The sequence below is a fragment of the Asparagus officinalis genome, chromosome 10 (assembly GCF_001876935.1).
Source record: "Asparagus officinalis chromosome 10, Aspof.V1, whole genome shotgun sequence".
Lineage (NCBI taxonomy): Eukaryota > Viridiplantae > Streptophyta > Magnoliopsida > Asparagales > Asparagaceae > Asparagus > Asparagus officinalis.
In genome coordinates this window covers 9,175,105-9,243,501 of record NC_033803.1, presented here as the reverse complement: position 1 = coordinate 9,243,501, position 68,397 = coordinate 9,175,105, and the positions used below count along the sequence as shown (strand labels likewise).

General features: G+C 40.1%; 2 protein-coding genes across 2 annotated transcripts; one reads left to right on the top strand and one right to left on the bottom strand.

Annotated features, from left to right (window-relative positions):
• Positions 50,864 to 58,991, top strand: LOC109825406 (50S ribosomal protein L27, chloroplastic-like). The gene is made up of 4 exons (XM_020392261.1): positions 50,864 to 51,203; positions 53,415 to 53,516; positions 53,602 to 53,807; positions 58,593 to 58,991. The coding sequence occupies exons 1-3, from the start codon at positions 50,919 to 50,921 to the stop codon at positions 53,776 to 53,778; spliced, it is 564 nt and encodes a 187-aa protein (XP_020247850.1). The 5' UTR covers positions 50,864 to 50,918; the 3' UTR covers positions 53,779 to 53,807; positions 58,593 to 58,991.
• Positions 56,794 to 60,408, bottom strand: LOC109825405 (palmitoyl-acyl carrier protein thioesterase, chloroplastic-like). Its single transcript, XM_020392260.1, has 6 exons — positions 59,836 to 60,408; positions 58,734 to 58,867; positions 58,511 to 58,624; positions 58,228 to 58,402; positions 58,057 to 58,125; positions 56,794 to 57,595 (listed from the first exon to the last, which is right to left on the bottom strand). The coding sequence occupies exons 1-6, from the start codon at positions 60,220 to 60,222 to the stop codon at positions 57,356 to 57,358; spliced, it is 1,119 nt and encodes a 372-aa protein (XP_020247849.1). The 5' UTR covers positions 60,223 to 60,408; the 3' UTR covers positions 56,794 to 57,355.

Genomic DNA, 68,397 nt, shown 5'->3' with positions numbered 1-68,397 from the left:
CAGAAGCCATTGTCTTTCAAGCAGCGCCCTCCAAGATAATATGACTTCAAGGAAGATCAAGTTGTGGCTATCTTCGACACTCTCCTCAAGAGCAATAGGATCAAGCTGCCAAAGGTCACAAAGCCTGAAGACATGAACAAGACAGATGATCTGAATTACAATGCATACAACAGGTTTTTAGGTCATCATATCTCCAAGTGCTATATCCTTAAGGATAAGCTGCAAGCTCTTTACGACGTGGGAGTCCAAAAGAAGGAAAAAGGTGTAGAAGAAGGCGACTACAAATATAGTCACTTTGAAATTCAGAACAGATCTCCCTGAGGTCCATACACTAGCAGGGGTTGTACTCATCCCTAAAGCGGAGCTGAAGATTATCAATATTGATCCTCACAATCAACGAGAGAAATGTTTGATGCCACAAATCTTGCCATCAGGACATATGATGTGGGTTCATCCTGATCTCTTCAACGACGATCAGTGAACCTTCAACAAGCCCAAAGGTAAGCCCAAGCTTTGTAATGTCATTTTGGTAATTCCAGACGATGACAAAGGGGAGATAGCGACCCTCACCGATTTTGATAATGAGGTAGATGCATTGATTGCCTGAGCAGGAAAGGACTTTGCTAAGAACTACTCTCCGACATTGAAAATTCCGACAAGACCATCGGTGGGACCATCACCAACAGCCCAACTGAATCCCAACCAGCCGAGTTCAAGCAGTCAACCCTTTTGGTTCGACCTACTCGCACAGCTGAAGAATATCCCAATGAGGATCACCTTGTATGAGCTCCTGCAGCTATCCAAATCTACCCGGGAAGCTCTACGGGAGGCACTAGCTGACTCAGAGGTTTTTGCCATGCATTTCTCACCTACTTGGAAGAAGACGCGGAGAAAGGGTATCCATAATGCTACCAGACATCCAGACAGTAGATTCTCTGCATTACTTTCACTCCTGAGGATATGCTTATCAAGAGTACATCCCATGACTGACCCATGTCCTTCACAGGATACGTCGGCTCCTCTTGGGTGGACAGGATCCAAGTAGACCCGGGGTTTGAACTGAGCATTGTTCCCTTAAAAGCGGTTGTCCACGATGACTGCCACCATCTTCGGTTTTAACGTCACCGGAACTTAGCCGATGGGGAAGATCTGCCTCAAGTGCTGGCTAGGCGACATGAAGACCGAAGTAACCTACTACGTCATTGATGTGGAGCCTTCCTATAACATGCTATTGGGTCAGCCATGGATCCATAGCAACCAAATAGTCCCATCCATATTGCATCAATGTTTGAAGTATATGGATGACCGTGACCAAGTAAAGATGGTGATTGCTGATAAGCAGCCCTTCAAAGGGGTTAAAAACTACTTCACCGATTTTTTTCTTACCAGGACTCTGAACCGGGCGACGAGCCACCGATCGAGGAACCTGACAGTGGAAATGAGACCGTTAGTGAGTCTGACCATAATGGGGGTCTTGTCTTGAATGAACCCATTGTAATTGGCTATGGAGGCCTTGTTGTAACCAACACTGACGAAGCGGACGAGTTTATCTTGAAAGAAGATCCTGACTTTGCTTACTTGCCTGTAGGCGTCAAAAAATGCTTACAAATATCCAAATACCACTCAAGGCAAAGAGAAGACGATAAGCGTCATTCTCTTAATCAGAGGAAATTATTCAAAGAAAGTGAGACAACATGTACACACCAACAGCAGCACTTGGTGCCGCAGCTCAGGCGCGGCAGCTCATGATGCCGCGGCTATGACGCGGCAGTATATGGTACCGCGGCTGAGGTGCGACAGCATATAGTGTCGCGGCTGAGACGCGGCAGCCTAGAGTGCAGCGACTATTATAGGGGAGTGCTGCGACAGTTACAAGACAGTTGTACGATGATTATTTGAAGCCCACGTGGCGGCATATCAGAGATAGAACGTGTGCTGACGTGGACAAGCAGTTAAACCACGAAAAAGGTGGTTAAAAGTCGTGGGAGAACAGTTTCAAGCACGATAGAACGTGCTGGTAACTGCCTCTGTGGCCGCGGCATGCACTTCGATCCCTATAAATATCTCCCTAGACACGAAATAAGAGGGGGGAGCATTTTTGGAGCAGAATATACTTGAGCTTTTGGTGAATTTGAGCAAGAGAGAGAGTCTTCCTTCTTCACAAACATCCTCAAGAAGCTTTTAGCGATTCCTAGAGATCTAAGCTCTGACTTGATCTTTGGAAGAGTGAACATCTTACATCGATAAGATATTCGCTTTAAATTCTTACTTCGATAAACGAAGGAAGAATCCCGAAAACCTTCACGATTCAATCAGAATCTGTGAATCGGTGGTCCACGGGCTAACGCACCCCCGGCACAGGCAAAGATCCCACGCAAGCAGCGATCCAAACAACGATCCTGCGTTTGTTTTTAAAAAGTTGTAATTTTCATTTTGTTGTGTAAGAGAAGTCTTATAAAAAGACTATTTCTTTTGAATTTGTTGTAATCGACCGAAGATATAATGAATTCCACAATGAAACCAACTTTCGACGAAAACAAACTGGCGGCCATAGTGGGAGCCAACGGTCTCGCTACCGAGACTGTCGTGTCGCAGCCTTCGACCAAACCAAGTTTGAGGAATATCTCTCATCATCCTCTTCAAGATCTTCATTGTCTCGCAAGTACAAGAGGATCTCACAATTGAGGAAGACCTGCATGCCAAAGAAGGCACAAAATAAAGATTCTCGCCTGATTGTTGCTGAGGATTCTACTCGCAACCTCTCTGCTCATAATGACTCTTCTCTAATTAAGGAGTCGTTAAATAAAAGCCCACTGGCATTGACGAAAAGAGCTCGTCAGAGATAGCGCCAATGCCGCGCTCGCCAAATGGCTAAGGCCTTGGAACAACCCGACGGAGTTCGTTATCATGCGAACTTAGAGTCGAGGAGGCATCGAGTGGTTCAGTTGCCTCAACGACCAATCACTCATGTCTCTGCTAAACTCACGACAGAGGAATGAACTATTGTCAAGAGGGCCCGTTCGACCCTCAAAGAACGCATACAAAAGCGTATGGCAAACACCGCTCATGCTCGTGATCTCTTACAACAAAGACGAGAAAGAAACAGGGAGACAGTGGTCAAAGAACCGCCAAAACTCTGTAAAGTTTGGATTCCAAAGTCTGGAGTTATGCAAAATCAGCATTCGGAGCCTGTTAAGACTCCATACCCGCAAGGGGGTGGTTCTAAGCGTGTGACTCCCGACATAACCTTGGATCGCTCAAAGACAGTAATAAATTGTCCTGAGAATGCCAACAAGGTTTTATACCCCCAGAAGAAGACGCGTTCACCAAAAGACATCGTCATACCTGGAAGGTCATGCCAACAAACGATACGATTTTTTGGCAATCATACCGATGAATCGTATTATCAAGTTGGAGGTGTGAATAAATTTCGAAAGAGAATTATTCGCTCTCATTGTTCCTGTGCACGACTTATAAAAGCAGCATTGTCGGAATATAACTACACAAAACGAGAAGCCATCCCACGAAGAGTCTCGGTATTCCACAGTCTTTTCACCGAAATATCGAAGCCTAAGCCGAGACATTTCCGTAAAAGAAGATCAGCTGTCCAAGATGATGAATTCCCTGAAGTCACCATCAACGTGGCTGATAAAGGAAAATCTAAATGGCATTCAAGTGAATCAAATCCCGACTTTTCCCTGAGAGGAAAAGTTAATTCAAGAATTGCCAAACGAATGTCCCGACTCCAGTTAAGAGCCATCAGATATATGGACTACAAGAGAATGCATGAAGGAATGTCATCAGAGGGTGATCTTTCGGACACTTGTTCTGTGATCGCTTCGGATGATACAATGTCTAGCACGGGACAAACTAAAGAAGTGTTCATAATCACTTCTGATCAGTTTGCTCAAATGCTTCAAGAAGCTCTAGCGAAGCAACGTGAAGAAATTAGAGCTGAGATGAAGACAGAGATGGAGTTGGCTATCCAACAAATGAGGGAATTGCTAGCTCAGCGGCCTCAACCTCCAGAGTCCAGTCAGCGAGCTGAATCCAGCCGCCACACTCAGAATGTGGCAGATGATAATGATCCAGAAGTGAATGAAGTCATTATGGCTGATACACCTCCCAATAGCAATAACGCTGGGGGTGGTTTAACGCACCCTCCAAATAACGATATTGGAGGTGGTTTAATGGCACCTCTTACAGGGGGTGGCTCAACTCATTCTCCTCAACGTTCTTCGAATGAAGACATAGGCGATGACGAGAAAATGAAAGAGCTTGAAAACAAAGTCAATGCTTTGATGACAGCTCAAGAAGTAAAAAAAGACGGGTATTCCATGTCCCTATCCAAGAGAATGAGATTCAATACCGTACCCGAAAAAATTCAATTTGATTAACTTCACACCGTTTGACGAGAAAAGCTCGCCTACTCAGCACTTGATTTATTTCAAGTCTCATTTGGGCATGATCTTTGGAAATGAGGCTTTAATGGTCCGCTCATTCGTTGGCACCCTTCGTGGGCCCGCCTTCGATTGATACCGACGTCTTAAGCCAGGGAGCATCAATTGTTGGGATGACATAGAAAGTTTATTCCTCAGCAATTTCTTCGATGATGACACCGAAGTGTCAATCGCAACCCTTTTGGATGAGAAGAAAAAAGATGGAGAGTCAGTCGATAATTTTGTCAAGCGCTTCCGTAACAAGGCAATGAATTGCAGAGATCCTGTTACAGAGGAGTTCATCCTGCAAACATGCCACAATAATCTCTCCATCGATGTCCTGGAAGCCCTGCGGTGAACAAGCTGAACATTTTCTTAAAAGAAAGAAAGCTGAGAGAAGCCGACCGACGACATCTACAATCGCTGGGAACGTGACTCTCGATCCGAAGTTTCAAAAGGAGTATTCTTTTGAAAATGATGAAGCTCCAGCTATATTGAAGTACCTCCTCGCCAATGACAAAATCGAGCTACCACCTATTAAAGATCAGGAGAGAGCTAAAAGGATTACGGATCCAAACTACTGTGCATACTACAGAAGGGTTCTTTATCCCACTAAGGTTTGTTTTGGACTCAAAAACAAAATCCAAGCCTTAATTGACTCCGGCGTCATAACGGCGAAACAAGCCAAATAAAAATGACCCCAAACTCCACTGGGTGCACGAGTATAAACTGTTTCCTCTCACTCCGAAGAGTATACGAGTATAAACTGCTTCTCAATACTCTAAAGAGTATACGAGTATAAACTGCTCCTCGAAACTCCATTGGGTGCACGAGTATAAACTGTTTCCCCTCACTCCAAAGAGTATACGAGTATAAACTGCTCCTCGATACTCCAACAAGTATATGAGTCAAAACTATTTCTTTTCTTTCACGGGAAATTCCTGGAGAGCACCATGCCTACCTGATCATGAAGCTGAATATAATGATAGACCCAGTTTCACAAAGGGAGCTGGGGGTGGATGGTTCATGTAACGGGAAGTTCTCGGAAGAATGCTATATGTAATTTTCTTAGGGATAACCCGATCATTACAAACAAAGTGATAAACACTACATCCCCACAGAGATTTCTGAATACTCTTTTGCTGAGATGAGATTCGATCACTTCTTTAGATCAATCTTCCCTCACAAAATTCTCATTTGGTCAAACCTTTAAACAGTTAGGACCAAAACCAAAATCCCCCTCGATTCCTTCAATGAACGGGAGGTCCACAAATTGAACGATCAAACCTTTAAACAGTTAGGATCGTCTCAAGTTCTCATTTGGTCAAACCTTTAAACAGTTAGGACCAATGCCAAAATCCCCTCTCGATTCCTTCAATGAATGAGAGGTCCACAAATTGAACGATCAAACCTTTAAACAGTTAGGATCGCCTCAAGCCCCCATTTGGTCAAACATTTAAACAGTTAGGACCAAAACCAAAATCCCCTCTCGATTCATTTTATGAACGAGAGGTCCACAAATTGAACGATCAAACCTTTAAACAGTTAGGATCGTTTCAAATCCCTATTTGGTCAAACCTTTAAACAGTTAGGACCAAAGCTAAAATCCCCTCTCGATTCCTTCCATGAACGAGAGGTCCACAAATTGAACGATCAAACCTTTAAACAGTTAGGATCGTCTCAAAACTCCTATTTGGTCAAACCTTTAAATAGTTAGGACCAAAGCCAAAATCCCCTCTCGATTCCTTCAATGAACGAGAGGTTCACAAATTGAACGATCAAACCTTTAAACAGTTAGGATTGTCTCAAATCCTCATTTGGTCAAACCTTTAAACAGTTAGGACCAAAGCCAAAATCCCCTCTCGATTCTTTCCATGAACGAGAGGTCCACTCAAATTGAACGATCAAACCTTTAAACAGTTAAGATCGTCTCAAATTCCCATTTGGTCAAACCTTTGAACAGTTAGGACAAAAGCTAAAATCCCCTCTCGATTCCTTCAATGAACGAGAGGTCCATAAATCGAGCGATCAAACCTTTAAACAGTTTGGATCGTCTCGAATTCCCATTTGGTCAAACCTTTAAACAGTTAGGACCAAAATCAAAATCTCCTCTCCTTCCATGAATGAGAGGTCTATAAATCGAGTGATCAAATATTCCTACAGTTAGGATCACCTCGAAACTCCCACCTGGTCAAACCTTACTACAGTTAGGACCATAGTCAAAATCTTCTTTCGATTCATTTTGTGAACGAAAGGTCCAACTTTGAATTGGATAATCAAACCTTATGACAGTTAGGATTATTCAAACCAATCCAGATTCTCTAAGTGGAGATCCCACTTCGAGTTTCTTTTGCACCAGGAGATAGAATATAAAATTCTTCCTCTCCGATTTCGGGTTCATCTCTACCAACAAACAAAAGACCAGGAGATAGAATATAAAATTCTTCCTCTCCGATTTCGGGTTCATCTCTACCAACAAACAAGAGACCAGGAGATAGAATACAAAATTCTTCATCTCTGATTTTTGGGTTTATCTCTACCAATGAAAAAAGAGACCAGGAGATAGAATATACAATTCTTCCTCTCCATCATCAGGTTCATCTCTACCAACAAACAAGAGACCAGGAGATAGAATATAAAAATCTTTCTCTCCATCATTGGGTTCATCTCTACCACAAAAAAGAGATCATTTTACTCCAATAGGTACACGAGTCTAAACTGTTTCCCTACTCTCAACAGGAAGTTTCTGGAGAATATTACTCAGAATATTCTTAAGAATAACCTGATTATCTCCCAACGGGTATATGAGGTTAAACTATTTCCCGAACACTCCGATGAGTATATGAGTATAAACTGCATCTCTTTGAACCTCCCAACGGGTATATGAGGTTAAATTATTTCCCGAACACTCCAATAGAGTATATGAGTATAAACTATTCTTCGACGGCAGTTCAAATTCAAGACTTCGACAACGGTCACTCGATAAACGCAACACCGGAGGAATTTTAGCTATTCTACAAAGCACTGAATAGGCTAAAAGATGAAGAAGTCAAGAATTGAAGCCATCCGTAGACTATGTTACGCAACTTCCTCAACAAACTACTGAAGAAACTACAAGGAAAACTTATCATATCCAAAGTGTCCCAGACTCCTCTCCAAAAATGATGAGTCTGAGATACTTTGGAGGGGGTATCTGTAGGCGTCAAAAATGCTTACAAATATCCAAATACCACTCAAGATAAAGAGAAGACGATAAGCGCCATTCTCTTAATCAGAGAAAATTATTCAAAGAAAGTGAGACAACATGTACACACCAACAGCAGCACTTGGTGCCGCGGCTCAGGCACGGCAGCTCATGATGCCGCGGCTATGACGCGGCAGTATATGGTGTCCCGGCTGAAGAGCGACAGCATATAGTGTCGTGGCTGAGACGTGGCAGCCTAGGGTGCAGCGACTATTATAGGGGAGTGCTGCGGTGGTTACAAGATAGTTGTACGATGATTATTTGAAGCCCACGTGGCGGCATATCAGAGATAGAATGTGTGCTGACGTGGACAAGCAGTTAAACCACGAAAAAAGTGGTTAAAGGTCGTGGGAGAACGGTTTCAAGCACGATGGAACGTGCTGGTAACCACCCCTTTGGCCGCGGCAGTCCACACTGCCGCGCCAATAGCCCGCGCAAATAGCCGCGGCAGTGTTGGCTGCCGCGGCCAAAGAGGGTTCATCGGGTCAGTTGTTTCGCCTCCATTTCAACTGTTGTGCACTCATACCCCTATAAATACCTCCCTAGACACGAAATAAAGGGGAAAGGGGCAGATTAGAGCAGAAAAGACTTGAGCTTTTGGTGATTTGGAGCAAGAGAGAGAGAGAGTCTTCCTTCTTCACAAACATCCTCAAGAAGCTTTTGGCGATTCCTAGAGATCTAAGCTCTGACTTGATCTTTGGAAGAGTGAACATCTTACATCGATAAGATATTCACTTTAAATTCTTACTTCGATAAACGAAGGAAGAATCCCCAAAACCTTCACGATTCAATCAGAATCTGTGAATCGGTGGTCCACGGGCTAACGCACCCCCGGCACAGGCAAAGATCCCACGCAAGCAGCGATCCAAACAACGATCCTGCGTTTATTTCTAAAAAGTTATAATTTTCATTTTGTTGTGTAAGAGAAGTCTTATAAAAAGACTATTTCTTTTGAATTTATTGTAATCGACCGAAGATATAATGAATTCCACAATGAAATCAACTTTCGACGAAAACATTGCCGTCTAGTTCAGAGTCTAGTTATGATGAGTTTAGTAATTTAGTTATAGAGTTATATAATAACTCTTCTTTGCACTTGCCCGTGTACTCATCGTTCGTCACAGACAAACAAACGATCGAGTCCTCGCAAGCCATCTTTGTCGTACCCCCTGAGGTAATTATCAGAAAGATATTATCTTTGGAATGATAGACCGGCCTATGCACACAATGTGGGACGTGTCAGACAATGACGAGCCTGTTCTTTAATTCTCACACTACGGTCAGATCATGAAGTGTATGATGGAGAGCATGGGTTATGACTTTACCCGTAAGGAAGGCTTGAATTACAGCAAAGGGCGAAAGATACTCGTCCGACCTACTTATGTTCCCAAAGGAAAGCCTGACAATTACTTCAGAAAAACTCAGAGAGGGTTGGGTTACACCTACTCTTCATCAGAGTTGTATTGCAATTTCGCTGAAGATTCTGAAGATGGTCCTTCCGGAGAATCATCGTCAACATCATCGATGTAGGATTTAGATGTTAGTGTGAGAGATCTGTTCAGGGACCTCACAGTCAACATGGCTATGGTCCATCCCATCAAAATCAAAAAGGATGACCAGATCCTGTTTTATGATGAAGCATGGGATCGCCACGTTATTGCCTAATGTCGGTTTGAACAACGTGAACCACCCACGGAGGATAGGATACTCCAAATAAATATGGGAGATGAGGCTAATCCTAAGCTCATGCTTATCAGTGACAACTTACCTCCCCAGGAGAAAGAAGATCTTATATCTCTCATCCGGGAATATATTGATGCATTTGTTTAGAATTATGAGGACATACCTAGACTTGATCCTCATATCGCCATGCACCGCCTCAACATCAACTCAGATTCCAAACCTGTTAAATAACAACAAAGACAATTTTATCCACAAATCATGGAGGCGATTGAAGCCGAAGTGAAGAAGCTGATCGAGTAAGGCTTCATCAAAGAGGAACAACACCCCAAATATTGTGTGGCTAACATTGTTCCAGTCTTGAAGAAGAATGGAAAGATCCATATTTGCATCGACTTTAGGAACCTCAATGCTGCATGTCCAAAGGATGAATTCCCTTAACTCATCACATATGTCATCATCGACAATACTTGTGGGTTCAAAAGGATGTCCTTCATGGACGGGTTTTTAAGGTATAATCAAATCAAGATGCACCCCGAAGATGAGAATCACACTTTGTTTAGAACTCCGGTAGGGGTATACTATTACACAGTCATACCCTTTGGACTTAAGAACGTCGGTGCAACCTATCAGCGTGCCATGAGCATAATTTTTTGGAATTATCTATGAAAGACAGTCGAATGCTATGTAGATGACTTGGTTGTGAAGAGTCGCAGCAAAGACGATCATCTTCAAGACTTGAGAATGATGTTCGAGCTGATGTGATCCCATCAACTCAAGATGAACCCCACGAAGTTATTTTTGTGGATATTAAGCGGCAAATTCCTCGGATTCATCATCACGATAAAGTGAATTCACATAGAGCCCGATATGGTGCAAGCTATTCAAGAGCTTTAACTGCCCAGAAATCTCAAGGAATTGAGAGCACTACTAGGACGTCTGGCTTACATCTGAAGATTTATCTTAAATCTTTCGGGTAAGTACCAACCCTTCTCCAAGCTGATGAAAAAAGGTATTTCCTTCATATGGGATGAGCCTTGCCAACAAGCGTTCGATGAAATCAAGACTTATCTCTCGAATCTACTTATCTTGGCGGCCCCGATCTTGAGGAAACCCATCCTGATTTATGTGCGGGCAATGGAACATTCTCTTGGTGCCCTCTTAGCACAGAATAATGATGTCAGCCACGAACAGGGCATCTATTACCTAAGTACAATCTTGCAGGGAGCCGAATGATGATACCACATGGTCGAAAATGAGTGTTTGGCCTTGGTGTTCGTTGTCCAGAAAATACGATACTACTTGGTTGGTCAAACCATACACGTCATATTCCGAATGAATCCCATCCGAGTCTTCATGACACAGCTCGGTCCTTAAATTGGCACCTGGCAAGATGAGCACTCCTGCTATCTTAATATGATATACACTTCATGCTACAAAAGTCCGTCAAAGGACAAACAATCTGTGATCTCATGGCCAGTCATCTACTCGAGTTGAAGACTAATCTATTCGAAGATATGCCGGATGAAACCCACGAGGTTAATGCCACCTCGGAGGAAGAAGTTTGGTGGTTGTACTTCAACGGAGTATCTCATGTAGGCACAAGCGGGTCTATCATCGTAGGGGTGGGGGTGGTCTTGGTCTCTCCGTAAAACCATGTATTACCCCGAGCTTTCTCTTTAACTAAGCCATGTACCAATAACATGACTGAGTATAATGCGCTACTCATCGGACTCAACTTCGCTAAGCAGTTAGGGGCGAATCATCTCGAGGCTTACGGTGACTCTCAGCTCATCGTCAGACAGATGACAGTGGAATACGAAGTTAGAAATGATGACTTAATCCCATATCATAAAGCGACTATCAAACTAGCCGAATCATTCAAAAGCTTCCACATTGAGCACGTGCTTTGTTACAAGAGCACACATGCGGATGTCCTGGCGTCATTGGTAGCTAACCTAGTTCAACCGCTGAGAACAAGTCAACGCATCACCGTCGCAAGCCGACAACACTTCCGACCTGAGTATGCTCTGGAAGTGAATGCAGCTCACCAGGCCATGGGTCAACTCAAACCAAGAGATTGACATTTCCTAATCATCAACTACGTCTTATACGACATACTACCCGAAGACGTAAAGGAGCGAGATTTTGTTCGCAGACGTACTCCGAGATTCTACTATGACTCAATAACAAAGTCGTTGTATCATAAGTCATACGACGGCATGTTGCTCCGGTGTCTCACAATGTCAGAAGCACAGGAAGTCCTGCGGGAAGCCCATGATGGTACCTACGACGTTCACCAATCCGGACCTAAGCTCTGGGATCGCTTACGAAGAATGGGCTATTATTAGCCTAGAATGATCAACGATACTGTTGCTTATGCTAAACGTTGACATTTGTGTCAAATTCACACCAACTACATTCACAAACCACCCGAAGACCTGCATCCGACAGCGATTTTGTGGTCTTTTGAGACATGGGGGATGGATGTCATTAGACCGATATCTCCACCATCAGCCAAAGTTCATCACTTCATCTTTGCGATAATCAACTATTGTAGGCTGTCTAAAATCACAATGGATAGCTGATCCTCATCAAGCCTTAATAATGGAAGTTACAATCGAAACACACGTAATTTTCAAATCACCGCATCCGCAACTCTACAATCGCTGCAAACACAGCCTCATATCTGAGATGATTGATCTTGATGGCTGTGACAACACCTCATATCTGAGATGATTGATCTTGATGGCTGTGACAACAACATGACTAATATTATATTAGCAACTATTGGAGGTGCCGATGAGCAGTATAATGATTTCAGAAATAAAAGGTTGAACCTGGTCGGTGAGTTGCTTGGTAGAGAGCTGTGGGCGAATATTCGTGTAGGCTGTCTAAAAGTCACAATGGATAGCTGATCCCCATCAAGCTTCAACAATGAAAGTTACAGTCAGATAGCTTTCATGCCAACAAACAAGAGCTACAAACAGAGGACTTTTCACATAGATCAAGAAGAGTTACAAATCAACGACACTTCTGACAGCTGATGAAAACTCTATTCAGTAGCCTTCATAATCAACCATGAGAGTTACAATCTGACGACTTTTACACCCCATAACAAGCAAAGATCAATGAGCCGTAGCCTTTGCGATGTTGTAATGGATGAGGTTACAATCCAACAACCTCTCCCAAACGCAGAGTCCACCTCTGCATTTCCCAAACTCAAAACGCATACGAACTGTGCGTTCTCTAGTTGATATTCAACTCTGCAACGCATAGTTAAAACACAAAACGCACGGATTGTGCGTTCTTCAGCAAACACCCAACCCTGCCTCTCAAACTCAAGACGCAGAGTTGAGGTTCAGCACACAAACGACCTGTGCGTTTCAAATCTCTAGCAGAGATTTAACTCTGCGTCTCAAGCCTTAGGCGCAGAGTTAAGGCCCAGAACGCCAAGTCAGGCGTTTGACTCGTTCAAACACAAGTTGAACGGCCTAACAACCGTTTATCCCACGTTCTGAGGGATTCTCGCCCACTTAGGAGTGGATTTAGGGGTTGGTTACACCCCTTATCCCCCTATAAATAACCGCATTACTCAACTGAGTAAGGGGTGGATCGGTTTTAGCATCTAAACTGCACAGAGCTGGAGATTTGGATCAAAACCACCTGAAGTTGGGCTGAGAGGGCGAGTTTTCTGAAGATCAAGGAACTGATCAGCAGCCAGTTAATCAAATCTCGGAGAATCTCTTCACCAACAGCGGGTCTACTCGGCTATTAATCGAATTTTCGGTTCTAACAACTCTGTTACAAAGTTTCAACTCGCTCTGAGTTCTTAAACTCGTTAAGAGTTCTTAATTAAACTCACAACGCGAGTTAATCACACCAATCGATTATTCGATTTTCAACAACTCTTTTCAGAGTTTCCAACTCGTTCTGAGTTCTTAAACTCGTTAAGAGTTATCAAACAAACTTGTCACACAAGTTAATTATTCTCGTGAGATAGGACGGTCAGATCGTCAACGGAGAGCGAATTCAACGCGAGCATTCGAAGGAAGCACTCCATCTCTACCAAGAAGAACCCAGTTTTAAACAAAGGGGAGAATCAAATTTATTCCCCTCTCTTTTGTAATCAGGAAATTCAATTGTAACTGAGATTAAAGGAATACAAATCAATTTTCCTTCATTGTAATCAGGAAATTCAATTGTAACTGAGATTAAAGGAATACAAATCAATTTTCCTTCATTTCTTTTACTGCAAATTTTTCCACTAACTGAGATTAAAGGAATACAAATCAATTTTCCTTCATTTCTTTTACTGCAAATTTTTCCACAAACAACTATTTCTCTAAGTGGGCCAAAGCCGTTCTCTTAAGAGAAGTCAAGACCGGTGATGTGATCAAGTTTATCAAACATTACATTATCTACCGATGCGATGTTCCAAGGCATATCATTTATGACAACGGATCATAATTCGTTAGTCATGCATTCACTCGGTTCTGTGACAAGTTCAGAATACAGAACCTGGCGTCCATGGCTTACAATTCATTAGCAAATGGACTAGCCGAGGCTTTCAACAAGACGATCGTCAAGATCTTAACCAAGCTGACATCCAACAACAAGCGTGATTGGAATAAAAAGCTCGGTAAAAGCTTATGGGTGTATCGTACTACGGTTCGCACACCGACCGATACCACACCTTATTCATTGATATACAGTTGCGAAGCTCTACTACCGCTGGAAATTCAAATTCCGTTCCTATGCGTCGTACTCACAACAAGGATGACAACTGAACAGAGTCATTAGCAACGTCTCGTAGAATTGGAGACGTTAGATGAAAAGTGACTCAAAACTCAACAACACATTGAGTTCTACTAAGCCCGAATATCCAAGGCTTTCGACAAGAAAGTTAAGCACGAATCTTTCAAGGAGGGAGAGTTATTCCTTATTGTTCGGCAACCTATGATACTTAACTCCAAAAAGAAAGGTAAATTCTAGCCCAAATGGGAAAGACCATTTGTGATAGAGACAATCTATTCGAATAGAGCTTATCGTCTCATCAAACCGAATGACGATAAGATCATGATGTCTATTAACGGTAAATTCCTGAATAAGTACTATCCATTGTAGGCGTCAAAAAATACTAATAGGTATCCCAAACATAGAGAAGATCACTCAAAAATCACAAGAATTGATCTCATACTGTTTTTGAAAAATCAAGACAGGTATGAACTGTCTCACAAGTGAGACAGACTTTGCTGTCTCGCCAGCGAGACAGACTTTGCTGTCTCGCTAGCGAGACAGTGTTGAAATGGTCAAAAACCACCTTGATAACTGCCCTACACGTGTCTATTAACTGCCAAGGGACGTAGGAAACATCGTAGGTGAAAATCACGTGAATAACTGCCAAAATAACGGAGTTTAAAACGTGGGAAGGCAGTTAAAACGAAAACTACCAGACAGTTACTATTTCCGAGACAGTATTTACTATCTCGCGGGCCGAGACAGCAAACACTGTCTCACCCGCCGAGACAGCAAATGCTGTCTCGCGAGCACTGTTCATCCAGAGGGTTATAAATACCCTCCGAAGGCCATTTTCACAGGGGGGACAGCAGAGACCAAGGCTGATCATTTTTGAGCACTTCAAAGCAATCCAGAGCAGAGAGAGAGCAGAGGTGCTGATCTTACGGCCAATCCTTGATAATCAGGCTTTGACTTGATTTCAAGAAGAACGACTATCTTACTTTGATAAGATATCGTTTTAAATTCTCACTTCGATAAACGAAGGAAGAATCATAAACCCCCCTTCACGATCTGTGATTCGGCGGTCCATGAACCAAAGCGTTCCCGGCACAGGCAAAGTCCCACAAAACAAGAATCGATAGATGATTTTTATGTTATTTTCTCAAAAGTTGTAATCTTTGCTTTGTTGTGTAGAAAAAGGTCTTATAAAAAGACTATTTCTTTGAATTTATTATAATCAAACAAAAAATATAATGAATTCCACAGCAAAACCAATTTTTGACGAAAACAAACTGGCGACCACAGTGGGAGCTAGCGGCCTCGCTGTCGAGGCCGCGGTGTCGCAACCGATCAAGATCGTTGTCAATGAAGAGATCGAATACGAGTTCGATCAGGCGAAGTTTGAGGAGTATTTGTCATCCTCATCTACGAAATCTTCTTCGTCTCGCAAATATAGGAAGATTTCATCTTCTAAGAAAACTTTCAAGTCTGCAATTCCAACGAAGGCCGCAGGCGAAGATTCTTGCCCGATCGTTGCTAAGGAATCTGCCTGCAACGTTTCTGCTCCAATTGACTCCGTACCAATTAAGGAGTCATTTAATCATAGCTCGCCGGTGCTGACGAAGAGGGCTCGTCAGAGACAGCGCCAGCGCCGTGCTCGTCAATTGGCTAAGGCCATGCAACAAACCGACGGGGTCCATTACTATGCGGACCTAGAGTCGAGGAAACAGAAAATGACTCAATTGCCTCAACGGCAAAATAATCATATTTCTGCACAGCTTACGACGAAGGAGTGTACCCTCGTCAAAAGGGCTCGCTAAACCCTTAAGGAACGAATACAAAGGTGTCAGGTGAAGGCTTCCCATGCACGCGCTCTTCGTCAACAAAAACAAGGAATCAAGAAGGAGTTGGTGTCTGAAAAACCACCAAAGAACCGTAGAGTTTGGATGCCAAAGGCACCGCAAACATCCGTTCTGAGCCCATCTACTGCATCACCAGTGAAACTCTGGGTTAGCCCAGATTTATCCAAATTTAAGATCATAATGGCGGATCGCCTCGGTCCTTCGGTTGACGATCAAGGCAAAACCCCAATCAAAGAACAATCATATCCTGTAAACAAACCCTTAGCGGTTTGATATACAGGGGGTCGTAAACACCCTCCCGTCAGAACTGCATCAGTCCAGAACGAAAGAATACCAGTTCACTCTCGTTTAGGACCTATGAAGACTCCACTCTCGCAAAGGGGTGGATTTAAAAATTCAACTTTGGATCGCCCAGAGGCGACGACCAGTCGTCCTGTGCACGTTAAAAATTCAACTTTGGATCGCCCAGAGGCGACGACCAGTCGTCCTGTGCACGTTAACAAAGTTCAAAAACAAAAGATAGGTTGCTCAAGTCACAATAACGATGAGCTGTACTATCAGAAAAATAGTTCAAGAAAAAGGATTGTCTGAGAAAACGAGTCTCATTGCGCTTGCAAGAGACTCATTAAAGCAGTGCTGACAGAATGCGGATGCTCTAAAAATAATTCAACAAGAGTCTCCGTATTTCAAAGATTGTCCAATGAAGCGTCAAGACCCAAAATAAGACGTAATTCAACAAGCTCCGTATTTCAAAGATTGTCCAATGAAGCGTCAAGACCCAAAATAAGACGTTTCAACAAGAAGAAACCCGTAATCCGACAAGATGAGTTCCTTGAGGTCACTATCAACATGACCAACAAAGGAAAGCAACAGTTAGTTAACCCCGACCCTGATTTCTCTCCGGGAGGGAGAGTTGAGCGGGGTCTTTCTCAGAGGATGTCGCGGTTACAAAGAAGAGCCAATCTACGTCGAGATTACAAGAGAATGCATGAGGGGTTATCTTCAGACGAAGAATTGTCAGACACTTGTTCTGCTGTCGCTTCAGACGATACTACATCCAGTGTTGGGCGAGTCAGAGAATCATTCGCAATTATGCCGGATCAACTAGCTAATATATTATAGGAAGCGTTGGCTAAACAACGCGAAGAAATTAGAGCTGAATTCAAAACCGAGATGGAGTTGACTATGCAGCAGATGCGAGATTTGCAGGTTCAACAACATCAACCGGAATCAAGCCAAAGAGCAGAATCCAGCCGGCGTAATGAAGAAGATGAGACTATCTTTGACGATCCTCCTCCAGATAAAGACAACTCCGGAAGCGGTCCGACTAAATCATCCTCTCAACCTCCACAGATCTATTTGAAGAAGAGTGAGGAAGAGGACAAAAAGATGCATGATCTCGAGAGCAAAGTCAACGCTCTGATGACGGCTCAAGAAGTGAAGAAAACGGGCATTCCATACCCGTACCCGAGGGAGTGGGACCTGATTCCTTATCCCCAGAAATTTAATTTGATTAACTTTACTCCTTTTGATGGTAGGGGTTCACCAACTCAGCACTTGATCTATTTCAAGTCGCATCTCGGCGCAATATCCGGGAATGAAGCCCTGATGGTCCGGTCATTCGTAGGAACCCTTCGCGGGCCTGCCTTCGATTGGTACCGACGCCTTAAGCCTGGGAGTATCACTAGCTGGGAGGATATGGAAGAATTATTCCTCACCAATTTCTTCGACGACGACACAGAGGTCTCTATTGGCACGTTGTTGGACGAGAAGCAGAAGGATGGGGAGTCGGTTGATCTCTATTGGCACGTTGTTGGACGAGAAGCAGAAGGATGGGGAGTCGGTTGATGTTTTTGTCAAATGATTCCGGGACAAAGCGGTGAACTGTAGAGATCCACTCACAGAGGAATTTATTCTGCAAACATGTCACAATAACTTGTCACTAGATGTATTAGAGGTCATGGGGGTTGTGCCCTCTAAAACTTGGAAAGAGTTAAAAGTGAGAGGTGAACAGGCTGAACGCTTTCTCAAGAGAAAGAATTTGGAGAGAGGTCTGCCACCAGCTAATAACCAAAAATAGAATTTTAATCCTCGAGGCCGAGGAAGAGGGTCCGCGGCAGCTGTTGATGCTCATCAAACATCACAACAACCGCAGCAATCGTCTTTCCAACTGGCGCCAAATCAGAATTAACAACCTCCGAGGCAACCCAAGACTTCGGAGCCCAGATTCCCGAAAGAATACTCTTTCAAAGATGATAAAGTTCCGGTCATCTTCAAATACCTGTTAGAGAATAATAAGATCAAGCTTCCGCCGGTCACAAACCAAGAAGAAGCAACGAAGATCAATGACCCGAAGTATTGTGCATATCACAGAAGGGTCCACCATCCCACTAAGGCGTGTTATGTCTTAAAGGACAAAATACAAACCTTAATCGATGTTAGCATCGTGACACCGAAGCCGAAAGAGAAGAAAGTAGGGGCGAATGCGGTGTCTATCAGCTTCGGATCAGTTCCTTTATCCTGGTTTCAAACCGAACCGGTATCAAAGGTCAAGATGCAAACTATCAACGATGATCCTCATGGACAGCACCAAAAGGGGCTTGTATCTCACATAACCCCCAACGGCGAAATCCTTTGGGTTCATCCGGATTTGCTTGAAGATGAGCAATGGACGACATCCACGTCGAAGAAGAAAGTGAAAGGCAAAGGAAAAGAGAAAACTTGTTACGGAGCCTCGGCAATTCCTGAGAAAGATGATGAAGAAATCTCAGCTTTACCACTTTCTGAGGGGGAACAGAAAGTTTTCACTACAAGAGGTGGTAATGAATACCATTATAAATATCATTGATAGTCACATTTTATTACAATTTTATACCCTCATTATCTATTTTGTATGAATAAATATACCACTAATAATTGTTTTTATCTTTTAATTGCAGATTAATGAAGAATAAATCTCAACTTCCCATCTCTCAACCAAAAACCCATTGATTAAATGAAGAAATGATTCGAGAAGCCAAAGTGAAATTTTCGACTTTTTGAAGGCCCAAAGCAAAAAGATTACACCAAGGGAAATGGAGACCGGCTGCTGGAGGTTCATTTTGAAAAGCAAAAGGATATGTGGACTTGATTGCTTAATTTTTGAACATGAATAGGACCTTTTGCTGCAGCTTCAATCAATGGCCCAAAGACTCAAATGGGCCGGAGTTCTATTCAATTTTGATTTGCAAAAATCAAATGATGCCATGGATGCAAAGAGTTGGATTTGAAGGGACTTGGATGCAAAAATCAAATGGATCATGAAAAGAGGCCGGCTTGTTTTTTTTTCTTTGCTGCAGCTTTGGAAATGGAGACCGGACCTTGAGGTTGGACTTGCTGCATGAAACCGAACAAATGGGCCGGAATTTGATGTGGGCTGTAGAGATTTACATTTGAAAATCAAAATGAAAAATGAAATGGACCAGACTAATGGACTTGGACTGCTGCATATGAATTGGAAAGAGTCAAGACCGGACCTGCTGCAATTTTGAAATCAAATGCTTGCTCATTGGGCCGAAATCAAATGCTTGTTCATTGGGCCTTGGAATTTCATCATTGATTGCTGGACTTCAAAAATCAAAAGAAATCTTGGGCCGAAATCAAATGTTTGGAATTTCATCATTGATTGTTGGACTTGATTGCTGCAGAATTTCAAATATCAAATGAGCTTTGATTTTCATTTATATGGGCCTCTTATGTTGGATTAGAGAAGAACAAAAAGTAAATTCAAAGGTGGAGATTGTTGCTTGGGGCTCAAGACAAATCCAATGGCTAATATTCATTGAAGATTACTATAAATAGGGGTAGAGAGTGAGGGGTTAGAGGTGTGAAAATTTTTGTAAACTCCTTTTGGAGAGGAGGGCTACTCTTAATTGAGAAGGCCTTCCAAAAATTGTAACTTTAGTTGCAATTAATAATAATAATTTTTTCACCACTTTAAATATTTCTTCTCTTTGTTGGATGATGAAGATGGAGATGAAGAATTATTTAGAGGTTTGCATTTTCTTTCCTTTTTCTCTTTTATTTCCTTTTTATTGCTTATTAGTGTAGATTTATTTCTATGCTTGTAGTTTAGATTTTATTTTCTTTTTAAATAGCCAAGAGGCTAGAACCCTCTTGCCTTAGATTTATTTCATGCTTATAGAGTAGATTTATTTTCTTGCATTTAATTCTTGCAATTTTATTTTGTAATTAGATTTTACAATTTATTTTGTAGTTAGATTTTAATTTCTTATACTATTCACCTTGAGGCTAGAACCCTCTTGGGTTTAGTTTTTCTTTTTGTTTATTTTTTATTTTGTTTGATTCGCCTTTAGGCTAGAACCCTCTAGGGAATCACCATTTTCTAAGAAGTGGGTTCAATTGTAGATTACCCATATCTATAATTGAATCCACCATCTTTAACTTCTTATATTTTCTTTTATTCTAGAATTTTGTTCTTCATTCTTGATTTTTCATTTGTTTCTTGATTTTATTTCATTTTTCCTTCTCACCTTATTGATCATACTCATCCACTCTCATTTACACTTGCACCTATTTACACACCACTTTCACTCTCTCAATCTCTTCACAATCACATTCACTTATCACTCCTATTTGTCACGCACACAAAATAAGAACCAATTTTATATTTTCTCCTACAAAACACCTTCCTCGTGGGATCGATATCTTAAATACTATAACTTGACACGGTTGTGCACTTGCAACCTTTTTGGTACATGTTTATGCCGCATCAAGTTTTTGGCGCCGTTGCCGGGGAAGGTGCTTAAGTAGGTTTTAATTATTTTGGTTCTTTAACTTGTGTGTTTATTGTGAAAGAACTACTTGGAGATTAAAGATCAAGAATTGGAGATTGAGGAATTGGATATTCGCTTGTGGTAAGTCTTCTTCCTTATATTTTCAATTCCACACCTTTAGTTAGTTTCTCACAATTAGTGACAATTAGGATCTTAAAAAAAAAGATTTTATTTCCGTTGACCATAATAAAATTCACCCTTCACTTTGACATTTACTAACAAGATAATAAATTCAAACAAATCCCCCCTTCTCATTTGTTTGATTGTTAACCCTAATTAAAAAAAAAAAGATTTTTCTTTTCCATCCTTTTTAGTTGCTTTTAATTCATAGGGTTGCATTTCATATAGTTAGTAGGAATTCACCAAGTGATTTGAGCATCTTGATTTGACACACACTTAAAAATATTTTTAAGGGCAAAACCCCATAATCAAGATAAGGTGAGGGATTTCATCACCCTTTCCTTAGCCCAAAAATCACTAATTCCTCACTACACCACCCAAGCCTAATAAAACTCATTAGACGTTGGCCCCTAAGGATTCGAGCTCAATAAGGAACAAGAAATCCTTAAGTGAACCGGTTTAAGTTTTCTCAGATTAGTTGGTGTCTAAGGCAAGGTTTAGGGGTTGCGTAAAGCGCTCCGCAAGGAAAGAGGTACTTAATTGATCTTTGATCACCCTCTAGTACTATCCTTACCTGGCTAACTACCTGGGTAAAACTTTGATCTTTTCACTGTAGGAGTTTTTGGTTAGGAGCTGGTCTAGTTGAGTTAGGCTAAACCCTAGAATTAGAGTTGATTGAAAAGTGATTGTTTTGATTTGTTTCAGTTAGGATTTTTCTTTTTCTTTATCTTCTCAAAAAAAAAACTAATTTAAGAAAAAAAATAAAAAGAAATATTTTGGTGTATGCAACAGTGGATTAGGGATAATACACATCGATTAATTCGCTTTGAACCAATCATAGAAATGGAGCATCCTAATCCACCCGTTCTTCATGATATGTGCTATCCCATTAGGAATGCAATCCCCTCATGCATTAGGCTCCCCGAAACAAATGGAATAAGTTTTGAGCTTAGACCGCAATACATAAACATGCTTCCCAAATTCCTTGGTAATGAAACAGAAGACGCATATATTTTTATTTCGGAATTTGAGGAAGTGTGTATTATGATTAAAATGAGAGAATTAAATGAAGATGCGGTTAAGCTTAGATTTATTCCATTTGCTCTTAAGGATAAAGCTAAAAAATGGCTGTACAGCTTACCAACAAATTCCATCTCAACTTGGGATGAATTTGTCACCGTTTTTCTTAAGAAATTTTTTCCTATTCATAAAACGGTAAAGCTTAGGAACAGCATTCAAAACTTTAAAATTATCCCGGGAGAACCTTTTTGGAAGTATTTTGACCGATTTAAAGATCTTCTCATCCAATGTCCTCATCACGGTTTAGAGAAATGGCGATTGTGCCAAATAATTTATGAGGGATTAGATTATTCTGCAAAAACTTCCTTAGAATCAATGTGCCACGGGGATTTTATGAGGAAAAATGCTGATGAAGCTTGGGAGTTTTTGGAGAGTCTTTCTGAAAAAACAATGCAATGGGAACAGTGCGATGACAGGGTTTCATCAGTTCCCCATTCTAAGTCTAGTGGTCTTTCCTTGGAGTCAAACATTGCTTCTGAAGCGAAGATGGCGACAATTCTGCGGAGGTTAGAAGCCTTAGAAATTAAGGAACGAGCTCCAGCTCAACTCAATCATGTTTCTTTCCCAGGATGTCATAATTGTCAGTCTCCTACCCACGTTTCAGAGGAATGCCCTCTCCTAGGAAATAACAACGCAATAGAACAGATGAACGCTGCATTCCAGCACCCTAGAAATGATCCATTTTCTCCAACCTACAATCCAGGTTGGAGAAATCATCCCAACTTTGCATGGAATCTAGGAAATTCTCCCGGAACTCAAAATTTCACTCCCGCTTCGACCCAACATTTTCCTAGGGGAAACACAGTTCCATTCAATTCTCATTCACAATTTCAACAACCCAATCTGCCGTATCAAAATCAGTCTCCTCCTCATCAAGCTGTAATTCAAACTCCTCACAATCCAGATCAAGATAAACGTCTCAATGTCTTGGAAAGGGGTTTAGAAACCATAATTAAGGCCTCTACTCAAACCACGAATATGTTGACTCAAACATCTAGCACGTTGAATTCCTTCATGCAATCAACCAGAATTTTTTAAAAATCTCCTGTGGGGCCCCCTGCACTGTAGCAGGTGGGGGAGTGTGACCGGAGGTGTGCCTCATGGTGTGCCTCTAACACCGCTCTATGTGAAAACCCTTATTTTTAAAGCCGCCCACTTCAAAATCATTCTTCAACACATAATATTCTATCAAAATATTTTTAAATCCAATTTGTGTATTTTAGCAATGTAGTATACAACTTTGTTTTCGTTTTTTTTAAAAAGACCTTTTTTGCTAAATAATTAGCAAAACAAACCGTTTTGCTAATTATTTAGCAAAAATGAGGCCAAAAAAGGTCGCCATTAATCTCCTACTAAATCACCCCAAAAGCTACGATGGGACTAGTAGTCCTGTAGATTCTACTAAATCACATCCGCCCGCACAATCCATGGCAACATCTCACAGTTAATAAACAAGAGACGGAGTAATCAATCTTCCCCAGAAAGTTCCCGCCACCTCTTCCCCTTTCCTTTCCTCATCAAACAAACAATAACCCCTCTCCCCCTCTCTCAATGGGAAGTTCAAACCCTAGAAATCGAAGGCGCCAGCGAGGATGCCACATCCGACTCCGACTTTCCGCACAATCCACGACAACATCAAATCCTCCAACATCCTCCTCCGCTCCGATCCCGACTCTGCTGCCCTCTCTGACTTCGCCCTCTACCCTCTCTTCTCCGCCTCCTCCCCTCCCAATCGCGTCACAAAATACTGTGCTCCCGAGTTCCTCGATACCCATCGACCGACCCTCAAGTCCGACATCTATAGCTTTGATAATCACATTTTATTATAATTTTATACCCTCATTATCTATTTTACATGAATAAATATACCATTAATAATTGTTGTTAGATTAGTTTGCACATAATTGAATGAAAATATAAATAAATATTATTAAATGTAAAAACCCCTCAAAAATCTCTCTTCTCTATTTTGTATTTTATTACAGTTTTATACCCTCATTATCTATTTTACATGAATAAATATACCATTAATAATTATTTTTAGATTAGTTTATACATAATTGAATGAAAATATAAATAAATATTATTAAATAAAAAAACCCCTCAAAAATCTCTCTTCTCTATTTTGTAGCATTTTAGAAGCCCATGAAGCAAAAGCTTAAAAGAGGAAAATGATTGAAGCCCAAAGAGCTTGAAGGCCCAAAGCCCATCAACAAATAATTACACAAATGAAGCTCCAATGGCCGGACCTGATGCATGTTCAATTTTTCTCAATGTGGATAAAATTCGGTTGTTGTTTTCATTTTGAAAATCATTGGGCCGGTTTCATTAGACTTGATTGCTGCAGAAATGCAATTGGGCCGAAAATCAAATGCCAAAGATGATTACACCTTCCATTGGGTCGGACTTGTTGGCTTGGATTTTCACAAGAAAATTGTGCAATCTTCATCAATGGGCCGGATTTTGTTGCACCTCTTCAATTTCTATTTTGAAAATCAAATGGGAAGTTCATTTGGGCCGGACTTATTTTGTTTGCTGCAGAACTTCATGGACCGGCTGCAGAATTAGCTTTTAACATGAATAGGCCGGACCTTGATTTGCTGCAGGTTGATTCCGAAAATCATTTAGTGCAGAGTTGATTTTTAAAATCAAACGAAGTTTATAGGAGGCCGGACTTGTTTTGGTTGATTGCTGCAGACTTCATGGCCGGACTTTTACAACTTGTATTTTCATTTATTTTTGAAAATCAATTGGGCCTCTTATGTTAGGCTAGATAAGAACAAAAAGCAAATTCAAAGGTGGAGATTTCTTTGCTTGGGGCTCAAGACAAATCCAATGGCTCATATTCATTGAAGATTACTATAAATAGGGGTAGAGAGTGAGGGGTTAGAGGTGTGAAAATTTTTGTAAACTCCTTTTGGAGAGGAGGGCTACTCTTAATTGAGAAGGCCTTCCAAAAATTGTAACTTTAGTTGCAATTAATAATAATAATTTTTTCACCACTTTAAATATTTCTTCTCTTTGTTGGATGATGAAGATGGAGATGAAGAATTATTTAGAGGTTTGCATTTTCTTTCCTTTTTCTCTTTTATTTCCTTTTTATTGCTTATTAGTGTAGATTTATTTCTATGCTTGTAGTTTAGATTTTATTTTCTTTTTAAATAGCCAAGAGGCTAGAACCCTCTTGCCTTAGATTTATTTCATGCTTATAGAGTAGATTTATTTTCTTGCATTTAATTCTTGCAATTTTATTTTGTAATTAGATTTTACAATTTATTTTGTAGTTAGATTTTAATTTCTTATACTATTCACCTTGAGGCTAGAACCCTCTTGGGTTTAGTTTTCTTTTTGTTTATTTTTTATTTTGTTTGATTCGCCTTTAGGCTAGAACCCTCTAGGGAATCACCATTTTCTAAGAAGTGGGTTCAATTGTAGATTACCCATATCTATAATTGAATCCACCATCTTTAACTTCTTATATTTTCTTTTATTCTAGAATTTTGTTCTTCATTCTTGATTTTTCATTTGTTTCCTTGATTTTATTCATTTTTCCTTCTCACCTTATTGATCATACTCATCCACTCTCATTTACACTTGCACCTATTTACACACCACTTTCACTCTCTCAATCTCTTCACAATCATATTCACTCATCACTCCTATTTGTCACGCACACAACATAAGATTCGATTTTATATTTTCTCCTACAAAACATCTTCCTCGTGGGATCGATATCTTAAATACTATAACTTGACACGGTTGTGCACTTGCAACCTTTTTGGTACATGTTTATGCCGCATCAATCATGAAACCTCTAATCCAAATGCTACAACTCTAAAGGAGCTGGGGGTAGTTGCAACTCCTCCAGTAGCTACTGAAAAGCCGCAACAATCGGCTAAGCAAAAAGAGAAGGAACCCCAACATAAAGAGGTCCAAGTTCCGAAGCAGTCTCGTTTCAATCGACCAATTGGACGGGACAAACCAGAAAGCTCAAACGCTCCCTACCGTTTTGATGTTATGGCTCAGTTAGCTAATATCCCAGCAAGGATCACGCTATACGAATTATTACGTCTCTCAAAGGATACCAGAGAAGCTCTACAAGAAGCGTTAGTTGATTCTGAAGTATTCCTCACCCAAATTAAGTCAACTCCTGAAGAGCCGGAGTCGTTGGTTCAGCACTGTAACTTGGCAGCTACGAGATTCCCTTGCATAGATTTTACCAAAGAAGATATGCAAGTTAAAAATTCGAAACATGATAGGCCTCTATATTTCACCAGATATATCGGCTCAAGCGTTATCAACCGGATCCAAGTTGATTCGGGTTCCGCTGTTAGCATCATGCCACTTCGGTTGATGTACCACCTCGGAATCCCCGCCAACAAGCTAGCCTCCACAGGAACTGTTATCTACGGGTTTAATACAAGCGGGTCAAGGCCATTGGGGAAAATCCGAGTGAAGTGTCAACATGGAGACCTGAAGTCTGAAGTCACCTGCTATGTGATCGATGCAGAAACTTCCTATAACTTACTGTTGGGTTGCCCATGGATTCACAGTAATCTTATAATTCCCTCCACCCTCCATCAGTGTCGGAAATATGTCGACACTAACAACGAGGTTAAGACGGTGGTCACGGATAAGCAACCGTTTAACGGGTTAGAAAATTATTTTACTGACTCCCTTCTTTACGATGCTGAATCCGACACTGAACCATCGGCCCATAGTACGGACAGTGGAGAAGAAGCTGATACCGAAGCTGGGCTCGATTATAGTGAAGGTCTTGTACTGAATGACATTGAACCTCTTGTAATCGATCTTGACGGTTGTGATTCGTCGGATGAAAGTTGTAACTGGCAGCTTGCCGATGAAATAATAAATGGTGATTTAGAGTACTCGCGTTGTCTTGATGATGTAATGCAGAAATTGTACGACGACCCTAGTCTACATATGCCACTTCATTCATCCTGTACGACGACGAAATACCTCCAAAATTCATTCGGAACAACTATGATACTACCCGCGAAGATGGGGGGTGAAAAAAAGATAGTCTTTGGAAAAGGGGAACCATCCCCTACTCCAGATCTTTTCTTGGATGTTAATTCGGACGAAGAAAAGCCCGGGCGACATTTCTCTCGGTATAGTTCACAAGCGAATGGTTATATGACAAAATAAGGTTATGACCTCTCGCTTGGTGAAGGTCTTTATTTTGGTCACGGCGTCAGGGTTCCACCCCGTCCGGCCTACGTACTAAAAGGGAGACCTGATAATTATTACAGTCATAAAAGGGGTTTAGGTTATACTTCATCGTCTGATGATGAATATGACCAACAGATTATTAGCCAACTAATAAATAAAAGTGGGCATTCATCCGATGCTTCAACTTGGGATTCTGATGTGAGCATTGGAGAAAGATTTAAGACCCTAATGTCGAACATGGCGACAGTTGATCCTTCCACAACAGAAGGAGATGATCAATTACCCGCTTGGGAAGATCCGTGGATGCATTACATGAATATCCAATACGGCGATCGATTTGAGCAAAGAGAACCTCCTACCGAAGATAAAGTAGTCCAAGTTAATATGGGTGACGAAGCTAACCCAAAGCCTATATTTATCAGCGGTGATCTTCCAGCGGATGAAAAAGAGGAACTAATCACCCTCGTTAAAGAGTATATCGACGTTTTCGCTTGGAACTACGAAGATATGCCGGGACTCGACCCAGATGTAGCAATGCATAGCCTTAACATTAAACCGGATGCCAAACCTGTCAAACAACAACAAAGACGGTTTCGTCCGCAGATTATGGAGGCAATAGAAACTTAAGTCAAGAAATTAATTGATTCGGGTTTTGTCAGAGAAGAACAACATCCTGAATGGTTGGCCAATATCGTTCCAGTTCTTAAAAAGAACGGAAAGATCAGAATCTGCATTGACTTCAGAGATCTGAATACTGCCTGCCCCAAAGACGACTTTCCTCTACCAATTACGGACGTCATCATTGACAACACATGCGGGTTTGAAAGAATGTCATTCATGGATGGATTTTCCGGGTATAATCAAATCAAGATGCACCCGGACGATGAAAAGCATACAGCATTCAGAACACCCCTTGGTGTCTTCTGTTACACTGTTATGCCCTTTGGTTTGAAGAACGCGGGTGCTACATACCAACGTGCTATGACGAAGATCTTTCAAGAACACCTTCGGAAGACTGTCGAATGCTATGTTGATGACCTGGTCGTTAAGAGCCGTGATAAAAACGACCACATTAACGATTTGAAGACGATGTTCGATCTTATGAGGAGTCATCAGCTAAAGATGAACCCGACTAAATCCTTCCTTGGAATGTCAAGCGGTAAATTTCTTGGGTTCGTCGTCACCACAAAAGGTATTCATATTGATCCCGATAAGGTGAAGATGATACATGAGCTACAACCCCCGAGAAATCTTAAAGAACTCAGAGGGTTGCAAGGTCGATTGGCATACATCCGTCGATTTATATCAAATCTGTCTGGAAAATGTCAACCGTTCTCTAAACTTACAAAGAAAGGCGTGTCGTTCGTTTAGGATGAAGCGTGTCAAAAGGCATTCGAAAATATTAAGAAATATCTGGCGAATCCACCTATTCTTGTTGCACCGAAATCAGGCAGACCGTTTTTGATTTATGTCAAAGCGACGAGCCATTTGTTAAGTGCATTACTCGCACAAGACGACGATAACGGTCACGAACAAGCTGTGTATTATCTGAGTCGTACATTGGTAGGAGCTGAGTCTCGTTATCTGATGATTGAGAAGGAATGCCTCGCCTTGGTATTCGCAATCCAAAAAATGCGACATTATTTGGTTGGACAGATAATTTATGTTATTTCCAACATAAACCCAATCCGGGTATTCATGACCCAACCGGCATCTATGAATTGGCATTTAGCCAGGTGGGCTCTACTATTATCGCAATATGATTTATATTTCAAACAAAAAAAGTCGGTTAAGGGACGAGCTATTTGCGATCTTTTGGCGGAAAATCCTACGAAAGATGTAGTGGATTTATACGACGATCTGCCCGATGAAACTCACGAAGTTAATGTCACTTCACATCAACGAGTGTGGCAATTGTACTTCGATGGGGCTTCCCGAGCAATCAACATGGCGAGCGCGCCCGGATGTTCTAAAATCTCCTCAGGAGTGGGGGTCGTTTTAGTTTCCCCGGAAAAGCATGTCTTGCCTAGAGCATATTCACTGACCGAACCATGTTCTAATAACATGGCTGAATACAATGCGTTAATAATCGGACTTAATTTCGCCAAAGAGCTGGGGGTCGAATACCTTGAAGCTTTTGGGGATTCTCAACTGGTAGTTAATCAAATACGAGGAGAGTATGAAGTCAGAAATCGAGACCTGATTCTATACCACCAGGTGGCCATCGAGATGGCAAGCTCATTTGAAGAATTTTTCATCGAGTACGTTCCACGTCTCCAAAACGCGTATGCAGACGCATTGGCGGCATTGTCGGTATCCTTGGCTCAACCTCCCGAAACAGAACAATTGATTACAGTGAGGACTCACCAGCTTATTGTTCCAATCTACGATTCAAATGCTAAAGAAGCATACTCAACAGGAGTCGAACCCGAAGTTCTAGATTGGCGTTTTCCCATTATCGACTATGTCCTACATGGTATATTTCCTGAAGATGTAAGAGAAGGAGAATCGATTCGGCGAAGATCGCCGAGGTTTTACTATAACGCCACAGCGCAAACGTTGTATCGACGATCGTACGATGGTCTTTTACTCCGCTGTCTATCCGGCAAAGAAGCAGAACAAGCACTCAAAGAGGCGCATGAGGGGACGTACGGTGCACATCAACCCGGTCCGAAACTCTGTGACCGACTTAGGAGAATTGGATATTATTGGCCGACTATGGTAAAGGATGCGGTTGACTACGCCCGACGATGTCAAGCGTGTCAATTACATGCAAATTATATGCACATACCCCCTGAACATCTACATCCTTCGGCGACATCGTGGCCGTTCGAGACATGGGGAATGGATATCGTGGGTCCTATTTTTCCGCCTTCAGTTAAAGGGGACCGTTTTATTCTAGCAATCACTGATTACTTCTCAAAATGGGCAGAAGCAGTTCCACTTCGAGAGGTGAAGACGAGTGATGTGATCAAATTTATCAAACACCATATCATATATCGATACGGTGTTTCGAGGCGAATAGTGCACGATAATGGACCTCAATTCGTCAGCAACGCATTTATCAAGTTCTGTAGTAAATTCGGGATTAAAGACGTTTCATTGACTGCTTATAATCCTACAGCTAATGGATTGGCCGAAGCCTTTAACAAAACCATTATCAAAATTTTGGCTCCTACAGCTAATGGATTGGCCGAAGCCTTTAACAAAACCATTATCAAAATTTTGGCAAAACTTGTGAAGACCAATAAACGAGATTGGGATAACAAAACCATTATCAAAATTTTGGCAAAACTTGTGAAGACCAATAAACGAGATTGGGATGACAAACTCGACGAAGCCCTCTGGGCTTATCGTACGACCGTCCGCACGCCTACCGGAACAACTCCATATTCTTTAACATATGGATGCGAAGACATTCTTCCTTTAGAAATACAAATTCCTTCTCTCTGTATCGCTCTTGCAATGGGAATGACGACGGAAGAAAACCATCAAAAACGTCTTGAGGAATTAGAGATGTTAGATGAGAAGCGCTTGGAAGCTCAACAACAGATCGAGTTTTATCAAGCTAGAATTTCCCGGGCTTTCGATAAAAAGGTCCGACAACGAGGTTTTAAAGAAGGAGATTTGGTCATCACCGTCCGAAGACCTATGATTCTCACTTCTAAGAAGAAAGACAAATTTGAACCTAAATGGGAAAGACCGTTCGTGATAGAAACAGTCTATTCAAACGGTGCATATCGCCTGATTACTCAGGATGGCAACAAATTGATGATGCCAATAAATGGGAAGTTCCTGAAAAAGTATTATCCGTAATACGTTCAGGATAACCTATGTAAAACGGGAAGTTCCTAAAAAATCCTGTATAGGATATTTCAGGATAACCCGATATCAGTTGATTATTCTAAATGAAAACTGATTATGTGAATAATCTGTTCTTAATTGTTATAAAAATGATTAAGATCCTCTTACTACTTTTGTTGAGATGAGATTCAATGACAATTAATCTTTCCTCACAAAACCCTGTTATGTGATCATGGAAGAGGAGGTTCGATGATTTGTAACCTCACACCATGAAACCCTCACCGATCGGATTGACTGATAGTCATCAGTCTGTATCAGTCGACAAATTATTTCTTATCAAATTCTTATCAAGATTTTCCCACTGAGTAGTTTGTGCAAATCAACGAACTCATTGTTATTTGTACCCTACTCCTATTCCTCACCTGGTCAAACCTTCCTACAGTTAGGACCACAACCAAAATCTCCTCTCGATTCTATCCATGAACGAGAGGTCCACAAATCAAATGATCAAACCTTTGAACAGTTAGGATCATCTCAATTCCCACTTGGTCAAACCTTACTACAGTTAGGACCACAACCATAATCTCCTTTCGATTCACATCATGAACGAAAGGTCTACTTTTGAATTGGATAATCCGACCTTATGACAGTTAGGATTATTCAAACTAATCCAGATTTTCTAAGTGGAGATCCCACTTCGAGTTTCCCTTACACCAGGAGATAGAATATAAAATTCTTCTTCTCCAATTCTGGGTTTATCTCTACCAACAAACAAGAGATCAGGAGATAGAATATAAAATTCTTCCTCTCCAATTCCGGGTTTATCTCTACCAACAAACAAGAGACCAGAAGATAGAATATAAAATTCTTCCTCTCCAATTCCGGATTTATCTCTACCAACAAACAAGAGACCAGGAGATGGAATATAAAGTTATTCCTATCTGATTCTAGGGTTTATCTCTACCAACAAACAAGAGATCGAAAGATAGAATACCCAATTCTTTCTTTATAATATCGGGTTTGTTATCCTACATAGGAAACACAACCTATTTACATTTTAAAATCCATGTCATTTATGCATGGGGGACGTTATCTCAATCCCTTATTAGAGATAAATCTACATCTAACACATGTAGCCTACATATTCAATATTGTAGTTCAAAGCCTAAAAGACTTTAATTCTTTTAGCCCAACGTTATATGTGAAACGGACCTAGATAATTCACATACTAGCCCGACTCAAACGGTAGTCGGTAAAGGCATATCAAATCCGTAGATGGCTGAGGATTTGCCAAAAATCCTATAAGTATTATGGTTATTTATTCTAAACAAGAATGAGTGATCATAATAAAACCTCAATGAGCAAAAGGATTCAATATATTGATCAAGAGTGTTTGCACAAAACTATAAAAAAAACATATGTTCTCCAATTACAAGAGTTTATATTGACGAATCTGATCTTCAAGCTGCGAAATCTCTAACGCATGAGCCTGTTCAAGCTCAGTTGCCAATTTGATCTTGAAAGCTTCTTCGTCAACACTTTGAAGCTTGACAATCTCTTGTTCCTTTTCGGCAAGTATTTGATCCTGAAGATTCAGTTGCTAAAACAGGTCTTCTTCAGCTTGAGTTACCTTCATCAATTCAGACTCCAGAATTTCACGAGCATCCTTGGCATTCACAAGTTGCTCTTCTAAGCGAGCTATCTCCGCTTGATTCGATTCTAAGTCCCGACGCAGGTTAACCTTGGTGTGTGTTTTCCTGCCTACACTCACCCTAAGTTAATTACTGTGGGCTCTTAGCATTTGGAGTTCGAGATTAGCTGATCTTTGAGAATCACGCCACGCTTATAACTTGGAGTCCATGTGAGAAGCAATATAGGAAGGTACGCTTTCGGTACGGAGACCCTTCAGAAGTTTAACATGTTGCTTCAAATCGACCATATAGGCGTTGATCGAATCGGCTAACTCATTATATCCTTCCTCTCGGATCCCTGATATATAGCGTTCAAGAGGCCTCTTAAAATTCTCAAAAGGCGATCCTTTGGAGAGAATACGATCAACCATATAATTCAAAAAGGAGATAAAGCTGTGGAGATCAGACCAAATGCCAGCCTTATCCGGGTCCTCGTCTGCCAATAAAGCCTGAATTTGACTTAATAATGTTGAGGAAGGAGCTGCGATGAAGACAAATATGTTAGCACAAAATATATGTGTGCATGCATAATGGCGAGTTGAAGCATACCAAGTTTAATAGAAGAGCCTTCAGCATGACTTTGTTCATCCAATAGTGGTGGTCCGGCCTCCTGAGCAGCCAAAGTCGGTTCAGGAATAGCAGCTTTTGACGCTCTAGCTACGTCAGAAGATTTTTCAATCTCAACCTCAGAGAACTTTGGGTCTAAATTGAGAGGCTCCTTGGGAGAATATTCTGCAAACAAGAGAATCGCGATGAGTATGATGGAATGGTAATCAGAAATTTGAAACAAATGACGAGTAAAACTCACCAGCTCTAGGCACAACATCAGCCGACGTACCAACTTCTTCAGTTGGTCTCGCTTTTGTTGCGACCGGACTAATTTGAGGGGTGACAGTGACCTCTATAGAAGGACCTGCTTCTGTTGAACCGACTCCAACGGTGGATTCTGTGGCTGCACCAGGAGTTTTCCCTAATAATAAATCGGAGATATACTAATGGTCGCCTTCAGAGAGATCAAGATCGAGGTGGTGCTCATTGAATTCCTCGACCTCTGTTGTATGTGTGGCCTCTCCTTCAACGGATTCTTTCATTATGGCATCTACAGAACATGTAGAGTCATAAACAACATACAGACTTAAACAAATTTGCTCGAGACGAAGATTAATTTTACCTTTGTCGATCGGGACGGATTAGAGAGCTCCACTACTTGTACCCGCTTCTTTTAGCTTGACTAAAAGGAGACAAAGCGCACAGGTCATTAGCTTGTACCCGCTTCTTTTAGCTTGACTAAAAGGAGACAAAGCGCACAGGTCATTAGAGGAGGCACACGGTTCGACTCATTCATTTCTCGGATCTCTCTTCCGAGAGGAGAAAGATCAGTACCTGTGTCTGTAGCCGATGGATCAATGTCAGGAGTTGGTGGAACACCAGCTGGTCCTTCTTTCAGAGCATCCTACATTTGTTGGACAAAGCTGGTCTCCTCGGTCTCCATACCTCCGAGAGAAGCAGCATCAGCTGGCAATTCTCCTTCTTCTCGACTCCCTACAGAAGTTGAGCATGAAATAAGTTTGAGCGCTAAGAAGTGTAAAAGCGATAAAAACAAATAGTTACCTTGTTCATCAGAAGAAGCACTACGACCAGACGTCTCTTCTAGAGCAGGAAGATGAACGCGTGGTTTAGAGATAGCTTTCTTTTGTCTCTTCGGTGTATGTGCTTCAGAACCTTCTTGGCGACGTTTGGTGCGTAATTCAGTTCTGGGAGGAATCTGGGTTTGAGCTTGTGTAGGAAGTTGCGACCTTTGTCGACGAGCGAGAGGCACTGTATCTTCTTCATCCTCTTCATCCCCACTAAGAACCTCTACCGTCATCCAGTTGGGATAAGTCATAACGACTCTCTCCCTTCTTTTCGGAGCATTCTGTGGTTGAGTAGGCGCAGCAGAAGGGCGTACAAGTCCCCTTTCAAAGAAAGAATCGGGGAGGCCAGCTGCTTCCCCAGAACTCGAATCAGTCTCACCCGTCGCTTCAGAAGTTTTAGTTTCCTCACTATCAAACTCTCCTTCACTGTCGGTTGGGCGGGCCAGTTCCTTTCCCTTTCTGGAAGATTCAGCAGCATCATTTCCTCGAGGCGACATCACAGCTTCACAGGTTGCTTCTGTTGCTTGTCATGGAGCTACCTCTTCCTCTGAGTCTGATATTCTCCTACGTCGGGTGATGATATTGGCGGCTATCAGCCACTTGCAGTACAGGAAGGTCATCCGGAGAGGCGGCGCTTCTAAAGGAAGATCAAATTCAGCATTTGTACAGCCGGCGATGCTCCAAAACCAAGCTCTCGCCCCGTCGATAAGTCCACCTCGAAAGCTAAGGTGACGATTCGGGTTGCCGACGTATATTTGATCATAGCCGAATTGACGAGCAAATCGACATGGAAGGTGACGATTCGGGTTGCCGACGTATATTTGATCATAGCCGAATTGACGAGCAAATCGACATGGAAGATAGGGTTCAATGTGACAAACATCTTTTACTCTGAACAATAGATATCCAGGTCGAATGTTCATCAACCATCTGAAGCATCCGACATCCAAGATGGTGCGATTCTGCCTTGGGTCTTCAGCATCCAATAAAGTTGTGTTGTAGGTACCGAAGAACCGAGGGAAGCAGGGGAAGAATTCCCAACACTTGTGAATTTTGAACTGCCTTGTGATGTCCGGCCATCGATGTTTGATCCATTTGCAACCCTTAAGGGTCTGTAGAAGAGGAAGACTAGGATCCACCGCCTCAGGGGCCTCCATTAATGTCATCAAATATGTATAGGGTAATTCTAGCTTCGGAGCGGATATGTTGGTGGAAGCTTTCTTTTTCTCCTGTGTGAATACGGAAACTAATTGCCGTAATCCACTGTGAATAGCCGCCACCATAGCAGGAAGCAAGGATAATTTACGACCCGTAGCCAACTGGGTGGCTGGATACAATACTTCCATTGGCATAGCGTCAGATGACTGGTGGGGAACTACACATCTCTTTAGCCATAAAGCCAAATAACCAGCCAGCAGAATAGTGGGGCGAATCGGAACACTAGCTTGCCACAGATAAGGGCGTAATTTAGTTCCATGCAAAAACCCATCTTCTGAATGAGAAGTGTAAGATTGTGCGTTCGTTTTCTCCAACAGCTGATTGATGTCACCCGGGCTCAAAGGAGATAATCCACGTACCTCTTCCACGTACCTCTTCCGATCGATCCTCTAGGTTCTTGAACAGATAATCGGCGAATTGCTTTAAGCTGATCTGGGGAGATTTCTTCCTAGCTTTAGTAACCATCTCAGCCATGGCTATGTGATAATGACAATTCAGATCCCATAGAGTGTCGTGGGTTACAGCTGACCGATCCTTCATCTTATTAAGCTGATTGGTAGTGGGGAAGAATTCTTGATAAGGGACATCATCTTATTAAGCTGATTGGTAGTGGGGAAGAATTCTTGATAAGGGACATCACCCATGGGTAAACCGGAAACCTTCATCATTTTGGTAGTGGGGAAGAATTCTTGATAAGGGACATCACCCATGGGTAAACCGGAAACCTTCATCATTTCATATAATGGTAATCCGAGCTCTCCGTTCTTGGTGAAGAATGTGTTGGTATCAGGGTTATAGATATTGGATAAGCAGAGGAAATGACCCATACTGATCTGCAGACCATACATAGTGGCACAGATTGGGACTTCCAACCCTAGTTCTGCTAACTCTAGCCCCCAACGGTTCAACACATAGCGAGTCATTCTGGTCCACCACCACTTGTCTCCAAAATAATGGACCCATCCGTAGCATCTGAAGTTCTGGTTGGATAGTTTCTTCTTCACTGCAGCTAAACGGTTCCTCACGATATTTGCATGTGTTGTCTTTTCATTCCGTGAAATATTGTCTTGACCTAAGATGCCCGGATGAAGTCCCCGCACAAAAGCTCTTTCGCTGGAACCCGGGGTGGTCTCTTTCCTAATAAAGCCATAGTGAATACGTTCATGGTTCTCGGTCAACCTCCAGAACATTTCACGTCTAACTGACAAATTCCTGAACTTTAACAGTGAGTGCTCGCGAGGGATAAAGGGCAAGTACAAGAATAACGAACCATTCTCGTGTAACCACTGCGCAGGCTTGCAGAAAGCAATCTCCGGATCCTTTATGGAGTCACCAAATAAGAAGTCTGGTTTCCTTATACATTGGTTTGAGTCCTGCTCTAAAATTAAGGTTGCGTCTGTGATTAACCGTCGTAAGATATGACAACTCCCTCGTTGAATCAACTCTCGGGCCCCTTCGCTATAGTCTGACTTAAATTGGGGAGCGGATTTGATTAGCGGTAACCCCTCATAATAAGAGTGGGTAGCGCTACTTTGGCCCGTAACCGCATCAGCAATAAAGATGGTAGAAGGAAATTGAACTGATGAAGAAAACATACACATAAATTGTGTAAGAATAGTCCTAAAATTTTAGAGAAAGCGGTATATCTTGCTCCATAAGATATAGTCGTTATCTCATAACAGGTGTGAGGATTTTCCATCTACCACATGTATAAAGAAAAAATGCGTTACTATGCACGGGCATTATAACGGCATACCAAAACCTTTCAATACATGTGGGATGATATGAAATCGCCCCTGTGTATTCTGAAGTGTGTTTTGTCCAAGCAAAACAAACACTTTTAAGCGTCGATCCCCTCGAAGGAGGATACCGGCTCTTCTCGAAGGTATCTCAAAGGATACAAACGAGGATTTGCATACAAATACAGTAATGTACATATGAAATTGACAAGAGACAGTATATAAATCGATGAAAGGGTGAGAGATATACCCCCATGTGAAGCGGTGACAGCGGGACCAGACTCTTCAGGAGACTGGACAGTCGAACGACCCCGGGGAGCTCGAGATCTACGCGGCGACATGACAAATATGTGATCTATAGTAAAACCCAAAGGGAAAATTAGGGTTTTGGAACGTGAAATTGAATAAAATAGCACAAAATCTCGCTGAAACAGTGCATGCAAACGTGAAGTCAAAAGAAGATTAAAATTTTGAAGAAAGAGGATGGACGAACCTTCAAAATCCGAGTAAAATCTCCCCAAGCAAGAGCTCCACACAAATCAAGAACGAAGAGGAGAAAGAGAGGCAGAGAAATGATCGAAACTTGCAGAAAATCGCCGAAGAAATCGCCTAGAAATCGGCAGAAATCACTTCAAAACCCGACGTGAAAAACCCTAAAAACCCTAAGTTTGGTTTTTATACCCACTGTCTCGCAGCGCGAGACAGCAAAAACTGTCGCGGCGCGAATCGCCAAGAAATCACCAGAAATCGCCTCAACTTCGACGTGAAAAACCCTAAAAAAACCCTAAGTCCGGTTTTATAGCCGCTGTCTCGCAACGCGAGACAGCAAACACTGTCTCGCAGTGCAAGATAGTAAACACTGTTTCCCTACCCTCAACAGGAAGTTTCTGGAGAATATTAATCTGAATATTCTTAAGGATAACCTGGTGAGCTCTCAATAGATGCATCAATTCAGTGACAAAAGCTGAACCCACAAAAACAAATACCAACTTCGATTCAAGATCTCAATAATGGCGAAGCGATAAACGCGATGCCGGGAGAACATTAGCTATTCTACAAAGAACTGAATAGACTAAAAGCAGAAGATATCAAGCATTGAAGCCATTTACAAGTCCTTCCACACGATCTACTCAACCGAGCATTGAAGGGATCGTAAGTAAAATCTATCTTATCCAAAGTATCTCATGCTCCTATATAAAAGAATGAGTCTAGAATACTTTGGAGGGGGTATCTGTAGGCGTCAAAAAATGCTAATAGGTATCCCAAACATAGAGAAGATCACTCAAAAATCATAAGAATTGATCTCATACTGTTTTTGAAAAATCAAGACAGGTATGAACTGTCTCACAAGCGAGACAGACTTTGCTGTCTCGCCAGCGAGACAAACTTTGCTGTCTCGCCAGCAAGACAGACTTTGCTGTCTCACCAGCGAGACAGTGTTGAAATGGTCAAAAACCACCTTGATAACTGCCCTACACGTGTCCATTAACTGCCAAGGGACGTAGGAAACATCGTGGGTGAAAATCACGTGAATAACTACCAAAATAACGGAGTTTAAAACGTGGGAAGGCAGTTAAAACGAAAACTGCCAGACAATTACTGTTTCCGAGATAGTATTTACTATCTCGCGGGCCGAGACAGCAAACATTGTCTCGTTTCGTCTTGTTGAGTTTTTGCAGTTACAGACCCCAGAGGCTATAAATACCCCCCTAGGGTCATTTCTGACGAGGACCGAGCATATTTTCGAGCCATTCAGAGCAGAGAGGGAGCAGACGCTGTTATTCTTGGATTCCCTTGAGATTCGAGCTTTGACTTGATTTCAAGAAGAACGACTATCTTACTTTGATAAGATATCGTTTTAAATTCTCACTTCGATAAACGAAGGAACAATCATAAACCCCCCTTCACGATCTGTGATTCGGCGGTCCACGAACCAAAGCGTTCTCGGCACAGGCAAAGTCCCACAAAACAAGAATCGATAGACGATTTTTGTGTTATTTTCTCAAAAGTTGTAATCTTTGCTTTGTTGTGTAGAAAAAGGTATTATAAAAAGACTATTTCTTTGAATTTATTATAATCAAACAAAAAAATATAATGAATTCCACAGCAAAACCAATTTTTGACGAAAACACCCATAGTCTTCTTTCATCTCCTCCGAAGCTATCATGTTAATGATTACCTCTTATAGTTCATTTCCTCCAACTGGTACATGAGGCTAAACTTCTCCTTAACTCCAACTGGTACATGAGGCTAAACTACTCCTTACCTCTAACTGGTATATGAGGTTAAACTATTCCCTATTCGGTCAAACCTTCCTACAGTTTAGACCAAAGTCAGAGTCCCTTCTCGATTCATTTCACGAACGAGAAGTCCACCAAATTGAATGATCAAACATTTAAATAGCTAGGATCGTTTCAAACTCCCACTTGGTCAAACCTTCAGATAGTTAGGGCTAAAGCCAAATTTTCACTGTATGACTGGCCCACTCCCACTATCATGTTAACATTACACCTCTGACAATCAACTTGCTAATACTCTTCAATAGGATGGTGAGTTCTCAAAGTCACTCTAATCGCGACGATCCAATCAACTTATCAATTCTCTTCAATAGGATGGTAAGTCCTTAAAGTCGCTCCAATCGCGATGATCTAATCAACTTACCAATCCTCTTCAATAGGATGATAAGTCCTCAAAGTTGCTCTGATCTTGACAATCCTATCATGTTAACATTAAACCTCTGATAAATCGCCCACTAATCCTCATCAATAGGATGGTGGGTCCACAAAACTATCACGTTAACGTATGATAGTCAATTTCGTCATTCTCGCAAATGATGTTGTCCGATCAGTCTTCACACTCCTACGTCCTTAAATGATTTAATCCATTCTGAGTGTTCTAATATCCTTAGAACAATTGATGATAGTTGCCTACCATGTGATGTGCTATTATTCTAATCAGTCATCACACTCATACGTACCTGAATGATCTGATTACCCCAACACCGTTATTCTCACAAATGACGTTGTTTGTCGATAACGGCCTACCAAACGATGTGCCCTATCGACTTCCTATTTTCGAACATCGACCTACCAAGCGATGAGTTATTGTTCGGACGCTCGATCGGTCATTCACCCAAGTGACCGTTCACCCTTAGGCCAAGTTGTTATATTAATGACAAGGCCTAACATAATTATAGCTTAACAGTTGTAATTAACCTAACCCAATGCCTCGAATGGCTAAAGGTAGAGAAAAATTTTTAGCGTTAAGTCTAAAAAAACTTCTCGACAACTCATCATACTAAGGGGAATAGTATGGCTAGCCCGATTCAAACGACAATCGATAAAGGCAAATCAAATCCATTGATAGTTGAGGGTATGCCAAAATCCTAAGTGTTAGTCAATTGAGAAGACAAGAGAGCAAGAAGATATGCACAAAAAGCATTGAAAGCGACAATTAGACAACAAAAGCATAAACTTCATTCATAAATTTTTTTTGAGACAATACATTCAAACAAAGTTAACAAGAATGTCTCAAAATCAATTCAACCCAACGAGCTTAGTCTAACAAGCTGAAAGATACGAGCTCGGCCTTAACAGCGACTAACTCCTTTGTCAGGCCCGCTCGAACCTGATCATCTACTTCCTTCTGGATCTTGGCTTCAGAAGATGCAACAACAACAGTTGTTTCTTCTTGATGCAGTGCATGGAGAGCTTGCATTTCTTGTTTAACAGTGCGGTGAACGCTCATGCTCTCAAGCTGGAGGTCCTTCAAAGTTGACTCTTCCTCGACAAGCTGGACCTTCGGTCGAGCGATAGTGGAGGCAGAAGCATCCATCACAACCTACAATTAGCATTGCCACCCAAGCAGATCCACGATGAGAGCCTCTTTCTTTGATATGCTCGTCTCTCGAGCTTCACGATCACACATCTTTTTGATCCGAGCTTGGCCGATGAGTCACGCTACCTCGTTAACCTCATTGGAGAAGACCAACCTCTCCAAGTGTAGGATGGTTTCCTCCAGGTGAATGAGTTTCTGTTCATATGGCCTAGCAAGTTGATCATCACATACGCGCTAAATTGCCTTCAAGCTATCTGTTATGAAGGTGTCAAACTCTATGAAGGTCCCCCACCTAACGCCAACGATGAAGATCACTTGTTTCATAGCCTTCTCCAACCGTTGGATGAGACCCTGCATGGATCCGGAGTTCGGAGAAGCAGATTCCTGACCAGGGGCAATCATAGCAATAGGCTAGATCCGGGGGAGTGGCCCCCTTGTCATCAACAGACGACCTCCATCCACCCCCTATGTTTGTTGGGTCGGGGAAACCAGTTTTAGGCGAAGGCCGTGATGGGAATTGTGGAGTGAATGCTCGAGGGGGCAGCTCTTCTCCCTCACCATCAGAAGTTATGATGAGTTCGGGATTAATAGGCTCAGACATCGCTGGTCTCCTCTTGCAGGCGATCTCCTTGTATCGGTCTGCCTGCTCTAGAGGGGTTGCTTGCTAGAAGATCTTAGGGTGCAAGGTACAACAGTTGGTACTTCTTCTCGAGCTGCGAAATACAGTGAGAGGAAATTAGAAATTTTGACTCAAAAGGTCAAAATTTTCTAAGTCTTGAAGACTTGCTGTTAGTTGGGAAATTGAAAAAAGAAAAATAGAGAATTGAATTTGTATTATTCTCTCTAACAGACTTAGAAAAAAATTAATTATAATTCTCTCAATGCAATCTCTCTCTAATAGACTTAGAAAAAGAAATTATAATCTTCTTGTATCGAATTCCCGATTTATAAAAGAGAGAAGGATCGACGGAGATCCTTCTCTTTGTTTAAAACTGGGCTCTTCTTGGTGTCGATGAGATGCCTCCTCCAAAAGTTTACATCGAGTTTGCTTTCCATTGACGATAAGAACACTTCATCTTGTGGAATATTGTCTTTACCTCTTGACTTGATGTCTTGGATGAACTTGCGTGGCAAGTTTGAAACTCTTAACGAGTTGAAGAACTCAGAGCGAGTTGAAAACTCTTTGAAAGAGTTAATTTGATTTAATCAAAATTGGTTTATAGCCAAATATGAAGAAGAGCTCCTAAGACCAGCCTTCCCGATTTATAAAAGAGAGAAGGATCGACGGAGATCCTTCTCTTTGTTTAAAACTGGGCTCTTCTTGGTGTCGATGAGATGCCTCCTCCAAAAGTTTACATCGAGTTTGCTTTCCATTGACGATAAGAACACTTCATCTTGTGGAATATTGTCTTTACCTCTTGACTTGATGTCTTGGATGAACTTGCGTGGCAAGTTTGAAACTCTTAACGAGTTGAAGAACTCAGAGCGAGTTGAAAACTCTTTGAAAGAGTTAATTTGATTTAATCAAAATTGGTTTATAGCCAAATATGAAGAAGAGCTCCTAAGACCAGCCGATCCAAAAGAAAGAGCGCCCAACTAAACTAAAATTTTAGCTATTTAAAAGGGATCAAGGGGTGTAACCGCCCTCTTAATTTGCTCCTTAATGGGGCCGAATGTGGTGTAACCGCCCCCGATAAATCTCTTCATAATGGGGTGTAACCGACCCCTACGATTTTGAAACCGTTCAGGTTCTGTTTGAACCACTCAAACGCAGAAAACGCGGGTCTAACCCCTGCGTTTTGATGTTGAAATGCAGAGAGGATCTCTGCATTTTGATGTTGCAACGCATGAAAGACCTCTACATTTTGATGTTGCAATGTAGAGAGGACCTCTACATTTTAATGTTGCAACGCAGGTTTTGAGCTTTGCATCTCGTTCTGGAACGCAGCGATGAACCCTGCATTTTGTTGTTGGGACGTAGAGATGAACTCTGCGTCTTGACTCTAGAACATAGAGGCGAGCCTCAGGCGAGATTAATGAGCTTCAGGCGAAGTCCAATGTTCAGACGAAGTCCAGTCTTGCAGACGAGCTTCAGAACATAACTAACTGTAAAGAACGGGTCATAACTTTCAAACCGTAAGTCAGAATTGGACGAAATATATATAAAAATCGACTATCTCGATGATACAGAGCCAACCAAACTGACCCTAAGAGTTCGGTTTACTCCCATCTATTTTGTCAAATTCCTTATGGTTTGAGAGATATCTGCGTTTTGATTTGAAGATATTGTCAATTTGTTGTCTCTTTGGCTAGAGTATTGTAAAGATCGTCATCTTGTAACATTCATCTTGGCTCTTTGAAAATATAAGAGTCATTAGATTATAACTCCCGATGTTGATTGTGAAGGCTATTGAATTAGAGCTTTTATTGGTTGTTATGAAGGTCGTCATATTGTAACCCTTCTTGATCTATGTGAAAATCTTCCAATTGTAGCATTCTGGAAGTTATCGAATTATAACTTGCATCATTAGTGTTTGATGATGATCAGCTATCTGTAGTGATTTTTAGACAACCTACACATGCGACCTACAAAGTGCAGATGAGCTCCATCGTGCAAGTGGGCTAACAAAGCTCGCCTATCAAGTAGAGTTCGCCAGACAGCTGAGTTCACCTGATAAAGGTAGAAAGTCATCTATCAACCAGAGCTCGCTAGATAGCTGAGCTTGCCTGATAAAGGCAGAAGCTCGCCTAACAAAAGTAGAACTCGCCTAATAAGCAAGCTCGCTTGAATAGCAGAACTCCACCAGAGTCGATGAAGTTCGCCACAGAAGATGAACAAACACTGTTCATCTTCCCAGTCTTGTTCATTCATGACTTACCATGTTGAGGTCGAGTCACACCAGTGGCGGTAGTGGTAGCGACATCAGCAACGACATTAGAAGAAGAAGCGGTCCTCCTCCCCTTGGAAGAAATCTTCTTGGGGCCATTTTGAATTTGAGGAAGAATGAGGATGGAGTTCGGGTTTTCTTTGAGAACTCGAGCGGAAGTTTTTCAAAAGCACAGTAACCTCCCAACGAGGGAGATGAATGCTTTATATAGGCGAAATCCTAACGGTCGAGATTCGCCAGCTCAGTCGAAACTAGCGGCTCAGATTGCCTGTGATGGTTCGTATTCGACACTTCGAATCAAACTACCACGAGTGTAGCGGGATGTTCGGAATTCCAAACGAACAGTCAGGAGTTGGCAGTTCAGGTTGAACGGTCATGATCACTCATCGAATCAATGGTTGAGATCAAGAGCGCTGCTAAATCAATGGCTCAAATCGAGCGCATGAAGACGAGGCGGCCCCTTAGCTGGCGAGCGCAAGAAACTGCCCACAGATACGTGGGTCGCCTGCCATAGACTTAGGCCTCGCCCACAGCCATTTATCTCGCCTGCAAGCGTGAAGCTCATCTGACAATGTTTAAAGCTTGCCCGCCCATTTGGAGCTCGCCTGCCAACGACTTGAGCTCGCCTGAAGACTCGAGCTCGCCTACACTTCATCGAGCTCACCTACACATCATCGAGCTCACCTGAAGAGTTCAACTTGACCAATGGGCTCAAATTCGCCCAAATAAATGAATAGTGATCCTCTTCATTCGTAGTGCTCCAGACTACATGCAACTTGATTTAGATCTGAAAACTTTAAAGGGAGTTTTGTAGGCAATAAATATTGCTTTTACACAAGAGAACTCAAAACCTCGCTTGTTTGAGTTCGCCTGCGCGCTCAAAGCAAGTAAAGCTCGCCTACATTAGAAGGCCAAGCAGAGCTCGCCTGCAAGCTTGGCTATCCAACCCACTTTTCTCACCTGCATGAGCCAAAGCTCGCCTGTTTGTTTGACTTGCCAGCATAAGTCAAGCTCGCCTACATTCAAGAGGCCAAGCCTTTCGGCCGCAAGCTCGCCCACAAGCCTTTCGGCCTCCCCTGAACAGTGCAAGTGTCTGCTTGCTTGTGGGAGTGGGCCCACCCATGTCCCACATCCTGGGTAATGAGACATGACTCCCATAACCCTTATAGTGGTCACATCCCACAGCTAGGGGAGGGCATAATGCTCCTCACCTATTAGTGGTCACATCCCACAAGTTAAGGGGGGATCAGGCTTTCCCTTGCCTATTTAAAAACCTTCTTTGCCAATGTGAAGGAAGGCTGGTTGAGGGTCTTGTCTTGCTGTTGGCTGGTGTTTAGGCTCTTCAAGCAGAGACTTCTATTGGCTTGCTTGGTGGAACATTCTTGGCTATAAACTTGGATTGTTGAAGTAGACTCAATCTGAACTCTCAAATTTGAGACTCATTAGCTCTCTGCAAACTCTTGCATCGTAGCTCTCTCTAAGCATTCGGCCTTAATACTCATCAAGCTCGGGTATAATCGAACTCAATCACACAAGAGCTTCTACTGCGTACTGAAGCTCAACCGCAATTTCTATCGGATCGTCCAAGGGAAGCAAACTCGACGCAAGCATTCGAGGAAAGCGTCCTATCGCTACCAAAGAACCCACGTTAATCAAGAAGAGCATTATCTTCACTTCTGTTATAATTGTTGATCCTTAGTTTGTAATAAGTCATTCTTATTAATACAAACAATCTATTTTCGAGAGTTAATTTTTACGCCCTACAGTACCATATGAAAGAAAACAATCAATGCAGAACTAAACTAAAACTTCATCAACTTCCGAATATCCTGAAGTTTAAATTTGTCTAAAACATACGCCAAAGTTTTTGACATGCAGTTTACCCGGTTAATTTAATGAATATAGGTAAAATGACATTAATTAAAGCTCCTTAAGTTCTCCATTTTAAAAAATGAATATTATTAACTGCTAGATAGCAATTTGTTCCTATAGTCAGTGTCAGGTTTTAGTCATAGGGAAAGTAAGGAAATAAATTAATATTTTTAAAATTCTATGAGTTTGGATCAATTAGATGAAAGAAGAAGAAAGGAACATAGTTAGAAAATTTTCTTGAATTCGGATGTTTTCCACTATAACAAAAAAAAAAAAAAAAATTAGTGGAGAGACTAATATATAATTAAAACCATTGATTATCTAGTGGATGATTGTAATTTATTCTTTGATTATAAATAATAAATGAGTGCAATATAGGGAGTGTTAGATTTAGTTTGTACAACCGTCCACTAGATAATTAACAGTTGAGATTAAAAGTAATAGTCTTTTCACAACTTCTTTTATAGTGGAAATAATTCAAATCCATTTTCCTTGGTTCACATGTATAAAAGGCCAAATGTTACCATGCATTAATGGTGTGTTCAGTTTTTAATATAATTCTTGAGGTTGATCTAATAAAAGGTAGTAGGGTTACATGTGGGTGAGAAATTAGTTTATAAAAATTACATTTTGATAAAACTTGAGGAATTCAAGTATAATTAAGCTTAAAATAAGGGTTTGTTTTAGATTTTGGTCTCTTAAATCATAGATACTTTAATCCCCCAAAGCTTCATATTCTTATATTAGTCTCCTAAATTATCTTAATGATATTAGCTTTTTTGTTAGATTTTACCATTCAAAATCATAAATCATTATTTGGTTAACACTAACTATGGATGAAGAATTACCTTATTATCCTCTCTCTCTCTCTCTCTCTCTCTCTCTCTCTCTCTCACCTCCTCCATCACCTGCACCTCCTCTACCACCATCCCCCTCCTCTGCTAGCATTCTAACCTCCTCCTCCATCTCCATAATTGCCTGATCTCTCCCACCACCATCTCCTCCACCACCACCATCTTCTTTTCCTCGACCACCTCCCTTGCCGGAATTCTCGCTTATTTTGCCGCAGACGCCATCAACTCCATTAGTAACGTCATCGTGATTGCCTTCTCTATTCACCACACTCTCCTATATTTGTTTAGAATTGTGAAGACATTACAACTAGGCCTATCCATCCGGGTGGTCGGCCCGGCCTGGAAAACCGGGCCCGGGCCTAACCGGGCCGGGCTTCGGGCCTTTTTTGATTTTTTTTGATTTTTTAAACGTTTTTAATTTTTTTAAAAACTCTTTAAAATTTAAAATATACATAAAAAATTACAAAAAATTATAGAAAATAAAAATAAAAATAAAAATAATCATATTATTAATAACTTGAAATGACATAAATTATAAATAAAAAAATTATAAAAATAAAAGATGATAAAATAACTTCTTTATTAATAATTAGTAAATCTTTTACAAGTATAAATTTATTTCGGAATTCGTCGCATCATAATAGATGAGTACATCCTAACTAGGTTGGCACCTACTCACCTATATCACTATCATTTGCAACTGTTTCCAAAATAATTTATTATAAGTTTAAAGCTAAGAAATAAAATTACAATTTGATAAATATTGTTTAATCTTTATATCTATCTGCTAGTCCTAACTTTTTAAATTTATCTTCACTTCCAGCCATCCGATCGATGCTTTACGTTCGCTTCTCGTACCTCCACCAATCTTGTAAGCACATCACCACTTGTACAGTATATGGATCTAAGCATGTCATGTGGTCGTCAATCAAATGTCCTGTTGTGCTTAAGGCAGATTTCGAAGCTACCGTCAAAACCTACACTGTTAGTAAGTCACGAACTATGGTAGAAAGTATAGAATATGAAATTGATCCATATATTCTCCACCATTGCAAAATATCTAAAGTATTTCCTTGATATTTAACTAAAGAAGCAGATAAATATTCATCTATTTTAGAAACCTCCAATGATGATCCAAGTCCAGACTCACCAGTTAGCTCAGCTACCATTGCATGCCTATCAAAACTTATACTTTTACCTCAGATTGAGCTCGAAAGCGCCGAAGCTGCAGACTGTTGTGCAGCTACACCATGTCTAGTTGCGTACTCATCATATAAGGTTTGAAAATAATTTCTAATAGCTAAATGATAATAAGTAGCAGTAATGTTGGATCCATCATCTAACTCTATAACCTGTCCACTATACAATGGCTGTAACAAACTTTTGAAGGCCAATATCCTTCAAACATAGATCAATAAGAACACTCAAACCAAAAATATGAGAAATATGCCTAAAATACTTATTAAATTTGCTCTCCATTTAAAAATTATACTTCCAAAAGTATCATTCATACGATAATTGTTAATTTTTTTTGAATATTTAAAATTTGTAAAACAGCTAAAGTAATAGTTGGATAATAACAACCATATAATAACATAGTAGCATCATAAAAAACTTGTAACATTTTATTTAAATTATATATAATTATCCATTCATCTTCAGTTATTCCATAAGAGCTACCAAAGCTAGAACTAGAAGCAAAATAATTTATAAAAATATTTATAATTTTTTTATATTCTATAGCTACACTTAACATTTCATAGGTGGAATTCCACCTATGATCAACATCTTTTGGAATTAGTCTAGCCTTAATATTTTTTTTACACATTTGTTCCCATCTTTTAAGTCTTTGTTCAGAAGTAGTATGCATATAAGAAACTGTTCTAACCTTTTCTATCATGGGTTTAATTTCAGTAAATGCACTTTATATTCTATAGCTACACTTAACATTTCATAGGTGGAATTCTACCTATGATCAACATCTTTTGGAATTAGTCTAGCCTTAATATTTTTTTTACACATTTGTTTCCATCTTTTAAGTCTTTGTTCAGAAGTAGTATGCATATAAGAAACTGTTCTAACCTTTTCTATCATGGGTTTAATTTCAGTAAATGCACTTTGAAGTAGTATGCATATAAGAAACTGTTCTAACCTTTTCTATCATGGGTTTAATTTCAGTAAATGCACTTTATATTCTATAGCTACACTTAACATTTCATAGGTGGAATTCTACCTATGATCAACATCTTTTGGAATTAGTCTAGCCTTAATATTTTTTTTACACATTTGTTTCCATCTTTTAAGTCTTTGTTCAGAAGTAGTATGCATATAAGAAACTGTTCTAACCTTTTCTATCATGGGTTTAATTTCAGTAAATGCACTTTGAATAATTAAATTTAAAGTATGGCATATACATCTAATATGAAAAAGTTTACCATGACAGGGCAATGGCAGAGTTATTTTGAGAAAATCTACAGCTGCATTGTTATTACTTACATTATCTAGTGAAAGAGAAAATATTCTTTGATCAATTTTTAGTTTCATAAGTTCTTCAACTATTAAATTGGTTACATTAAACCAGTATGTGACTCTTCAATTGCAATAAAAGAAACAACTTTTTTAAATATTTGACAATTTTCATCAATCTAGTGTGCTATGATACATAAATAACCTGTTTGTGCTCTAGATGTCCAAATATCAGAAGTTAAAGAAAATTTATAGTTTAATTTTTTAAAATAAAAAATTATTTTTCTTTGTTTCGTTTGATAATGTTTTAAAATGGCACGTTGACAGGTTTGACGATAATTTTTTTTTTAAAATTGGGATAAAAACAATCTCTAAACAAATCTTCAAATTCATAATCTTCTACTAATTTAAAAGGAAGGTTTTTAAAAATGATAAACCTGATAACGTATTTTCTAGCTCGGGCAGCGTCATAATTCCGAGTACCGAGACTACCAGAAGAGAAGGATTGAGAAATCATAGATTGTCGGATATCACCTTGAGGAGTCTGGCCTCTGTTGTATTTTTCTATATGGCGTTTCAGGTGGTTGGTGCCGTTCTTATGATGAGCTTGGAAAGTCCGGCGGTACAATGCACATTTAGCCTTCTAGGTGAGGATCCTACCGTGTTCATCCTTAGTGACATTGATCTTTTCAAAAAAAATTCCACACATCGGATCTCGGCCTTTTAGGAGATTTTGGTGCAGATTCATCGCCATTGGATTCAGGATTACCACTGGTAGGAGGAGTAGCTGTTGTTGTAGGAGAACTCATTTTAATATCAGTAGGAGATAGATTTTGCTCTTCATAATCAGATCGAAAAGCCATTTGATGAAAGGATTAGAAAGTATAAGAGAGTATAATATTATATAAGAGAGTATTAGAGAGAAGTAGATGAGTTTTGGTATGAGAAGAAGAAGTAAGCCTCCCCTCTATTTATAGAGGCAGCCTCCTAGGCAAATGACCAAAAACTCCTCACCAAATAGCCGTTTTTTTATCGTTTTAAGGGGTAAAACAATCAAAATATAAAAATGACCGTTTTGGTCGGGCCGGGCCGGCTTGGCCAAAACGGTCAGATTTGTGACCGTTAGCTCGGCCCGGCCGGCATAAGCGGTCACAAATAATGAGCGTTGGGCGGGAAAACGGTCACCCTTGTGGACCGTTTCGTCGGGGCCGGGCCGTTTGGCGAAAACGTCACCCCGATTTTTTGTGCCGCAATGGTCACACCGAGGGTGATTGTGGCGGGCGGGCCAGGGGCGCGGATCTGCCGGGTCGCGGGTCGCCCGGCTCACCGCCCGACCCGGTTTCGTTGCCCGATCGGAACTGTTTCGGACCGAGCGCCAGCGAGTGGAGAATGGTATAACTGTCCATTCAAAAATTTAAAAGAAAGCCGAATATCTCTCATCCATCTTAGCACCATTTAACTAGAGGGAATAATATTATCATTTTAAGGTAATTTGGGGGCTAGAGATATCCAAATACCTACGATGCAAGCGAGTAAGATCGTAGAAAGTAGAAACCCTTAAAATATCAAAATGGATCCCCAAACGGATCTTGTATATCCGACCCTAACCCGACCCGTTTCTACCGTCCTCTACGGTCCGCACCTTATCCGTTTCCGCCATCTCCTCTTCTTCCTTTTCCCTCCAAGCAAAATTCATCTCAAAATCCAAAAACCCTAACCCTAATGGCGACCGTAGGACTCAACCTACTCTCGTCCTTCAAGGGCCTTACCCTCTCATTTTCCTCCTCTTCTTACCTCAACGGCGACCTCGGCTCGATCCGAATCGGCCAGCAAGTTTCGGTCTCGTTCCCAATGAAATCTCCATTGACGATCGAATCCGCTCACAAGAAAGGAGCGGGGAGCACGAAGAACGGCCGAGATTCGAGGGGGAAGAGGCTCGGGGTCAAGATCTATGGCGATCAGGCCGCTCAGCCTGGTGCTATTATCGTCAGGCAGCGGGGAACTAAGGTATGATGAATCTTTTATTGACACCCTAGGTGGTGAATTTTGTTGGAAGTGTTAAAAGTTCGAGTTTTTTAAGGCTTGCTGTTGGGTTTGATTTAGAATTTTGAGTTTGGTTGCTTGTGGGATGTTGAATTGAAGCCTCAATTTGGTTTAACGGCGATTTTAGGGTGATAACTAGAGGCCATTGGATCCTCATGATTGACCCAGTTGACAAATAACTATGACAAATTTGCTATCCAATTTACTTATCTAAAGTAGATACCGTTATGCTATAATCAGGTAAGAATTGTCCATTGAACTTCAGATTTAGTGTATACAAGACGTTCATGGTCGACCCATTGGACTGTTAATGTGAATGGCTTCTTACTTGACTGGTTACATATTTCTAAGGATAACGGAGAAGAATTGAATTTGTGATCTCATAATGTTTCACTCAATAAAAAGATTGAGGAAAATGAAAATTGGAGGGCTTAGTATCGAGACTATGTGACATTTGACAATCAAGAGAAATAAGTAACAGAAGTAATTGCATCAGTTGGTCTCATATGTGCTCGATGGTAAGAAGTATAGTATGGATGCCGTTGTGGCTGTTATAAACCCCTTGACTTATGTAGTGAGAAGTAGAAAGCTAATGTTGCTAACTGATGTTTGATTGTCGATAGCGGTGCATCAAATATTGTAAGATAGAACAAGTAGAGGTAAAAGAACTGTTCTCTGGGCTCATGAAGTTGAACCTAATCCTGAATGATACATTAACATTTATAAACATAGCATTCTTTGTTTATCAATTCTTACCTATGTTTAACAGATATATTAGGTTTTTTGGTCGTTACATGGTGGGTATGACTATTAATAGTTTTATGACAGATAAAATATTATATTGTCTTTGTTCTAGAAATAAATAAGTTTCTCTGATAGTGTAGCTTTGTGCAAGAATTCCTTCACTTTAAAGAGCTACAGATTACTTTGCTGAATGCTCCTATTCATGACCGACAAATTCATGTGTTTCTCTGAACTAATGCCAGCGATAGTGGAACTAAGTAGTTATGCACTGGTGTGTCCGAAAGTCAGTAAGAACAAACTGTCTTTCCTGCTTGCTTTCATTAGATGCTCATGCTTCTATGTTGCTACTGTGATTCATCTTTAGTTGACAGTTGTTTTGTTTAGTTTCTTTGGTAGTCATTCTGTGTTCCAGTGTTCTTTTGATCTGTTATTCAGTTTCCTTGCTGTTTTTTTTCCTTCTCTTCTCACTTGGGCCTTTCTGATTTAGTTTCAATCTAGTGCATCCTTCTTCCTGAGTAGGCGGAGTAAAATGCTTTTTTGTTTGGTTATTCCGTCCTGTTTAACTTCTCCCCTCTTTCCTGTTTCTAATGAAATGTTTTCTCACTCTTACCATAACAAAGAATTCAATTGGATCATGTCATCCTCACAAATCATTGGAGTAGTAAAGCTTTCGGAAACATTCTGGATGGAGGGATTATTTTGAACAAAGCTTTCTTGTTCCTTTTTCCGAGCTAAATCAGCCTCATAGAGAACAGTTAGTTAGGTCATAAGTAATTCTTTTAGTCAAGACAGCATGCACATGCATTTTCATTGTTAGTAATGGGTAAGGATTCTTTTGGTTTGATTTTTGTAATGTTCCTCTTGAGATTGAAGACATCGGTTTGGTGCTTGAGAATTGTTTCTATTTAAAATATTCTTAAAAGCCAAAATTGAGAGATGACACGAAGGTAGTTATGAAATTTCTGTAACCAAAAAGAATTCTGCTTGAAGGTACTTCCTTTCAGTGATATTTCTTGATTATAGAAGAGACACCCAAAGAAATTGCAAACAAAGTGACCTGTGATAGGGAGGTCAAAAGTTCAAGAAATACCATAACCAACATTGTAAGAACAACTTTCTTCCCTATATGCAAGTAGATTGGAGGGACTCATCTAAAATTTCCGCAGGAGTTGTTGCCTTATCATGCTTATATTTTATAATTGGACCCTCTCCACCATTAGACACCACTTGTCATTAACACATGTCTCTGTAGTGTGGCAATTCATTATTGTAGACAGAAAATATGCAACCAAGAGATCTTCAATTTCTTGTTTACTTTTGCTTCATTATAGTTCTGTTTCTGTATATCTTAGAAACGCCTTTGGTTACATTTTAAAACCAGTTACTGTTTATACTTTTTTTTAAAAAAAAGTCAACAATTTGAAAATTCAGTTCCATCCTGGAAACAATGTTGGGCTGGGCAAAGACCACACTATCTTCTCACTGATTGATGGTCTCGTGAAGTTTGAAAAGTATGGGCCAGACAGGAAAAAGGTGAGTAACCTAATGATCAATTTTTGTTGAATCCTAATTATAAAATCGCTGAATTAATGATGACAAATATCTCCATTCTTAACAGATTAGCGTCTATCCGCGCGTAGAACAGCCAGAGAACCCGAACAGTTTCAAATCCAGGAGAAGGGAATACTTCCAGCTTCAGCGTGAGCGCAAGAAGGCAAGGCAGGAAGGTGCTCTCCGTCCCCAGCTAGTGTTTGCCTCTGCCGGGGACGTTTCAGAGGCCAATCCTGCTTGTTGATAGACTATCATTGTAAATTTCGTTTTAAGGTACTGCTGCCTTCTTTGTACTGTATGTTGTTTCTACACCAATGAAAAAAATGCATTATCATTCTGAGCAGGCTCCTCAATTTTCTATTGTTGGTCCTTGCTTACTTGTTTTTATCAGTCAAGTTCACATGTTATATGTCTAAGGTAAAATAGAAGTAAACAGAGTATAACAAATGAATCAACAGGGTAAGATTATGTGTTTTTTTAATAGGTCAGTTGTAACATAACATGAAAACACCACATTTCGTTTAGGGAAAAGATCTTTGAAAGTCTTTGATCATGCACTGCATCCATAAAAAATATGAGAACTTTTACTGTTGTAGCTTTTCCTACTATTTGTGTTCATCAATTGCCTATATGAATCTATCAGATGCTTTTTTAGGACATTAGGTTGCTCACTCATTATAGGCATTCTTTTGTTCTCATTTACTGTAAGCTTACCAGCAGACTGAGCCATAATACTTTTGAAGCACCCAGCTGATGCTAACTCTTTTACTGGCATGTGACACTAACATGTCATGAACTTTGAAAGCAACTGCTGTACAGCTGTGTTAATCATATCATGCATTTAAAAGGCGAAAAAATTCGCTACAGGAAAGAAAATTTTGATTCAAGTAGTTGAAACTTCTGAAAACTGAACTCTAAACTAGGTCTTCATGCCACATAAAGCACTAATTTGTAGTATATGGAGAATGATTTAACTGAAATAATGACAATAATGGCTGTGTAATCAAGCTTCTACTTGGAATATGGCGAAGTAGAGAGTGGAGATTATAGTCACAGTGGTGATGCTATCAAAGTGGACCTTATTCATGATTCCTGCAGAATGGTTGCTGCTATTACTGCTGCCACTGCTCGAAGATCCTGAAGGTCCAGCCGGTATTGTAGTAGCTAAAAAATACATTGAGAATATGTGGACAATAATGTATTAGCTAGTAGAAGCCTTTGAGTTGTGAATTTCTACGAAGGATCATAAATATTTGGCTTAACCTTTTGTAGCATTGGTGGAGATAGCGTAGTGTGGTGAACTTGGCAGTTTATTCAGAAGCTCTGTCATTGAATAAAGTTAGCACCGATCGGAAAAAAAAACAGAAAGTAATGAGTTAGCAGTGGAATAAAGAACGAGTCTAGTGGGTATTTCACTAACTGATTAACATTTTGGTTTCTATTTTATATAAGATGAGCTATTACCTTCAGTAAAGATTGTATTTTTGGGGCCACCTTATAGCGTTTCAAGATGCAGAAGAGTCAGCCCATGCCTATTACAGGTTTAGAAGTTCGTATTCAACCTCTAAGATCTACAATGACATGAAACCTCTAAGACTAGTTGTATAAAAGTTCGATATTTTATTTATGTAATAAAACGATCCATTTATTAACCTGGCACCCTATTTTAGATGTGTGTGTGGCATGCGCATGTACCCCTCATATTGCTCATGCTCTTCCAAGAAAAGTAAATGAGTGGCCACGGTAATGGATGGCTTGACTTTTGCAATTAAATTTGGTAAATCAGCAATTAATTTTGATTTTACAAGTTTTGCAAGTGTTATTAACAAAACATCATATCCCATTGTCCATGAGCAAAGCATTCATAGAACAAATATTTTTGGCTATAATATAGGTCGTGATCCATGAGGTAAATGTCCTTAAGTTCATTATTACTTGTTTCATGAATAATATGTTTTCTTCATTTCTAATTTAAAGAACATTTTGGTCATGTCCTAAAGTTTCAAACCCGCCTATATATACCTCCTTGAGCTTAAATTAGAAGAAGGACTTGCAAACTCTGAATTGTATGGGGAAAAAACATTCTCAGATGTATGGAAATAAATGACACTTGTAAAGAACCAAGGGTTATAAATCTTCAAACATATGCTGGAGTTGAAATTGTTATGCTAGGAGTTTGAATCTTTCTGCCACTTGTTTACTATTAGGTAAGGCCTCAGTGGCAAAATGGCAGAAGGATTCAATCTCCTGGCATAACAATTTCAATTCCAGCATATGTTTGAAGATTTATAACTCAACCCTTGGATTAGTGCTATGGGTGAGGATTTGGAGATTAGTGCACTGATCAACATTCATTTCTCTCCTCGGTCCACAAATTATCCAGAGGACACGGACATTGTATAGTTTTCCAACTGTATGGTGATCAGGTTCTGCTGGATAGCTGGTGTATCAATGTTCGTCTATCTTTAAATCAGTGCTAAAAGGAAGGTTTGAAGACCGTTGAACAGATCTGAAAGTTTCTTTTTCCTTTGTGCACCAACTAATCCATAGTTAGAGGAGTAAATATCCAGTGCACCCGGTTCATAATGTTGATGCTGCATCAAAGAGATCAATATGTGGACTGCTAACGATACCATTTTGGTAGAGGGACAGGGGTGCACTTAATACTTTCTCGTAGATAGGAACCATTGGATAGTTTCCCGAGCAAGTAACAGAATAGCTTTGAATTAGGGAAAGGGAAAGCTGTTTGGGATGTGTTAAGTAAGGAGTTAATAGGAGTAGGCGGAGAAGTTTTTGGGCATTGGTTGAGAAGGGAGGTTGCAGGTTACACTTGGAATGATGCATATATGTGCAGTTTGCACTTTTGAACCCTTACGCAACTGAATTTGTAACCTAGTTAATGTTTGTACTGGTCGAGGTCTGGGAGTTTGTCATGTGTATTGGGTGTGCAAGACCTAAATTTTGGGATCCTAATTTGAAGTATTTTTCATTTTGTTAAAAATTGTTAAAATTCCCACTTTATATACACATCAACCTTTATGTGTTGGCTATGGTTTTATTGAATAACTAATACCTCTCTGAGGCTAGATATCCTTAAATATTCAACTCTTTTTTTACTTCTGATTTATTAGGGAAAAATGTTTTAAGCATATACATGTGACAGTAGTTGGTTCCAATCTCATCATGGCCTTTGGCTTGAACAGATCAGCATCAGCTTGTTTAGATCTATTTGCTTCAGCCTGACTTTACCGATAATCATGGTGTATCTTATTAGAAGGAGAATTGAAAACATGGGTAGGGTTTTTGGTCCTTGCATTGAATTTGCGAATGCATCATTAGTATATGAGAGGGATCAAAATGATGCGATAACATATTTCATCCTTAAAATTTTGGAGACTTGTCTGAAAGTCATGATGTCAGCATTCTCTATTTGTGCGGAGCAGCATTTATTCACTTGTAGGGATAGCCAAGCCCATCGAATGATACGATCCATGAATGGGGATATCAAATACAATAAACTATGAAAATTATCTTGCAGTAGTAAAAGATTGACTGAAACAAAGTATTGATTTATGGGCGTGAAATTTCCTTCAAAACATCCTAGTGTTATTCTGTAAGTTTGTACTCATCAAGTTTCAGCTGGTAGATCCTTGTGTATTCCGAAAACGAAAACTTTAAAATCTGAAAAGTTTTTGCACTTCCAAAATGTGCAAAGTCTTAGCTCTCAAGAGCCAAAAGAATTATACATATCAAATACAAAACAAACAAATACAAGAAAAAATGTCGCTCCTGTAGAGATCTATGCTGTTGTTTTTCACTGGCTATATATGTGATTTGGCTTGCCATTCTGCTGTGGCTCGAACTACCTCCTTTTTATCCTCTTCAAGGCGAAGTAAATGCGTGCTTCTGAGATCTCCTTTGCTTGAACTCTTGCTTTCAAGTTCTTCCCTTGTTTCTATGGTTGTGAGAGATTCAAGGAGATTAGATTGATTACACTCTCGCCGATACTCTAGAGTCATGCTTGTGAGATGGTAATGCTCGAGTATATTCAGAGGCACACTCTGTAAAAAAGTGAAAAAAAAAACGTTTTAATACATACATATGGTAATTTTTATAAGCTGACTGATCAGAGCATTTATACGGATGGCGGTAATATGTCAGTTTATATTTGTGTAATGTTTTATGTGCTCTTTCTTTGTACTTGATTCATAGGGACGAATCTTTGTACGTTTCATTATGATCTTATTAATGAAATGCCAGGAAAAATGTATTATGCATCTTTCACTAGTGTTAGAAGATGATAGTCAAAGGATGTAATATTTTGGTGAAATAGAGTTAAGAAATTAATCCTTAGCTCAGCATTCTTATCTTTCTTAGCCTAGAGTTTAAATATGTCCCTTACTTAAAAATTTAGATTCCTAAATTTTCTATTACCACACTGTATCTAATATTCTTTAAGTTGCTTTTTTGCTTGGAAATCTTATGCATTCTGAAATATATATGTCGAATATAAATAACTTACCTCAAGAATCCAGCCTATATATTTCACATTGTTTACATGCTGGTTCACGTCCATATCGTTCCATCTTGGCTAAAAAAGCATAAAAATTACATGATCAACAATACTACACTCACATACAGGTAAACATACATTATGTCACAAATTAGAAAAAATAAAAATTGTGACACTTACCGCTAAACCTGATCTTATGTGCTTTGCAGTCGCTTCATCGAGCTTATCGATCTTATAATCATCTCCATTTTGTGAGAGGATTTTTCTATCCAAGAAGAAGGGTTTCACTTCTTCTCTAACTTGTTCAGGGATCTTAGACAACCTCCTTGTTTTTCTATTCATAATCACCCAAGTGCTGTTGACATTGAAATTAAGCCATGATTGATTAGCTCTAAGATGGAAAAATTTAATGAAAACTTTTTGTTTATTATAATTTTTTTTTTAATTTTGATTTGGATAATACCTTGTAGCTCTTGTTATAATTTTCTGAGTGGTGTGATCTCGGATTATCCAGTCTCTCCTCATTCCATTCTTTCCTGATGCAGCAACCCATGTGTCAATTTCAACCACATCCCCCCTGCAACAATGATTTTAGATGTAAAAAAGAGGGTGAAGATTTTGAAGAGACGTGCATTAGCAATGGATACGATGAGAGATGATGATACAGGGAAGAATAATAACGATACCAGCGGCTGTATTTGTTGACTTGAATGTTGATGCGAGTGACGACCCATATGAGCTTTCTCAGGCTCATCTCATGCGTCGCGCCAAAACCATCGCTCGCAAGGCCTGAGCTCATTACATGGTTCAGAGCTGTCTCCTGTTTGTTATTATGATTGCATGTATAAGAGCTTTGAGTTAGTACTCTCAACATTTCTTTACATAGTGATATGTGATATATTTTAGGGTTCTTTTCTTAATCCTGAAACTAACTTTTTAGTCTATTTTCTTTAGTAACTGGGACAGGATGCCTTGGAAATTTATTGATTAGAAAAATAGATCTAGAACACACATTCGGGGGGGGGTGTTTGTTTCAAATCCTATAATTTTAGGATATGGATTTATCATGGGATTTGAAATCCATAGATAATTTGTTATGGGTTGGGATTTCTAAAACTTTGTTTGTTTCAACAATATATTGGGATCTGGAATACTATAATTTGTAATATTTTTGTTTGTTTTAAATTTTTTGGAATTTGAAATCCTTAATTTGTCTAACACTTTTGAAATTCATTCTACATCCCACCCAAAAAAGAGTATTTCACAAATCCTTAAATATAATAATTTTTTATTATTTGGGGATTTGATATTCTAATTTTTTTTGAAACAAACAAGTTTTATGGAATTTTAAAACCCAGTTTTATGGAATTTTAAAACCCAAAAAACCTACTTTTTGATCCTAGAATTTAAAATCCCACCCAAATGCTAAATTTTTTTTGAAACAAACACCCTCGAAATGAAAGAGAGAGAATAAGAAAAAGTGCGGAATGAGGAGACAATGAGCAAGGGCAAGAAGCACACACACAAAAAAAAAAAACTAATATTACTTTCTAAATTAATGTGTTACTGCCATTTATTTTTAAATTCACCCACCTCCAAATTTTACTCTTAGACACAAAACATCTGAAACTGATTGCTCTTAGATCCAAATGTCTATAATTCAAAAATAAAAGTGCAAAAGAGGGCGTAACTAACTTTTCTCTACGAAACAACTATGACATTTAAAATGTGCAATGTTTTTTTTTTTCCGGATTATTAGTCAAAAACATGCCACTAATTAGACCTTACTTGTAGGAGATTCAACAATGTCTCCATGGTTGCAGTCTTGTCTGGCCCAATCTCATAAGACCTAATCACAAAAGTCTGCCTATACACTAACCTCTTCTCCACAAACCTCCCAAGCTTAAAACTCTTCAATGATTCATCCCCCTCTTCAACATCATTCTCTACACACAGTTTTTTCTCCACACCATTGATCACCTTCTTCCCATTGATCTCATTAACACTCACATGGCCTCCTCCACCTACATTTCTCACACTCAAACCCTTCATCTCTCCTCCAGTCCTCCTCCATACCCCTAGAGAGACCGTCGTCGCCTTCGATACGCTAGTTGGCTTGAAGAAGCACAGACCAAGGCTGGAAATGCTCCTCATCGCCGTCGACATCGTTGTCATAGTCCATGCACATAAGATAGACGGACAGATAGATAGACAGACGGACAGACAACCATGGAGTCTAAGAAATAATGTTTGGATGGGGGATTTAGAGGAGATGGGGGAGAAAGAGAGGAGTAGAGGTCATCCTCTATAATGCAATGGTAGAGAGGAATAGAGGGGATTCATGGATTTTGATAGTCCACGCACAAATATAGAAAGATTGAGTGGTCTAATATGATACCAAGATAATAGGAGAGAGGGTGAGAAAATACCAAGAGGTTTGCTACTCTTGTTGTTGACCTATCTTATCTACCCTTTTGACGACAGTCTATTTGTTGGGAGTTCTAATTCTAGGATGCATAAAATATTGTGAAGAAACAGAAAGATGCCATTAATTTTTGGTAGATAATATATACCATATAATATCGTTTAAGTATGAAGCATATATACTCTTTTTGGTTGCTTGTTAAGGAACTTCACTGTAGGAAATCAGTGAGATAGGTGAGAAAAAAAAAAGTTAGGTCCTTAGGCATTCTCCTACCAAGGAGATTATAAAAAAAAAAAAGAAGAAGGAAGGATACAATTCTCAAACTATTTTCAGGTAGGCTAGATCTCAAATTGCATCTTGGTGTAAGGATCATTTTATAATATGAGCTTTGTTACTCTCACTTTAATTAGATTCCTCAAGACAGATAAACAATTAAAAGGAAATTGATCCTATTACAGAGAAAACCCTTGGATGATTTTGCTGAAGACTTCGGGTCACAAAGATCCATGAACGAGATTGGACGACACTGATTGACCCAAAATTAATTCTTATTGAGTCATGAAAGTACTTTTTTAAAACCACTATTTATCTCTATAATTGTTTTCCAATGTGAGGCTAATCTTATCTCAATGTTTTCCTACCAAACTCGTACGTATATTGAACTGAATAGATGAGAGACACTCCTAGTAAATCTCTATATTGACCAAAACCAGTTGAGTCCAACATAAGCCGCTAACAAAGGAAGTGTCTCCATTTGGCACTACACAGATAAACCTAGTCACACCACTTAAGAGAACTCTAACATGTACTGGACCATGTTTTATTTGATCTAATGTAACATCACGTCACTCTATCTTAAGCACTGACTCATGCTAATAAAGTTAAGAAACAAACAAAATATCTAAAGACCCATCAAACCATGAACTTTTCACTAAGGCTCCGTTTGGCGAGGGTTAAAAAGAAGGATTAATGTATTTAGTCCATTCGATAATCTGAAGGACTAAATTATTAACCCGTTAAATAAGTTTTATTTTAGTCATTGTGATCAGTTTTAGTGTTTGGGAATAACAATGATTTTGACTATTTTCTTTATAATTAGAAGGGTTAACTTTTAATCATTCTAAATAAGAGTATTAGTAAACCCCTCATTTTGAGGGGTTAACTCATTTTAATCCCTCTAGAGGGGTTAGCTTAACCCTTCTATATTTTTTATGTTTGGCAAATTATGGAGGGTTAAATCACTTTAACCCTTGCATAGATTTTTTGTGTTTGGCGGATTAAGAAGGGGTTAAGTCTCCTTAACCCCTCACTTAACCCTCCGCCAAACGGTATTTAAGTTGTTAGGTTCCAAAGGCCTTAATAACATAGATGACTAGGCTAAGGTACTTGATCTCAAATTGGCTCCAAAAAACTTATATAAGTGTCTAGGCATATTTAATCACACTAGTATGCAACAAGTGCGTTGCACGTGATGCATGTTATAATTATTCATGCAGAGATGATTGTTTTATGTTCTAGATTTAATTATAAAAGAATTTATATACAACTAACATTAAAAAAGAAAAAAATTCATAGGAAAAAATGAATATAACAATTAATAATATAGAAGATAGAAATAATTATTTCTGATTTATATGCATAATAATACAAGATAATATTTTGGTTCAAAGTATTTCAAGTACAAAGATTTGATATATATGATTGAGCATTAAGGCGGAAAGTGTGTATTTAAGCAAAAATTTAAAAGAGATGTAAGAAACTTATTTTCTTTTAAAATTTTCTTCATATGATGGAAGATAGGATCAATCAATTTTCTTTCACAACTGTTCTCATTGTCACAAGAACATTTTCATTTGGTATATGTATGAAATTCTCATCTATTATAGGCTCTTCTTCACACTACTTGAAGCTAGAATTCTCCAAAAAAGATTTCAATGCAAGCATGTTCATATAAACATTAAAAAAAATTCATTTTCCCAAGGATATGATTTCATGAGACTTTTACATTGATTACTTTTTATTTTTTAGCATAGGTAGTTATAGACATGACTTGGCAGAAATATCCTCGAATTAACTATCGTTCCATTGAAAAGTCTTTTATCATCCAAAAAATCTCTTAATGTTCTTTTAATGGTTTGAATTGTAAATTTTTTTATCATTCATGCTTTATCTTATAACATTCGTATGAACCTTGAGATTCCATCTCGTTAATAGGTAATTATAATAAACTTTCTCGGATGGGATAGTTACTTGATATTTCTCAGAAAAGTTTAGCCAAATATATTTGAATTTATATAACCATATAATATTGGGATTTTTCTCATATCAATCTCTTGAATTTATCATATTTGGAAATTAGTCCCACTAATCACTGAAATTGCTATTAGATCCTCAATTCTTAGGGTATGAGATGGTGACCCATCAAATACTATTATAAAAGTGAGTTGCCATGTTAAAACATTTCTACCCAAAATACCCTCCAGTACATCCATTCATACATACATGCTCAATTTTTTATAACCTCCCCAATGCTTGTACTGAAGAAATGACGAGCACAGCGATGAAGACCGCATGAAAAGACGAAGGAACATGTTTGGGTGCTGTGCGGTCGACCGCGTGTAGCACGACAGTCGACCGTTAACGTGCACGAGGATGAGTTCTGTTCAGTATCAGGTCGCAGTCGACCGTGCTTGGTGCGACGGTCGACCACCAAAAGTCCAGAGACTCAGGAAAGTTTCTGCCTTTTTCGCGGCCGACCGCCCATGGCGCGACGGTCAACCGCGAGTCGGGTCTAAGCTGGGTTTTAGTTTTTAACCCGTTTTATTTATGAGTTGATATATAAGTCTAATCCTAATTAATTAGGGTTAAGAAAGGACGTTTTGAGCAGTCTTTGTGAGGGAATTATTGCATCCAAGTGTGGAAGATTTGTGAGAGATCTAGAGGCTTTATTTTAGGGTTTATTTGGTAAAATTTGTAACTCTATTTGTATTCTATTGATTTCTAATAGTAAGAACTCCCCCCTTCTTGCCCCGTGGACGTAGGCAACTTGTCGAACCACATAAAATTCGTTTGTCTTACTGTGGTATTGTGTTTGGCTTATTTGGTTGTAATTTATCTCGTTCTTGTTTGTGTGGTTACGAGCTCCGCTGCGCACAATAAGTGGTATCAGAGCTTCGGATTTAGCTTGGGGCTTGTTTGAAGGATTCAGTGAAGGATTCCTATCTGAAGAGTTAGATCGACAACATGAGAGAAGCAATCACATCAAGTCCATCTCTTATGAAGGCGATACAGAGTCTGAGCATCAATAACATGAAGACTGATGTTTCAAAGTTCGACGACAAGATCAATTTTGGTTTGTGGAGGTGCCAAGTGATGGATGCATTGGATGCACAGAATTTAGAGAAGACTCTTGAGTTATAAGAGAAACCCACTGATATGAAGGACAAGGTTTGGAAGAAGATGAATAGTAGGACTTGTGGAGTTATTCGGTCATGCTTGACGCCGGATCTTATTTATGACGTGATGAATGAGATGTCGACGAAGAGAATGTGGGAAACACTTAATGAGAAGTATCTTACGAAGAGCATTGAGAACCAGCTTTACTTGAAGAAGAGGTTTTACCAGTTCAAGATGAAGAGGGGAGTTTCTATCAGGGAGCATGTCAATAATTTCACGAAGCTACTTTCAGATATGGCCAATGTGGATATCATGGTTGAGGATGAAGATAAGGCGATGCTACGTTTGTGTTTATTACCTGAGGATGATTATGGTATGTTCGTTCTCACTATGATCAATGGAAAAATAACAGTTAGCTACAAGGAGGTGACCTCGGTGTTGGTGAATTATGAGCTGAGAAAGAGTGATGGTGAACCCTCTAAGAAGGCATCGGGAGATGCATTAGTAGTTCGAGGCCGTACTTCAAACCGCCGCCAAGACAACCGCTCAAAATCGAAGAATAGAGGTGCTTATAAGAGTGGTGGTAGAAATCAATATTGATATTATAAAGAAGAAGGACATTGGAAGATTGACTGCCCAAAGTGGAAGGAAAAAGCTGGGAAGAACAAGGGGAAAGCTATACAAGCTTCAGAGGTGAATATTGCAAAAGGTGTTGACAAACATTTAGATTCAGATTCTTCGGTTTATTCGTGCCCTGCACTACCGTCGGTTTGCTATGCTGACTCTACGGAGTGGAAGTTGGATTCGGGAGCCACATATCATATTTGTCTTAGGAGGGATTGGTTCTCCAGCTTTGAGGAGCTGGAAAGAGGGGATATCGTGCTTATGGGTAATGACCATGTATGTCCTATTGAAAGTATTAGTTTAGTCCGGATCAGGATGCATGATGGTATGGTGAGGAAGTTGAAAGAAGTGAGGTTCATGCCGTAGTTAACGAAGAACATCATTTCTCTTGGTACTTTGGAGGCAGCTGGTTATCGGGTGACTTTAGAGGAAGCTACAGTGAAGGTCACAAAGGGTTCTATGGTGGTGATACGAGGAGTCAGGGAAAACTTTCTATACTACTTGAAGGGCAAGACAGTTACAGAGGGTCTGGCAGCTTCTATCACTACAGAGGACACTATCATCCTATGTCACATGAGATTAGGACACACAGGTGATAAGTCCCTGCAGTTATTGGTGAAACAGGAGCTATTGAAAGGTGCTAAGACCTGCAAGATGGAGCTGTGTAAGCATTGTGTACTTGGAAAGAAGACTAGAGTGGAGTTTGACACCGCTATTTACAACACCCAAAGTATATTGGATTACATTCACACAGGTGTTTGTGGCCCTTCCAAGCACACATCACTTAGTGAGGCCAACTATTTTTTCACTTTCATTGATGACTATTCCAGGAGGAATTGGGTATACCCTATGAAGTATAAACATGAGGTCCTAGATATTTTTATGGAGTGGAAGAAGAAAGTGGAGCTGTAAACAGGTAGAAAGGTGAAGACTCTATGTTCAGATAATGGTGGAGAGTATAAGAGTGATCTGTTTCTACAGTTTTGTCGGGATCACGGCATTAGGCGACACTTCACAGTTCGAGAGACACCGCAACAGAATAGGGTGGCTGAGAGATTGAACCGTTCCTTGCTAGAGAATGTATGATGTATAATAACGCAGAGTGGATTACCTAGATTCTTTTGAGCCGAGTCATTAGTTTATGCGAGCCATCTCGTGAACAAGTTACCGTGTACAGCGATACATGGGAAGAGTCCTTTGGAGTGTTGGTATGGTTCGGTAGCTAGTGACTATGAGTCGCTTCGAATATTTGGGTGACTTGTTTATTACCATGTTAGTGATGGTAAATTGAATTCGAGGGCAAGGAAAGCAATCTTTATAGGATTTAGAGATGGAGTTAAAGGCTTCAAGTTATGGGATCCATAGGACAAGAAGATAGTTATTAGCAGAGATGTCACATTTGATGAGACATACATGATGAGGCCTCAAGTTCCTCGACAGATGGAGGAAGACCAGATTCGAGAGATATCATAGCAGGTGGGGGATGATGTGACTCCACCTACTCCAGATATCATTGTATCCATTGAGGCTCCTACAGAGGTGATACTAAAAGGAGATGAGATGACAACCGGGCAGATAGAGGATACAATGGATTATGAGACTCAGGAGCAGGATCATGTTCAGGAGTCTATTGCAGCGAATAGACTTAGAAGGGTGATTCGTCGGCGTGCTAGGTATAACGATATCATGATCACATATGCATTATCAGTAGAGGTCGTTGATGATATAGTTCCATCCACATTTAGGGAGGCAGAGTCTAGCCCTGATTCTATCAGGTGAAGGGAAGCTATAGAGGAGGAGATACAGTCTCTTCAGAAGAACGATACTTGGGAACTTGCAAAGCTACCTAAGGGTAAGAAAGCTATTAGTTGCAAGTGGGTATACGCGAAGAAGGAGGGATCTTCTATTGGGGACATTAGGTATAAAGTCAGATTGGTTGCCAAGGGATATGCACAGCTTGAGGGTGTTGATTACAATGAGGTATTTTTACTTATTGTGAAGCATTCGTCGATTCAGATTTTATTGGTATTAGTGGCACAGCTAGATTTGGATTTGGTCCAGATGGATGTTAAGACAACCTTTCTACACAAAGATTTAGATGATGAGATCTACATGACACAACCCTTGGGATTCAAAGCTGTAGGAAAGGAAAATTTAGTTTGCAAGCTGAAGAAGTCTCTTTATGGTTTGAAGTAATCGCTGCGATAGTGGTACAAGAGATACGACAGTTTTATGATTGGCCATTGGTACACGAGGAGCCCATATAACCCATGTGTTTATATGCACAAGCTACATGATGGTGAGCATATATATTTGCTTTTATATGTTGACGATATATATGCACAAGCTACATGATGGTGAGCATATATATTTGCTTTTATATGTTGACGATATGCTTATTGCTTCCAGGAATTCTTCGGCTATTTTATATGTTGACGATATGCTTATTGCTTCCAGGAATTCTTCGGCTATTCGAAAGTTGAAAGAGGAGCTGCCATCCGAATTTTAGATGAAGAATCTTGGAGAAGCAAAGAAGATGATGAGGATGGAGATCGAGAGAGACAGGGTGAATGGGAGATTGAAGCTTACACAGAGGAGTTATTTGCAGAAGATGTTAAAGAAATTCAGCTTTGATGGTAATACAAAAGTAGTTAGCACTCTATTGGCTCCTCACTTCAAGCTTTTAGCTAATATATCACCTGTTTCTATTGAAGACAGAGATTATATGTCGAAGGGTCCATATGCCAATATAGTGGGTAGCTTAATGTATGTAATAGTGTGTATGCGGCCATATTTGTCACAGGTCGTGAGCATGGTATCGAGGTACATGCACGATCCCAGGAAGGGTTATTAGGAGGCCGTAAAGTAGATTCTACGGTATGTTAAAGGTACCATAGATGTTAGATTGATTTTTTAGAAGAGCAAGAAGAATGGGCATGATTGTATTGGCTATGTGAATTCAGATTATGCGGGGGATTTGGACAAATGCCAGTCTACTTCAGGATATGTGTTTACATTGGCATGAGCACCTGTATGTTGGAGATACACTTCAGTCTATTGTGGCTCTCTCTACTACAGAGGCAGAGTATATGATAGTGACTGAAGCTGTTAAGAAGGTTTTATAGTTGCATGGAATGTTGGAGGACTTGGGGATTGCACAGGAGACCCTTCGGGTATATTGTGATAGCATGTCGGCTATCTATTTGATGAAGAACCAGGTTTATCATGTACGCATGAAACACATTGATATTAGATTCCACTTTATTCGTGACATATTGGATGATGGAGACGTCATTTTGGAGAAGATCCACATGAAGGATAACCCTACGGATATGTTGACTAAAGTTATTTCAGGTGTGAAATTTGGTCATTGTTTGAAGCTATTGAACATTCTTCAGTGTTGAGGGCCTTTGGAGGCCATTTGGGTGAACTATGTTCGGCTTGATTCCTTGGGCAAGAGGATACATAGGCAGTCATGTTTGATGCAGCTGGTTGGGTTTGTTAATTTTGATGGGGGGAGATTGTTTAAGCTCTCGTTTGGGTTTCCGACTTGATTTGGATTGAGTCTATTGTCGTGGGTTGTTTCCACTTCGTTTTGGACGCATCAAGTGGGATATTTGGATGATTTGGTATTAGCTTAGTTTGGTAGAAACGTTCGACGAGGTGGAGAATTGAAAAAATGGTGAGCACAACGATGAAGACCGCAGGAAAAGACGAAGGAACAGGTTTGGGTGCTGTGCGGTTGACCGCGTGTGGCGCGACAATCGACTGTCAACGTGCAAGAGGATGAGTTCTGTTCAGTATCAGGTTACAATCGACCATGCTTGGTTCTGCGGTTGACCACCAAAAGTCCAAAGACTCAGGAAAGTTTCTGTCATTTTCACGGTCGACCGCGCATGGCGCGG

Bases quoted from the DNA above. Each gene is read 5' to 3' on its own strand.
- LOC109825406 (XM_020392261.1), top strand. From the start codon at position 50,919: ATGGCGACCGTAGGACTCAACCTACTCTCGTCCTTCAAGGGCCTTACC. The intron at 51,204-53,414 runs GTATGATGAATC...TTGAAAATTCAG, and splicing joins TCAGGCAGCGGGGAACTAAG to TTCCATCCTGGAAACAATGT. The intron at 53,517-53,601 runs GTGAGTAACCTA...CATTCTTAACAG, and splicing joins ATGGGCCAGACAGGAAAAAG to ATTAGCGTCTATCCGCGCGT.
- LOC109825405 (XM_020392260.1), bottom strand. From the start codon at position 60,222: ATGACAACGATGTCGACGGCGATGAGGAGCATTTCCAGCCTTGGTCTG. The intron at 58,126-58,227 runs GTAAGTGTCACA...ATGCTTTTTTAG, and splicing joins ACATAAGATCAGGTTTAGCG to CCAAGATGGAACGATATGGA. The intron at 57,596-58,056 runs GTAAGTTATTTA...ACTTTTTTACAG, and splicing joins ATATAGGCTGGATTCTTGAG to AGTGTGCCTCTGAATATACT.